Genomic DNA, 72,089 nt, shown 5'->3' with positions numbered 1-72,089 from the left:
CCTATGGACAGATACTCCAATCTCCGCTGTGGAGCTTTGCAGCTCCTTCAGAGTTATCTTTGGTCTCTTTGTTGCCTCTCTGATTAATGCCCTCCTTGCCTGGTCATTGAGTTTTGGTGGGCGGCCCTCTCTTGGCAGGTTTGTTGTGGTGCCATATTCTTTCCATTTTTTAATAATGGATTTAATGGTGCTCCGTGGGATGTTCAAAGTTTCTGATATTTTTTTATAACCCAACCCTGATCTGTATTTCTGCACAACTTTGTCCCTGACCTGTTTGGAGAGCTCCTTGGTCTTCATGGTGCCACTTGCTTGGTGGTGCCCCTTGCTAATGTGGTGTTGCAGTCTCTGGGGTCCTTTCAACAAGTGTATAAGTACTGAGATCATGTGACACTTAGATTGTACACAGGTGGATTTTATTTAACTAATTATGTGACTTCTGAAGGTAATTGGTTGCACCATATCTTATTTAGGGGCTTCATAGCAAAGGGGGTGAATACATATGCACGCACCACTTTTCCGTATTTTTTTTTTTCTGACCTTTTTGAAACAAGTAATTTTTCATTTCACTTCACCAATTTGGACTCTTTTGTATATGTCCATAACATGAAATCCAAATAAAAAATCTATTTAAATTAGAGGTTGTAATGCAGCAAAATAGGAAAAACGCCAAGGGGGATGAATACTTTTGCAAGCTACTGGGCGGCAGGTAGCCTAGTGGTTAGAGCGTAGGACTAGTAACTGAAAGGTTGCAAGATTGAATCCCCGAGCTGACGAGGTAAAAATATGTCGTTCTGCCCTTGAACAAGGCAGTTAAGCCACTGTTCCTAGGCTGTCACTGAAAATAGGAATTTGTTCTTAAACTAACTTGCCCAGTTAAATAAAGGTAAAATAAGATAATGCTTTAGGGAATAGTGAGCCATTTGCTATGTATATTTTCTCCTGTCACCAAAACATTACATATCCTTTTCTGTTCTTAATCTTTATCATAAATCTAAATTAATTAATATCCCTCCCCCACCACTAGGGCTCCTGTAAACACAAAATAATCCATATTTACTGGTATTTTTCTCTGCTGTTAATGGCCCGAGTCATGTTGTATGTATCTACTTTCAATCAGATTGAGCGTTAAAACTCGTTGGCAGACATCCTCTTAACAGATGTTTTGGCGGCGTTGGAGATTTAACAAAGTTATGAGCTGTCCAATTGGTGAACGGCTGCTCCTGTGTGTCACAAAGCACTCCCTACCGCGTTAGTTTAAAACTGTGATATATAAAGTGTAGGCTAATGCATGTTAGTTTGGATGGGGGGGATTTATAGCCTATCAGTCTAATCGAGGTGTTGACAATAGAACATTGTGCATTCAAGTGTTTGATCAACGCGGCTCTATGGAATTTGTCGGATTATAAGAGGCTACAGTAGGTAAACCGACTTTACGTTTTAATCCACCGTACTGCTGGGAAAAAAATCTAAATACGTTTCATCTTCATGTTCTGGTGCCGTTTGGGCATTTATTGATTGATTGGGAACTTATTGATTGGGAACTTACTTGTGGAGGAATGTAAATAGTTTTTCTGGGTGATTTGATATATTTGCTTTCTTTATTATTTGGTTAGGTCAGGGTGTGACAAGGGGTGGTTTGTTTAGTTTTTGTATTGTCTTGGGGTTTTTTGTCTTGTCTAGGGTTTTTTGTTATCTATGGGGATTTTCCATTGTCTAGGGGTTGTAGGTTTATGGTGGCCTGAGTGGGTTCCCAATCAGAGACAGCTGTTTATCGTTGTCTCTGATTGGGGAGCCTATTTAGGTTGCTATTTTCCATGTTGGTTTGGTGGGTAGTTGTCCATGTTTAGTTGCCCGTGAGCACTACGTTGATGTCACGTTTCGTTTGTTAGTTTGTTAAGTGTTCTTCGTGGAATTAAAAGATGTATTCCAATCACGCTGCACCTTGGTCCACTCCTTTAAACGGCCGTGACACACAGATATACAGTACAAGTCAAAAGTTTGGACACACCTACTCATTCAAGGATTTTTCTTTATATTTACGATTTTCTACATTGTATAATAACAGAGACAAACTATGAAATAACAGATATGGAATCATGTATTAGCCAAAAAAGTGTTAAACAAATCAAAATATATTTTATAGTTGAGATTCTTCAAAGTAGCCACCAATTGCCTTGATGACAGCATTGCACACTCTTGGCATTCGCTCAACCAGCTTCATGAGGTAGTCACCTGGAATGCATTTAAATTAACAGGTGTGCCTTGTTAAAAGTTAATTTGTGGAATTTCTTTCCTTCTTAATGCGTTTGAGCCAATCAGTTTTGTTGTGACAAGGTAGGGGTGGTATACAGAAGATAGCCCTATTTAGTAAAATATCAAGTCCACATTATGGCAAGAACAACTCAAATAAGCAAAGAGAAACGACAGTCCATCATTACTTTAAGACGTGAAGGTCAGCCAATGCGGAAAATTTCAAGAACTTTGAAAGTTTCTTCAAGTGCAGTCGCAAAAACCATCAAGCGCTATGATGAAACTGGCTCTCATGAGAACCGCCACAGGAAAGGAAGACCCACAGTTACCTCTGCTGCAGAGGATAAGTTCATTAGAGTTACCAGCCTCAGAAATTGCAGCCAAAATAAATTCTTCACAGAGTTCAAGTAACAGACACCTCTTAACATCAACTGTTCAGAGAAGCGTGAATCAGGGCTTCATGGTCGAATTGCTGCAAACTAACTGTATTTTAGTCAATGCCTCTCCGACATTGTTCGTCCTAATATTTATATATTTCTTAATTCCATTCTTTTACTTTTAGATGTGTGTGTATTTCTGTGTATTGTTAGATACTACTGCACTGTTGGAGCTAGGAACAAAAGCATTTAACATATGTTTTTTTTTCTATGTTTTGTTCTGCTGGTAGATTTCTATGTGTTGGGCCTAGTATGGTTCTCAATCAGAGGCAGGTGTCAGTCGTTGTCTCTGATTGGGAGCCATATTTAGGTAGCCTGTTTTTCATTGTGTTTTGTGGGTGATTATTTTCTGTTCTGTGTTTTGTTTCACCGTAGAGGAGAGTTCGTTTGTTGTTTTCTTGTTTTTGTTCAGTGTTCATTATTCGTATTAAATCAATATGGACACTTACCACGCTGCGCATTGGTCCTCCTCTTCTTCCAACCACGACAAGCGTTACAGCTAGGAACAAAAGCATTTAACATATGCTAAATATGTGTATGCAACAAATAAAACGTGATTTCATTTGATGTCCCTCACTGGGCTATGACTAACAATGATTCATTTAACACAACGTATTATCTTTGAAGTGAGAGCAGTCCAAGCAGACTTTAATAACAATTTAGCAACTGAAACTTATCAACAACAATTTATTCAAAATGTGTATATTTTTTTTTAAATGAACAATTACTCATTCATATGATGTTGGTAACCTAAAAATCATTATAGTAAAATGCAGGAGCAGGGACCATAGTAGGCAGTCATTTGTTTCCAAATTAGGAACGTGTGACTGCGCCAAAATAATTTGACATGAGAGAAAAAAATAAACCAACCATTTATTAGGCGTTAACAGAAGGGGAGTTTTTACCCTCCAAGCCCCTTCCACCTCCTAGGCCCGGATACAGCTCTTCACCCAGCTCCAGCACAGCCCCTATCCATCCACTAACCATCCCCTATCATCCTCTACCCACATCCCCTATCATCCTCTACCCACATCCCCTATCATCCTCTACCCACATCCCCTATCATCCTCAACCCACATCCCCTATCATCCTCTACCCACATCCCCTATCATCCTCTACCCACATCCCCTTACCCCATCTCCTATCCATCCCCTATCATCCTCTACCTACAGCCCCTATCAATCCACTAACCATCCCCTTACCCCATCCCCTATCCATCCCCTATCATCCCCTATCATCCTCTACCTACATCCCCTATCCATCCACTAACCACCCCCTTACCCCATCTCCTATCCATCCCCTATCATCCCCTATCATCCTCTACCTACATCCCCTATCCATCCACTAACCATCCCCTAACCCCATCCCCTATCCATCCCCTATCATCCTCTACCTACATCCCCTATCCATCCATTATCCATCTCCTAACCATCCCCTAACCCCATCCCCTATCCATCCCCTATCATCCTCTACCTACATCCCCTATCCATCCATTATCCATCTCCTAACCATCCCCTAACCCCATCTCCTATCCATCCCCTATCATCCTCTACCTACATCCCCTATCCATCCATTATCCATCCCCTAACCCCATCCCCTATCCATCCCCTATCATCCTCTACCTACATCCCCCTATCCCTCCACTAACCATCCCCTAACCCCATCCCCTATCCATCCCCTATAATCCTCTACCTACATCCCCTATCCATCCCCTATCATCCTCTACCTACATCCCCTATCCATCCATTATCCATCCACTAACCATCCCCTAACCCCATCCCCTATCCATCCCCTATCATCCTCTACCTACATCCCCTATCCATCCATTATCCATCCACTAACCATCCCCTAACCCCATCCCCTATCATCCTCTACCCACATCCCCTATCCATCCTCTGCTCCCATTCCTTACCCCCATCCACTATCCATCCCCTATCCGTCCTCTACCCCATCCCCTATCCATCCCCAATCCATCCCCTAACCGCATCCCATAACCATCCCCTAACCATCCGCTAACGCCATCCCCTAACGCCATCCCCTAACGCCATCCACTAACCCCATCCTCTAACCATCCCCTAGCCATCCACTAACCCCATCCACTAACCCCATCCCCTAACCCCATCCTCTAACCATCCCCTAGCCATCCCCTAACCCCATCCCCTAACCCCATCCTCTAACCATCCTCTAACCCCATCCACTAACCCCATCCCCTAACCCCATCCTCTAACCATCCCCTAGCCATCCCCTAACACCATCCCCTAACCCCATCCCCTAACCCCATCCTCTAACCATCCCCTAACACCATCCCCTAACCATCCCCTAACCCCATCCTCTAACCATTCCATATCATCCCCTAACCCAGTGCCCTATCCATCCCCTAACCATCCGCTAACACCATCCCCTAACCATTCCATATCATCCCCTAACCCAGTGCCCTATCCATCCCCTAACCATCCGCTAACACCATCCCCTAACCATCCCCTAACCCCATCCTCTAACCATTCCATATCATCCCCTAACCCAGTGCCCTATCCATCCCCTAACCATCCGCTAACACCACCCCCTAACCATTCCATATCATCCCCTAACCCAGTGCCCTATCCATCCCCTAACCATCCGCTAACGCCATCCACTAACCCCATCCTCTAACCATCCCCTAGCCATCCACTAACCCCATCCCCTAACACCATCCCCTAGCCATCCACTAACCCCATCCCCTAACACCATCCCCTAACCCCATCCCCTAACACCATCCCCTAGCCATCCACTAACCCCATCCCCTAACACCATCCCCTAACCCCATCCTCTAACCATTCCATATCATCCCCTAACCCAGTGCCCTATCCATCCCCTAACCATCCCCTAACCCCATCCCCTAACCCCATCCCCTAACACCATCACCTAGCCATCCACTAACCCCATCCCCTAACACCATCCCCTAACCCCATCCTCTAACCATTCCATATCATCCCCTAACCCAGTGCCCTATCCATCCTCTAACCATCCCCTATCCATCCCCTAACCATTCCCTTACCCCGTCCCCTATCCATCCCCTAACCATCCCCTAACCCAGTGCCCTATCCATCCCCTTACCCCGTCCCCTATCCATCCCCTAACCCAGTGCCCTATCCATCCCCGAACCCCATCCCCTAACTCCATCCCCTAACCCAATCCCACATCTTCATAGACTATGAATATAGAGCATGCTTAGAGGGATGGAGTCATTAGAATGCATGTGAAAGCAGGGACCTTGTCTCGTGGTGACATGTACACAGCTGTTAGCACAGTAGTCTCCCTAGGCAGACTTGTTGCCTCCCACAATGTATCAATGTCGGGTTTAAGAGGCTATTAAGAGAGTGGAACAGATAGATGTGGTAGACATAATGTAGAATCCTGGAATCTGGAATCTGTCACTGTTCAGAACCCCCTAACAAGACAGCGTGGAACTGGAACCCCCCCCCGGTAACGAGGGTCAAATGTAATACTGCTATCTGGGAATGTGTTAAATGGTCAAATATTTCAATTTCATTTATTGATATTTACCAATAATTCTTGAAGAATATCACTTATATATCATTTACAAATATATCATTAGCTTGGCATTACATTCACTTTAGCATAAGCCAAAATATATTATTTTATTAAATTTAGGAACACTGTGACATTAAAATAGCATTGCACTAAGGGATGTTTCCTAATCGGCTTGCATGCACATGATAAAATGGAGGATGTGTGTAGCCTATGGATGTTATATTGAGGCATGAAGCTAAAGCCTATGGTTGTTGTATTGAGGCATGTGGCCAAAGCCTACGGATGTTGTATTGAGGCATGTGGCCAAAGCCTATGGATGTTGTATTGAGGCATGTGGCCAAAGCCTACGGATGTTGTATTGAGGCATGTGGCCAAAGCCTACGGATGTTGTATTGAGGCATGTGGCCAAAGCCTACGGATGTTGTATAGAAGCATGTGGCCAAAGCCTACGGATGTTGTATTGAGGCATGTGGCCAAAGCCTACGGATGTTGTATTGAGGCATGTGGCCAAAGCCTACGGATGTTGTATTGAGGCATGTGGCCAAAGCCTACGGATGTTGTATTGCGGCATGTGGCCAAAGCCTATGGTTGTTGTATTGAGGCATGTGGCCAAAGCCTACGGATGTTGTATTGAGGCATGTGGCCAAAGCCTATGGATGTTGTATTGAGGCATGTGGCCAAAGCCTACGGATGTTGTATTGAGGCATGTGGCCAAAGCCTGAGCACCTCAGTATAATCACATTAGTCCGTCCGTAGCCTGATCAAAGCATGAGAAATCCTACTCAAATAGTCCTTGTAAGTAATGCATGATTCTGATTAACAAATGACATTAAGATTGGGGAATATAATATGCATCTTAGCTACTGTGCTTTAGCATATGGATAACCCATTCTCAGATAACCTTTATGTAATGTTATATGACTGATTTGTTACGTTCCCCAGCAAGAAAACCACAAATTGTCTCTCAAACAGAAAAGGGGAACTAACAAAGCGTCACTGACAATAACCAAAACGAAACATGTGGGGTTTTAGGAGGGGTTCTGAACGACACTCATCAGGGGTGTCCACCTGAAAGTTGGCTAGAAACGACAACTGAGACATAAAATGCACCCACCAGGAGCCCCACTACATTTACCCAAGAACAGGCAAACAAAATAAAAACTCACATCAAACTTAAAGACAGGAAGCAAACCAAACTTAAAGACAGGAAGCAAACCAAACTCAAAGACAGGAAGCAAACCAAACTCAAAGACAGGAAGCAAACCAAACTTAAAGACAGGAAGCAAACCAAACTCAAAGACAGGAAGCAAACCAAAATGGTGGAGCAAAAAAAGAAAACAGGGAAGATCAGACAACAACAAAACATTAACTAGGGAGAGCCAACTAAAGGTGTTAACTCTCTCTCAAGACAACTGGAGCACTGGGCCAGCACAGTTGAAACCCCTTCCCACTAACCCGATGACAAACCAGCACAGGTGTAACGCATACTGACTAACGAGGCGACGCCCTACGTGCTAACGAGCTGACGTGCTAAAAGTCCAACCTGACAACATAAATGGAACAACCAGAACCTGTAACACATTCAATGGGGCATCTGTAGGTTCTGCCTCTCCTAAAATCCAGACACATAATTCAACCCGTCCCGTAAATCATTGATGTCATGGATTTCTTGGACTATGTCAGCCATTGCTGGAATTCTTTTACAAATGGCTAAATATAAATATTCATATGAGGCCCATTAGGTGGAATTTGTGTACATTACCTTTTCTTTTGATGACTCAGTTTTCACTTCCTTTTTAGCATACTGTATACAACTCTATAGATGCTGTTCTCAAATGATGCTGTCTCTGAGGTGTTAAATACAGATAACACTGTGGTATGGTTTCATTTATCTACAATGTATTGAATACGGGGGCCTATTGAACAATACATTAAATATACATTACAAATATGTAAATACATTTCTGATTATTAACCTAATAGTATGCTATGGTACAGGTCCACTGCCTAATAATGTACAGTAGCATGCTTGGTGGGGTGATAGGTAGCCTAGTGGTTAGAGTGTTGGACTAGTAACCGAAAGGTTGCAAGATCGAATCCCCGAGCTGACAAGGTAAAAATCTGTCGTTCTGCCCCTGGTCAAGGCAGTTAACCCACTGTTCCTAGGCTGTCATTGAAAACAAGAATTTGTTCTTAACTGACTTGCCTAGTTAAATGAAAGGTAAAATAAAATTGACCCTGCTTGGTTGTGATGGGAGCAAAGGCCCATGCATTGAAATGCATGGCTGTGGTGTTCTGGTTATTCTATTTGTTTCCAGGGGGTTGGCCTGTCACCTGTCAGAGTCCCAGTATCATAAGTCACCTTCATCCCGCTGGGAGAGACCTGGTGTTACGTTATGTATCAGTACTTCCTTTCACTTATCCCCGTGAGCAAAAACACAGCAATAATAATGACATCCTGTTACTACAACATCTTGACGACGCCAACCCACAGGTTGTTACAGGAGTAAAGGCTGTGTCCGAGCTATTCTATTTGTTTCCAAGGGGTCGGCTTGTCACCTGTCTACTGGCAGTGTACTTGTCAGGACTTAACTTACAAACACTGAGCAAGGAACTGAGGAACACACAGGGTTTAAATACTAACAAGGGAATGACCTACAGGTGCAAACAATAATTAGAGCAAGAAAAACAAAATGTACAAAAAAGGTGCAAACATCTAGTGACCAAAACCCGAACAGTCTTGGCCAAAACCTGACAGTACTAGTATCAGATCACCTTTATCCATTGTGGTCCTCTGTAGCTCAGTTGGGAAAGCATGGCGTTTGCAACACCAAAATAGTTGGTTTGATTCCCGGGACCATCCACCCATACATGAAAAGGTATGGATGCATGACTGTAATTCGCGTCGGATAACAATTTCCTGATAAATGGCATATTTTGTTTTGTCACAACCTGGCTCTTAGATGGTGACAAGCAAGGGAGTCCACACGTCCGAGTAACACAAATATTTATTAAATATCTAACAAAGTATTAAAACTACAAAGGAAGACTAACCTGTGAAGTGTGCAAGTAGGTATGTGAGGGGAGTAATGGAGTTGCTTCCTTTCCTCTTGACCATAGCCACTGCCCTAGCCTGTCCACATTCATCATTTCAACAGTCCACATTCAAAGTTTCCAAATGGCCAAAACATTCAATGAGATCCAGAGATATGGTGCAACAAAAAGGTTCATTCTTCTTATATCTAACAAAAAAAAAATGATTCTCCAATCAACTTAAAGCATAGATTACTTGACGAGAAAAATACATAATATGACTTGCTTGTATATCTGTCTGGTCAAAAGACTATACTGCTCCCGCATCTAGCTAGGACTCCTCCCCCCGAAGGCCCAACTTCCTGCCTTTATCATAACACACTTACCACAGTACAATGAATGGGCAAGAGGGGGGGCCAAAATTAAGTTACACTAATAACATAGGAATATTTATATCAATCAGGTCAATATAAATCATAAAGGTACGTACCTAATATTTCATCATATACATTTACACAAACATACAGTATGGTCTGTCTTTTATTCAAATATGTCGAGAGAGAGAGAGAGAGAGAGAGAGAGAGAGAGAGAGAGAGAGAGAGAGAGAGAGAGAGAGAGAGAGAGAGAGAGAGAGAGAGAGAGAGAGAGAGAGAGAGAGAGAGAGAGAGAGAGAGAGAGAGAGAGAGAGAGAGAGAGAGAGAGAGAGAGAGAGAGAGAGAGAGAGAGAGAGAGAGAGAGAGAGAGAGAGAGAGAGAGAGAGAGAGAGAGAGAGAGAGAGAGAGAGAGAGAGAGAGAGAGAGAGAGAGAGAGAGAGAGAGAGAGAGAGAGAGAGAGAGAGAGAGAGAGAGAGAGAGAGAGAGATTATTTATGTTTATTTATTTTAACTTGTGTGCTTTAACCATTTGTACATTGTTACAACACTGTATATATATAATATGACATTTGTCATGTCTTTATTGTTTTGAAACTTCTGTATGTGTAATGTTTACTGTTAATTTTTATTGTTTATTTCACTTTTGTATATTATCTACCTCACTTGCTTTGGCAATGTTAACACATGTTTCCCATGCCAATAAAGCCCCTTGAATTGAATTGAATTGAGAGAGAGAGAGAGAGAGAGAGATGCCACAAACACAGAAAAGGAGGTGAGGGGGGCGTTATATTGTTATCATTATCCTCCTTCTGGAGAAAGCAGGAACTGAGTTCTGCTGCTGAGGAGAACTGTAGTGTTAAATTATACATCAGCAGTAGATAGCATCATTATCATCGGACATCTACTGCATTGTAGATAAGTCACCATAGAGCAGTAGATAACAGTCACCATAGAGCAGTAGATAACAGTCACCATAGAGCAGTAGATAACAGTCACCATAGAGCAGTAGATACCAGTCACCATAGAGCAGTAGATAACAGTCACCATAGAGCAGTAGATAACAGCCACCATAGAGCAGTAGATAACAGTCACCATAGAGCAGTAGATAACAGTCACCATAGAGCAGTAGATAACAGTCACCATAGAGCAGTAGATAAGTCACCATAGAGCAGTAGATAAGTCACCATAGAGCAGTAGATAAGTCACCATAGAGCAGTAGATAAGAGGTCCAGAGGTAGAGATTGTGTTGAATTGAAGACACGTGTAACCACGTTAATTCTTAGCCTTTTGTTGATAGTTCATTTACTCTGAGTAGTCTGTAATGTATCATGTATCTCATGTACACCGTAATTGTTTGTGTTCATTCTTTTGTGACTAGTACATTCTTATTAGTTGAATTGAGTAAATTAATTTCTTGTTTTACAGAGTAATTATTTTTATTGACTATACTCTTATACTTTAGTAAGTCTATAAGTAGTTGTTGTTTACACTATATGTTGTTGTTTACACTATGTGTTGTTGTTTACACTATATGTTGTTGTTTACAATATATGTTGTTGTTTACACTACGTGTTGTTGTTTACAATATATGTTGTTGTTTACACTATGTTGTCGTTTACACTATGTTGTTGTTTACACTATATGTTGTCGTTTACACTATATGTTGTTGTTTACACTACATGTTGTTGTTTACACTATATGTTGTTGTTTACACTATATGCTAGGACGCTGGGAGAGCCAGGATTTAGCTATTTGTATCTAGTCTGTTAACAATTGTATAATGGTGCAAGACAGACACGTGTCTGTTATAGTCATACTGAGAAGTGATGTGAGGCTCGTTACCTTGACTAGATTAGATCCAGAGACGTACAGGACCTGCTGCGTTGATTCACATTATATTGGAGTCAGATCGATACACGTGGTTGATTATTTCTATATTCAACATAATTTCTCCATAAAATGGTTGGATCATTTCCACACCGCTATAAATGGTGACTCCTTCCTCTGTTGACGATTTATTTACATCCTCTACAATATCTCATCTGATAATGCGAACTAAAGTAAACCTGTCTTCGAGTAGACACATTTCTTATCCATCTACCTTTTTTGGATTTCAAAAACAAAAAGCTTTGCTATAAGGGACTTAAAAAAAAGAAAAAAAGATGCCAACAAAAACGGAGTATCATTAATATGATTTAAATTGGCAGAGCTGAACCAAAGCAGCTGATAAAAAGACTAAGCTGCTTTCCAAATGGCACCCTATTCCATAATAAGGGCCCTGGTCAAAAATAGTGGACTAAATAATGAATAGGGTGCCATTTGGAACAGGATTGTGACCTGAAGCAGAGGATCCTTAGAAGATCTTTATCTCATCAACTCTAATGTGAACTTTTTAATTGGAATTGATTCCTCCGGTGATTCTATCAGGTCATAATATATGTGATTATGTGATGGATACTTTTGAGTAAAAAAAAAATAATTATCCGCCACTAATGGTAATAAAATTGAATTTGTAGCTGTTGATGTGAGGTTGAACAAATAATTGTATCAACGGGAATACTCAGTACTGTTTATAAGGTTGACAATCCGGAAGGTCAGTTTGATCCTTTGTAATGCCTTATTAAGCAGTTGGCACCAGATTTGTCAGAGTATGGATGGAGAGGTGGATGGGGAGAATGGGATTGACATGTATCAACAACAAAAAACCACTAGCACTCAGAAACTCCATACCCCAAGTTTAAGTCACTTTACACTGTGGTTTGTGTTGGACCACAAACCACAGTATTTCCCGAAAAGTCCCCATTGTGTCTTCAGAAAGGGTTCACATATTGTTGTGTTACAACCTACATTCTAAATGGATTAAATATATGTTGTTGTTTTTTGTCTCACCCATTTACACACAATACCTCATAATGACAAAGTGAAAACATGTTTTCAAAAATGTTTGCAAATTTATTGAAAAATGAAATACAGAAATATCTCATTTTACATTAGTATTCACACCCTGAGTCAATACATGATAGAAGTAGTGTCTGGGTGTATTGATACACCATCCAAAGTGTAATTGATGACTTCACCATGCTCAAATGGTTATTCAATGTCTGATATTCAAAAGTATATATTTTATAAAATTTATTTTTAAGCTTCCCTTCTTTACGAGGCATTTAAAAGCCTCCCAGGTCTTTGTGGTTGAATCTGTGTTTAAAATTCACTGCTTGACTGAGGGACCTTACAGATAATTGCATGTGAAGGAGTACATCTTAAACACCATTATTGGACACAGAGTGAGTCCACGCAACTTATTATGGGATTTGTTAAGTACATTTTTAACCCTGAACTTACTTAGTTAAATACTTATTGACTCAAGACATTTCACATTTTCATTTTGTATTAATTTGTTTTAAAAAAAATCCCAAAACATAATTACACTTTGATATTATAGGGTATTTTGTGTAGGCTAAATCGAAATGTAATCCATTTTAAATTCAGGCTGTAACACAACAAAAGGTGGAAAAAGTCAAAGGGTTTGAATACTTTCTGAAGGCACTGTACCTTGAGACTTGAAATAGGGCTCACTTCTCTCCAATCTTTGGATAACATGGTGTTGCTGAACGATACTGTTTCAACCTATTATTGGATTTCCACTCCAGTCTCAAACGCTTGCTGGGGACTTTCTGTGAGACGATTTCAGAGCTCAGCTGCCTGTAGGTCAATTAGGTTTTGGTGGGATTGATACAACAAATCAATTTAGCTGGGCACCATGATGGGTGATGGCAATGAAAGTGACGGATTATTTAGAGACACACACACACATACACACACACACACTGGTCTGCAATGACAGACACAGTTCACAACGGTTCCTGACTTTATTCTTAGATTTATGTTGACAATCTGCCAACATATTCTTCCCTAACATATTGAAGCATTCTACCCTCTCTGTAAAGCAGTGAATGGTTCTTGTCTGAATCTGACTTCCTTAATGTCAGATACGTAATCATTAATCGTCAATATACATTATCTCTCTATTGAGCTGACCATAGGGTACACTACAGTTAAATCACTTTGGTACAAAAAAAGCCTGATGGAAGAATTCAATCAAATCAGTCTGCAGAAGAATCAACGTACCTTGCACTTTTCCAGTGCATTATTCCTGTGCATTATTCCTGTTCATTATTTCAGTGCATTATTCCTGTTCATTATTCCTGTTCATTATTCCTGTTCATTATTCCAGTGCATTATTTCAGTTCATTATTCCTGTGCATTATTTCAGTTCATTATTCCTGTTCATTATTCCAGTGCATTATTCCTGTTCATTATTCCTGTGCATTATTCCTGTTCATTATTCCTGTTCATTATTCCTGTGCATTATTCCTGTGCATTATTCCTGTTCATTATTCCTGTGCATTATTCTTGTGCATTATTCCTGTTCATTATTCCTGTGCATTATTCCTGTGCATTATTCCTGTTCATTATTCCAGTGCATTATTCCTGTTCATTATTCGTGTTAAATACAGATCTGTGTTTTACTTTGTGTATTACTTTGACAGGCATCATATTCACCAGTAATTCAGAATAATTTTCAAGAAGAAAAAAAAAATCTAAATTTGGGTTGTTTTCCTGTTTTCTGTTGCTTAATTTACTGTTACTTGACTCAGTTGAATGCGTATTGGTAAATAAACAGCGAAGTATCAGCTTTGGAAACCGGAGGGGTTGACTCAAGTCAGTGGAATTGGTAAACAACTCCAGGGTTGAAATGATTCTGAAACCTGCCATGTGTATCATTTGAAATTAAAAGCAATTAATTTCTGTGTTTACTTTAGGGAGATTAATGTGTGCATGCAGAAACATAACCCGATGATTAATATCCTTAAGAGTCTATTGACGCACGCGTGTCAATCTAAGTAGCACTCACGTCGGTAGCCATGAAGTGCTTTGAAAGGCTGGTCATGGCTCATATCAACAGCATCCTCCCAGAAACCCTAGGCCCACTCCAATTCGCATACCGCCCCAACAGATCCACAGATGACGCAATCTCAATCGCACTCCACACTGCCCTTTCCCACCTGGACAAGAGAAACACCTACGTGAGAATGCTGTTCATTGACTACAGCTTAGCATTCAACACCGTAGTGTCCACAAAGCTCATCACTAAACACCTCCCTCTGCAACTTTGGTATCGGCTTGAGGGGGGATATACACGGCCGTGACTCTAACCGAAGAAAATTGTCTTGGGAGATAATACAGTCGGCATTTGATTGTGAGGTATTCTAGGTCGGGCGAACAAAAGGACTTGAGTTCCTGTATGTTATCACAGTTACACAATGAGTCGTTAATCATTAAACAAACACCCCAGTCCTTCTTCTTCTCTGAGAAATATTTATTCCTGTCTGCGCAATAAACTGAGAACCCAACTGGTTGGATCGACTCAGACAGTATATCCCGAGAGAGCCATGTTTCCGTGAAACAGAGTATGTTACAATCCCTGATGTCTCTCTGGACAGAAACCCTTGCCCTGAGCTCGTCAACTTTATTATCCAGAGACTGAACCTTAGCGAGTAATATACTCTGAAGCGGTGGGTGGTGGGTGCGCCTCCTGAGTTGGACTAGAAGTACCGAGTACTTCTCCTCCGCCGGTGTTGTTTTGGGTCAGCCTCTGGAATCAGTTCCATTGCCCTGTGGGGTGCGAACAAAGGGTACACCTCGGGAAAGTAGTATTCCTGGTCGTCATGCTGGTAGTGCTGGTGAGTTACCGCCACTCTGATATCCAATAGTTCTTCCCGGCTGTATGTAATAACACCCCCAAAAAATCTGGGCAAACAATGTAAGAAATAAGAGCTAGAAGCAGCCCTCTCTGTCGGCGCCATTTTTGTCTCGTAACTAACCATTTGTAACTGACCATACGTAATTAACCAGGCGTAACTAACCATACATACTGTAACTACTAGATATTGAATGATGCTGTACCTCTCTTGTACTTAGTGTAACAGTTTACCTTCTGTCCCTCTCCTCGCCCCTACCTGGGCTCGAACCAGGGACCCTCTGCACACATCGACGACAGCCACCCTCGAAGCATCGTTACCCATCGCTCCACAAAAGCCGCGGCCCTTGCAGAGCAAGGGGAACAACTACTTCAAGGTCTCAGAGCGAGTGACGTCACCAATTGAAAGGCTATTAGCGCGCACCACCGCTAACTAGCTAGCCATTTCACATCGGTTACATTCGCATGATATAACAATCATTTTCCGGGGAGCAGCAATATAAATGATGTTCGATTGAAAGAGGATCCTAATGGAAGATGTTAAAAACAGAAAGCAAATCAAACGAGTGATCATCTATAAACCGTTACTAGGTCCTCACAACATTAGAGATCTCGAAAGACAACACCAGAGCCAGATGAGGGACGGTTCAACACTCATCAGCTAATAATAACTAACATCTGATTAAACAAGGATCATTTCAAACCCACCATAGCAATGTTGACGCGATGCTTTTAAATACAATATTCATCCCGGGCCCACACACTTATAATTCTGAAATGTTAAAGCATACCTGTGAGGGGGGTCGCCCTGATAGTACCGTGACCAGTCTATGAGTTCAATATTGCAATGTGGGTTTGTTTGAAATGACTGTGTTGTAGACTGTTTCTATGTCTGACAGCATTAGGACTGTGCCCCATAATGCCCCACAAGTCTGTATTTTTTTGGGGGGGGGAGATAAACACATGACTCTGTCAGCTAGTCGGTTTAGTTGAATGTGTTGTCTATCTGGGAGGTTAAACTAGTCAATTAGTTCCCTTGTACCAGGCAACAACAAAATCACAACCTAGAATTATATGTCAATAAGTGTTCAATGTTCAATTATATATTGAAAAGTGAAGACTAAAGAGACTAAAAGACTAAAGTTACATACATGGGATGCTTTAGTGAATTTCAGAATGTCTGGAATAGAAAAGGCAGAAATAAAACAATTCAATAAGCATTCGCAGCCAGTCATCCAAAACATAGTCCAATGCACTCGTTAAATTCCTATAGAAGGTGGCAAAGGCTGAGGATGTGTGTTCAACAGGCAGACAAGTTTCAAACCATTTACATGCATTCAAATCATTTTTATGAAGCACACTTTCTGTATGTATGTTGGGACTGAGCTGCTTCAGGAGGACTTCCACTGAATCAGATGGCTAGCTAACAGGTAAATGATCACGGAAAAGGCAAGGTAGCATTTGAAGGACATGCTCTTTCCACTGTGAATACTGAGGAGACACTGTACATATGACATTTGAAATGTCTCTATTCCTTTTAAAAGTTTTGTGAGTGTAATGTTTACTGTGCATTTTTGGTAGATTATTTAAACTTTGGTTTATTATCTATTTCATTTGCTTTGACAATGTAAACATGTGTTTCCCATGCCAATGAAGGCCTTTGAATTGAATTTAGAGAGCGATAGTGACAGAGAGCAAGAGAAAGAGAGAGAGAGAAGTGGAACATACGCTCCACCTGCTGGTGTTAAATGGTACATCTGTAATTTACAGTATCTGTCAATATTGCTTTACATTTTCACCTTTATTTAATCAGGTAGGCCAGTTGAGAACAAGTTCTAATTTACATAATATACTGTTTACAGTATGAGAATCAAGGAAATCAACAATACATTTCATTAGTATTACTGCTTTTTTGTTTTGGGATCAATTCCTACAAGCAAATGAATATGAGTGGAAGTGAGGAATATAGATATTGAACGTGAATCGACACAAATATTCTAATTTTGCAAATCCAGCAGAGCCTTCATACCACCTGACTAGGCTCTGGAGAGAACCGCTTCTAGAGTTGTCCACAACCAGGTTTTCTATCAAACTGTGTTTTCTGTCAGTAATATTAATACCAACACTAAAAAGAAAACTATTGGATATATTATATATTATATTATTTGTTATATTAAATATAATTATATATTATTTCCCAAATGAAAAGTTGGGTTTACGGGAATGCAGTAGACTGTATCAACATGGCGTCATTTTCTGCAACCACACCACATTCAAACAAATACATTCTGCTGTGTGTGTGTGTGTGTGTGTGTGTGTGTGTGTGTGTGTGTGTGTGTGTGTGTGTGTGTGTGTGTGTGTGTGTGTGTGTGTGTGTGTGTGTGTGTGTGTGTGTGTGTGTGTGCGCATGCATATAAACATGCACATCAAATGTATGATGCCCTGCTTTGTGTTATTGTCACCACCATCAGTAGAATGTTGTGTTACTGTCACCCCAACCAGTAGAATGTTGTGTTACTGTCACCCCCACCAGTAGAATGTTGTGTTACTGTCACCCCAACCAGTAGAATGTTGTGTTACTGTCACCCCCACCAGTAGAATGTTGTGTTACTGTCACCCCAACCAGTAGAATGTTGTGTTACTGTCACCACCATCAGTAGAATGTTGTGTTACTGTCACCCCCACCAGTAGAATGTTGTGTTACTGTCACCCCCACCAGTAGAATGTTGTGTTACTGTCACCCCCACCAGTAGAATGTTGTGTTACTGTCACCCCCACCAGTAGAATGTTGTGTTACTGTCACCCCCACCAGTAGAATGTTGTGTTACTGTCACCCCCACCAGTAGAATGTTGTGTTACTGTCACCCCCACCAGTAGAATGTTGTGTTAGTGTCACGACCATCAGTAGAATGTTGTGTTACTGTCACCCCCACCAGTAGAATGTTGTGTTACTGTCACCCCCACCAGTAGAATGTTGTGTTACTGTCACCCCCACCAGTAGAATGTTGTGTTACTGTCACCCCCACCAGTAGAATGTTGTGTTACTGTCACCCCCACCAGTAGAATGTTGTGTTACTGTCACCCCCACCAGTAGAATGTTGTGTTAGTGTCACGACCATCAGTAGAATGTTGTGTTACTGTCACCCCCACCAGTAGAATGTTGTGTTAGTGTCACCCCCATCAGTAGAATGTTGTGTTACTGTCACCCCAACCAGTAGAATGTTGTGTTAGTGTCACCCCCATCAGTAGAATGTTGTGTTACTGTCACCCCCACCAGTAGAGAATCTATCAAGAGTTTTCCAGTAGTCTGTTTACTAAGAGGCTCCTCTCCTGACTCCAGCCCAGGGACCTGTGTTTAATGCACACACACAAACACACACACACACACACACAGGACCCAAAGACTCTACACTGTGTAGGGGTGGCTAAACGGTGGTGGGAATTGAAACATGGACACCAGCCAACTCCTGCTAGCAGTACTGGACAACATCAGCACTTTCTCCTTCCTCTCATCTCTTCAGCTTCGACAACCGTCCATTTCCTCATAACTTTCTTTGCCACTTTTTCCGTCTCATTTGAGATGTGTCTACTATCTAGTGTTGAGACTGTTAGTCTGCTCATCATCAGACCTGTACACACACACACACACACACACACACACACACACACACACACACACACACACACACACACACACACACACACACACACACAGTAAAGTAAAATGGCTGACTTGAGTCATTCCCTACAAGTGGTTGATATGCAAATCATCCCCATCAATTTCATCTTGGATAGAAAACTAGATTTTGTATTAGTATTTTTTATTGTTACCTTTATTTTGTCAGGGAGTCACACTGAGACAACGGTCTATTTTCCAGATCAGCCCTGAATTACAGAAATTACAGAAAATACACACATCAATATAAATACAAAACGCAAACAGAAAGAACAACATGGTCATAAAAAACAAACACATTCATCAGTAATAAGGTCCTCAATCAGCTGTCTGAATTACCCAAGAGGCACCAGAACATCACGCTCATCAGTAATACGGTCCTCAATCAGCTGTCTGAATTACCCAAGAGGCACCAGAACATCACATTCATCAGTAATAAGGTCCTCAATCAGCTGTCTGAATTACCCAAGAGGCACCAGAACATCACATTCATCAGTAATAAGGTCCTCAATCAGCTGTCTGAATTACCCAAGAGGCACCAGAACATCACATTCATCAGTAATAAGGTCCTCAATCAGCTGTCTGAATTACCCAAGAGGCACCAGAACATCACATTCATCAGTAATAAGGTCCTCAATCAGCTGTCTGAATTACCCAAGAGGTACCAGAACATCACATTCATCAGTAATAAGGTCCTCAATCAGCTGTCTGAATTACCCAAGAGGCACCAGAACATCACATTCATCAGTAATACGGTCCTCAATCAGCTGTCTGAATTACCCAAGAGGCACCAGAACATCACATTCATCAGTAATAAGGTCCTCAATCAGCTGTCTGAATTACCCAAGAGGCACCAGAACATCACATTAATCAGTAATAAGGTCCTCAATCAGCTGTCTGAATTACCCAAGAGGCACCAGAACATCACATTTAAGAACATTTTTGAAGATTGCTCCCCAAATAAAGTGCAAGAAAACTTAAAACTGATATACCTAACTGAGTAGAGACCATCCCTGAGACAATTATATTGGGGAGAAGATATATATATATATATATACACAAATGCTAAGAGATTCTCCAAGATATGGAGAAATAATAAATGATCATTGATGTATTTTAAAGTCATCAAAATGCATGTCGACCATTATAATTCAATATTAGCAGATGGTACAAGACAAACAGAAATCATTTATTTCTGCAGCTGATATCTGACTGAATGCTGTTTATGTTATTCGACAATACTAATCAGTGAGTCAGAGGAAGCTACTCTCAAGGTGTCATTCTGTCCTGGATATATATCATATTTAGTTGTATATATGGATATAGCCCCAGAAAATGTAGAATAGTTAACACTTATGAATATAACGTTTTGGATTTTCCTGAAAGGAGAAATTATTTCTTTGTTCATATTTTTCGTTCGCATTTGATATTTAAGCAATAAAGGCACAAGGGGGTGTGGTCAATATACCACAGCTGAGGACTGTTCTTAGGCACGACACAACGTGGAGTGACTGAATACAGCCTTTAGCCGTGGTATGCTGTCATTGTAAATAAGAATTTGTTCTTAACTAACTTGCCTAGTTAAACAATATATACACTGCTCAAAAAAATAAAGGGAACACTTAAACAACACAATGTAACTCCAAGTCAATCACACTTCTGTGAAATCAAACTGTCCACTTAGGAAACAACACTGATTGACAATAAATTTCACATGCTGTTGTGCAAATGGAATAGACAACAGGTGGAAATTATAGGCAATTAGCAAGACACCCCCAATAAAGGAGTGGTTCTGCAGGTGGTGACCACAGACCACTTCTCAGTTCCTATGCTTCCTGGCTGATGTTTTGGTCACTTTTGAATGCTGGCGGTGCTTTCACTCTAGTGGTAGCATGAGACGGAGTCTACAACCCACACAAGTGGCTCAGGTAGTTCAGCTCATCCAGGATGGCACATCAATGTGAGCTGTGGCAAGGTTTGCTGTGTCTGTCAGCGTAGTGTCCAGAGCATGGAGGCGCTACCAGGAGACAGGCCAGTACATCAGGAGACGTGGAGGAGGCCGTAGGAGGGCAACAACCCAGCAGCAGGACCGCTACCTCCGCCTTTGTGCAAGGAGGAGCAGGAGGTGCACTGCCAGAGCCCTGCAAAATGACCTCCAGCAGGCCACAAATGTGCATGTGTCTGCTCAAACGGTCAGAAACAGACTCCATGAGGGTGGTATGAGGGCCCGACGTCCACAGGTGGGGGTTGTGCTCACAGCCCAACACCGTACAGGACGTTTGGCATTTGCCAGAGAACACCAAGATTGGCAAATTCGCCACTGGCGCCCTGTGCTCTTCACAGATGAAAGCAGGTTCACACTGAGCACATGTGACAGACGTGACAGAGTCTGGAGACGCCGTGGAGAACGTTCTGCTGCCTGCAACATCCTCCAACATCCTCCAGCATGACCCCTTGTGAGACCATATGCTGGTGCGGTTGGCCCTGGGTTCCTCCTAATGCAAGACAATGGCTGGAGTTTGTCAGCAGTTCCTGCAAGAGGAAGGCATTGATGCTATGGACTGGCCCGCCCGTTCCCCAGACCTGAATCCAATTGAGCACATCTGGGACATCATGTCTCGCTCCATCCACCAACGCCACGTTGCAGCACAGACTGTCCAGGAGTTGGCGGATGCTTTAGTCCAGGTCTGGGAGGAGATCCCTCAGGAGACCATCTGCCACCTCATCAAGAGCATGCCCAGGCGTTGTAGGGAGGTCATACAGGCACGTGGAGGCAACACACACTACTGAGCCTCATTTTGACTTGTTTTAAGGACATTACATCAAAGTTGGATCAGCCTGTAGTGTGGTTTTCCACTTTAATTTTGAGTGTGACTCCAAATCCAGACCTCCATGGGTTGATAAATTTGATTTCCATTGATAATTTTTGTGTGATTTTGTTGTCAGCACATTCAACTATGTAAAGAAAAAAGAATTTAATAAGAATATTTCATTCATTCAGATCTAGGATGTGTTATTTTAGTGTTCCCTTTATTTTTTTGAGCAGTGTATATATACACACACACAGCGCTGTGAAAAAGTATTTGACCCCTTTCTGATTTTAATTTTTTTCTTCACATTCGTCACACCTAATTGTTTCAGATCAAACAAATTTAAATATTACACAAAGATAACCCAAGTAAACACAAAATCCAGTTAAGTGATGATTTTATTTATTAAGGGAAAAAAGCTATCCGAACCTTCATGGCCCTTTGTGAAAAAGTAATTGCCCCCCTAAACCTAATAACTGGTTGTGCCACTCAGCAGCAACAACTGCAATCAAGCGTTTGTGATAACTGGCAATGAGTCTTTCACATCGATCGCTGTGGAGGAATTTTGGTCCACTCTTCTTTTTATAATTGTTTTAATTCAGCCACATTGGAGGGTTTTCGAGCATGAACCGCCCTTTTAAGGTCACGCCACAGCATCTCAATCGGATTCAAGTCCGGACTTTGACTAGGCCACTCCAAAACCTTAATTTAGTTTGTTTAAGCCATTCAGAGGTGGACTTGCTGGTGTGTTTTGGATCATTGTCCTGCTGCAGAACCCAAGTGTGCTTCAGCTTGAGGTCACGAACTGACGGCCAGACATTATCCTTCAGGATTAGAGAGCAGAGAGAACAGAAATCATGGTTCCATCAATCACAGCAAGTCATCCAGGCCCTGAAGCAGCCCCAGACCATCACACTACCACCACCATGACTACCACCACCATCACTACCATCACTACCACCACCATCATCACTACCACCACTACCATCATCATCACTACCATCACTACCACCACCATCACTACCACCACCATCACTACCACCACCATATTGGACTGTTGGTACAATGTTCTTTTTCTGAAATGCTGTGTTACTTTTCTGCCAGATTTAACGGGACGCACACCTTCCAAAAAGTTCAACTTTTGCATCGTCAGTCCACAGAATATTTTCCCAAAAGTCTTAGGGATCATCAAGATGTTTTTTGCCAAAAGTGATCCGAGCATTTTTGTTCTTTTTGGTCAGCAGTGGTTTTCTCCTTGGAACTCTGCCATGGATGCCATTCTTGCCCAGTCTCTTTCTTATGGTTGAGTCATGAACACTGACCTTAACTGAGGTCAGTGAGGCCTGCAGTTCTTTTAGATGTTGTTGTGGGTTCTTTTGTGACCTCTTGCATGAGTCGTCGCTGCGCTCTTGGGGTAATTTTGGTTGGCCGGCCACTCCTGGGAAGGTTCACCACTGTTCCAAATGTTCTCCATTTGTGGATAATGTCTCTCACCGTGGTTCGCTGGAGTCCCAAAGCTTTAGAAATGGCTTTGTAACCCTTTCCAGACTGATAGATGTCAATTACTTTGTTTCTCATCTGTTCCCTGAATTTCTTTGGATCGCAGCATGATGTCTTGCTTTTTGAGATCTTTTGTCCTACTTCACTTTGTCAGACAGGTTCTATTTAAGTGATTTCTTGATTTAACAGGTCTGTCAGTAATCAGGCCTGGGTGTGGCTAGTGAAATTGAACTCAGTTTTCCATAAAATGTGATTAACCAGTAAATTCATGATTTAACAAGGGGGAGACAATTACTTTGTCACGTTGGGCCATGAAGGTTCGGATAGCTTTTTAACCTTAATAAATAAAAGTATCACTTAACTGCATTTTGTGTTTACTTGGGTTATCTTTGTGTAATATTAACATGTGTTTGATGATCTGAAACATTTAAGTGTGACAAATGTGCAAAAAAATAAGAAATCAAGAAAGGGGGCAAATACTTTTTCACAGCACTGTATATATATATATATACACACACACACACTACAAAACCAGAGGTGCCTTACTGCTATTATAAACTGGTTACCAATGTAATTAGAGCAGTAAAAATAAATGTTTTGTCATACCCGTGGTATACGGTCTGATATAGTCTGATATAACACGACCGTCAGCATTCATCGCTCGAACCACCCAGTTTATAATATCAAGTCCTGCCCTATGAGTTATTTTCAACATCCTGTGCTCACCGGGTGTGTAGTTTCTCACAGAGAGAATCAAATGCAAAGTTGCTCTGTAATCTACGAACTAACTTCATTGTATGTTAATGTTAATTCATGTAATTTTCATGTAAACATTAACAACGGAGTGACCTCACCTTTCATAAATCAACTCCTGTGCTGTTAAACCTTAAAATCCTCTGGTTCTTTAAAGCCTTAATTTATTTTGCTTAGATGCCTCTCCCCTGAAATACTGTAGTCTCTCTCTGTGTAATACTGTAGCCTCTCTGTGTAATACTGTAGTCTCTCTGTGTAATACTGTAGTCTATCTGTGTAATACTGTAGCCTCTCTCTCTGTGTAATACTGTAGTCTCTCTCTCTGTAATACTGTAGTCTCTCTCTGTGTGTAATACTGTAGTCTCTCTCTCTGTAATACTGTAGTCTCTCTCTGTGTAATACTGTAGTCTCTCTCTCTGTAATACTGTAGCCTCTCTCTGTGTAATACTGTAGTCTCTCTCTGTGTAATACTGTAGTCTATCTCTCTGTAATACTGTAGTCTCTCTCTCTGTAATACTGTAGCCTCTCTCTGTGTAATACTGTAGTCTCTCTCTGTGTAATACTGTAGTCTATCTCTCTGTAATACTGTAGTCTCTCTCTGTGTAATACTGTAGTCTATCTCTCTGTAATACTGTAGTCTCTCTCTGTGTAATACTGTAGTCTCTCTCTCTGTAATACTGTAGCCTCTCTCTCTGTAATACTGTAGTCTCTCTCTGTGTAATACTGTAGTCTCTCTCTCTGTAATACTGTAGTCTCTCTCTGTGTAATACTGTAGCCTCTCTCTCTGTGTAATACTGTAGTCTCTCTCCCTGTAATACTGTAGTCTCTCTCTGTGTAATACTGTAGTCTCTCTCTGTGTAATACTGTAGTCTCTCTCTCTGTAATACTGTAGTCTCTCTCTGTGTAATACTGTAGTCTATCTCTCTGTAATACTGTAGTCTCTCTCTGTGTAATACTGTAGTCTCTCTCTCTGTAATACTGTAGCCTCTCTCTGTAATACTGTAGATCCATTCAACCTTTCTTGTTTCACCTACTGGGGAAAAAAAAGGTAGAAAGAATTGCATGAAATATGACTTGGACTGCAACCTGCATTGCACCTATAGACCCTGGTCAAAAGTAGTGCACTACAAAGGGAAACATGGTGCGATTTGGGATCCGGCCTGGGTGATTCATTACTGTATGTGACAGCGTGAGGAGAGGAGGAGCCTGTCTGTGTCAGACACTGAATCCACAGGGAGAAAGGCTCGGCACATTTTAATGCTATCCAAGATGAACATTTATTATTGAACTAGGCGAGTCAGTTAAGAACTAATTCTTATTTACAATGACAGCCTACCGGGGAACAGTGGGTTAACTGTCTTGTTCAGGGGAACAGTGGGTTAACTGTCTTGTTCAGGGGAACAGTGGGTTAACTGTCTTGTTCAGGGGAACAGTGGGTTAACTGTCTTGTTCAGGGGAACAGTGGGTTAACTGTCTTGTTCAGGGGAACAGTGGGTTAACTGTCTTGTTCAGGGGAACAGTGGGTTAACTGTCTTGTTCAGGGGAACAGTGGGTTAACTGTCTTGTTCAGGGGAACAGTGGGTTAACTGTCTTGTTCAGGGGAACAGTGTGTTAACTGTCTTGTTCAGGGGAACAGTGGGTTAACTGTCTTGTTCAGGGGAACAGTGGGTTAACTGTCTTGTTCAGGGGAACAGTGGGTTAACTGTCTTGTTCAGGGGAACAGTGGGTTAACTGTCTTGTTCAGGGGAACAGTGTGTTAACTGTCTTGTTCAGGGGAACAGTGGGTTAACTGTCTTGTTCAGGGGAACAGTGGGTTAACTGTCTTGTTCAGGGGAACAGTGTGTTAACTGTCTTGTTCAGGGGAACAGTGGGTTAACTGTCTTGTTCAGGGGAACAGTGTGTTAACTGTCTTGTTCAGGGGAACAGTGGGTTAACTGTCTTGTTCAGGGGAACAGTGGGTTAACTGTCTTGTTCAGGGGAACAGTGGGTTAACTGTCTTGTTCAGGGGAACAGTGGGTTAACTGTCTTGTTCAGGGGAACAGTGTGTTAACTGTCTTGTTCAGGGGAACAGTGGGTTAACTGTCTTGTTCAGGGGAACAGTGGGTTAACTGTCTTGTTCAGGGGAACAGTGTGTTAACTGTCTTGTTCAGGGGAACAGTGGGTTAACTGTCTTGTTCAGGGGAACAGTGGGTTAACTGTCTTGTTCAGAAGCAGAACGACAGATTATTGTTTAATTTTTTTTAACCTTGTCAGCTTCGGGGATTTGATCCAGCAACCTTTCGGTTACTGGCACAACGCTCTAACCGCTAGTCTGCATGCAGTACATCAAGGCCATTCTAATAACTTATCAGGGGTGCTTCACAAATGGCACTCTATTTTCTATATAGTACATTACTTTTGATCAGAACCCTATGGGACCTTGGTAAAAAGGCATTATTTAGGGCAGTGGTTCTCAATCCTGGTCCTGGGAGTTGTTGATTTGAATCAGGTGTGTAGTGCTAGGGGCAAAAACTAAAATGTGCACCCCTTTTAGGTCCCCGGGACCAGGATTGAGAACCACTGGTATAGGGGAATAAGGGTGACATTTGGGAGAGATGTCTTTCCAGGTCTTGTCATCTGAATAAAGGATTGCAGTGCAGATTCATGACCCGGAATTGATCTGTCCATAAATAACTGCTCTCTCTCTCTCTCTCTTTTGGTGGAGGAGGAATAATGGTCTGGGGATGTTTTTCATGATTCAGTCTAGGCCCCTTTGTTCCAGTGAAGGGACATTTCTACAGCATACAATTACATTTTAGACAATTCTGTGCTTCCAACTTTGTGGCCCTTTCCTGTTTCAGCATGACAGCAAGGTCCATACAAAAATTGTTTGTCGAGATTGGTGTGGAAGAACTTGACTGGCCTGTGCAGAGTTCTGACCTCAACCCCATCAAACAACTTTGGGATAAATTGGAACGCCGACTGCGAGCCAGGCCTAATCGCCCAACACTAATACTCTTGTGGCTGAATGGGAGCAAGTCCCCGCAGCAATGTTCCAACACCTAGTGGAAAGCCTTCCCAGAAGAGGCTGTTATAGGCTGCAGAAGAGGCTGTTATAGCAGCAAAGGATGGACCAACTCCATATGAACGCCCATGATTTTGGAATGAGATGTTCAACGAGCAGGTGTCCACATATTTTTTGTAATGTAGCGTATCTTCGAATGGAATCTGTACATCCAGGACAGACAGACTGCAGAACACGGACCAACAATATTGTACGTCCAGGACAGACAGACTGCAGAACAGGGACCTCCAATATTGTACATCTAGGACAGACAGACTGCAGAACAGGGACCTCCAATATTGTACATCCAGGACAGACAGACAGAATGCAGAACAGGGACCTCCAATATTGTACATCCAGGAAAGACAGACTGCAGAACAGGGACCTCCAATATTGTACATCCAGGACGGACAGACTGCAGAACAGGGACCTCCAATATATCATAGATACTGCCAGTGAAACACCCTGGGAAGATAAAGGCCCTGGTTAAAAGAGGTGCACTGTATGGGGTGTCTTCAAGAGATTTCTACTTTCTCTAAAGGTCATCAGTTGAAAAACACAAAAACAGAGGGGAGGAGAGCGCTTTCTACTTGATATATTACCAGGAGTTGGGAGAGAGATTCGTACTGCAGTCTATTAGAGAGAAAAGTCAAGCCCTACATCAGTCTACGCTTGTGTCCCAAATGGCACACTAGTTCCCTACAAAGTGCACTACTTTTGGACCAGAACCCATAGGGAACCCATAAGGCTCTGGTCAAAAGTAGTGCACTATGTCGAGAATAGGTTGCCATTTCTGGTGTAATTCCCCTCTGAGTCAATCTCTCTCTCTCTTCGCCCTCTGGGGGGGGGGGGATTGGAGCAAAACAAGAGAATCTTTTGAACTTTGCTTTTTTTTGGAATTGACATTTATTTAATTAGTTCCGTAGGAGACCGACCTAACACTTTAACAGTTGGTTGCTTGCAGGATACAGGAATATAATAACAGAGCCTATGTGTTGAATGAATGACTTGCTATATGAGCATTTATGATCATCTTATAAAGCCACCAATATATAGCATAACAATTCCTTCACTTCCTTCTTCAGTACAACGTTGATGTAGATTATGTTTGCATTGAAGGGAAATTAGACATTCATAATTATTCATGAATAACTTACAATAAGAGAATTGTAGACAGAACCCCAGCCAGCATGCTATATCCTGGCCTCCAGAGTGGCGCAGCGGTCTAAGGGACTGCATCTCAGGGCTAGATGCGTCACTACAGACCCTGGTTAGATTCCTGGCTGTATCACAACCGGCTGTGATCGGGAGTCCCAGTGTCGTCCCGGTTAGGGTTCGGCCGGGGTTGGCCGTCATTGTAAATAAGAATAACTGACTTGCCTAGTTAAATAAAAAGGTAATTTTTATTAATTTTTTTAAATAGAAAAAAGAGAATTGGAGACTGCAAACCACCCGGAACCCCAGCCAGCATGCTATATCCACATCTCAGATAGTTAACAGTGGCTCCTCGGTCTCATTCAAGAAGCACTACTGTCCTCATCTGGCTGAAGGCCACCATGCATCTTGTATAATAAACAAAGTTACAATCATGAGTGGCAAAGGTGGCCGAGGTGTTTAAAAAAAACACACACACAAAAAAATAAAAACATATTAAAGTTTACAGTGTTTCACAAATAAATATACATACTTTTCATAAAACTTAAATATAACATCGTCAGGCAATTAATCAAATATACTTTGGGAGAGATAACAATGGTGATCTTCACACCATTGTAAAATGAACCTCCAGTCAATTCCTTGTTAAGTGAAGGACAGCAAGTTGATATCGTAGCAGCCATCAACCTGCCCAGAAACACAGAAGAAGGATGAAAATGAAATGAGTTGACCATAAACGAGCTGAAAACAAAATGGAATCGATACCAACTGACAAAGACTTGGGTCCAGGATACAACATTGTTAACCAATAAAAGTGTTGAAGCATACAGGCCCTTCTATACTTTCTAGATCTTTCTCTCCCACAACCTCAGGAAAAGTGATGTGCGTTTGACTCCATGTGTAAATAAACAATAGGAACACGTCTTACATCGAAGCGGCCTATGGAAGCAGTGGTCTGATTGGTCTGCATGACCTCTGTTAACGCCCACATCTGCTGAATACTGGAAGATACCGTCTGAGGATCTGGAAGACCCTAGAGACACAACAAAACAACAATATTGTAACGGATATTATTTTTTTTATTTTATGTCGCCATGTTGTATAAAGGGTTAGTGTTTTTCTAAAGGTAATTGACAGGGAAGATGACTATCTGTGTTAGTCTGAGGAACTGGAAGACCCCTAGAGACACAACATAATAAATACTGTGTTTCCATATTCTCTTTTATGATGTGTTTAATAAAAGCTCTTTGACCAGGAAGACACAACTTCTCCCAGAAGATGACAGTGTTTGTGTGTGTGGAGGATAATGGATAATAGGATCCCCTGCCTTACGGTCAGGATCTGGAATGAGGAAGTCATGAAGATCTTCCCAGTGAACTGAAAGATCCCATCGCCGTCACCATCTTCAAGAAAAGGGGACAAGTTGGACTGTGGCAACTACAGCGCGTTCCCCTTCTTGCCACCGCTGGATAAATACTTGCGAGAAACCTACTAAACAGACTCCTATCCCTCGCCAAAAACCAGTGGATTTCGACCCGGCAGAGGAACTTCAGACTTGATATTCTCAGCCCGTTGACTCCAAGAGAAGCTCCAGGAGCAGAGACTACGGCAATCACTAACTCAGAGGAGGCTGCTGCCTACACTGTGACGCAACTTATTTATTTCACCTTTATTTAACCAGGTGGGCCAGGTGAGAACAAGTTCTCATTTACAATTGTGACCTGGCCAAGATAAAGCAAAGCAGTGCTACAAAAACAACACAGAGTTACACATAAACAAACGTACAGTCAATAACACAATAGAAAAGTCTACATACAGTGTGTGCAAATGTAGTAAGATTAGGGAGGTAAGGAAATAAATAAGCCATAGTGGTGAAATAATTACAAATTAGCAATTAAACACTGGAGTGATAGATGTGCAGAAGATGAATGCACAAGTAGAGATACTGGGGTGCAAAGTAGCAAAGAAAAATAAATAACAAGATGGGGTTGAGGTAGTTGGGTGGGCAATTTACAGATGGGTTATGTACAGGTGCAATGAACGGTAAGTTGCTCTGACAGCTGGTGCTTAAAGTTAGTGAGGGAGATATGAGTCTCCGGCTTCAGTGATTTTTGCAATTCGCTCCAGTCATTGGCAGCAGAAAACTGGAAGGCGGCCAAAGGAGATGATGGCTTTGGGGGGTGACCAGTGAAATATACCTGCTGGAGCGCGTGCTACGGGTGGGTGCTGCTATGGAGACCAGTGAGCTGAGATAAGGCGGGGCTTTACCTAGCAAAGACTTATAGATGACCTGGAGGCAGTGGGTTTGGCGAGGAATATGAAGCGAGGGCCAGCCAACGAGAGCATACAGGTTGCAGTGGTGGGTAGTATATGGGGCTTTGGTGACAAAACGGATGGCACTGTGATAGACTACATCCAATTTGAGAAGTAGAGTGTTGGAGGCTATTTTGTAAATGACATCACCAAAAACTAGAAGCACATGCATTTTGCTACACTCGCATTAACATTTGTTAACCATGTGTATGTGACCAATAAAATTAGATTTGACATGGCATTCTTCCATCTGACCAAGGACTGTGACTCTGTTAACTGTGAAGCCATGTGGAGAATCCTCCTGATATGGCTGCCCTTACAAAATGTGTTAACATCCTCCGCTTCCTGCATGATGGTACGAAGGCTGTCATTCTCTCTGGTGGCGAAACCACAGAGCCAATCGAGATAAGGACCAGATTAAAGCAAGGCTGGATCACACTGCATCAACTCTCTTCACCATCTTCCTGGCTGGAAGGGTCCACCTGACAGAGAGTAGACTCCCCAGAGGCATACATACCACCTACAGGACCGACGGCAACATATTCAATATCAACCGTTTCAGAGCCAAGTCAAGAACCACAACCACTTCTGTTGTAGAATTTCAGCATGCAGATGATGCCCAGGTCAATGACTGCTCAGAAGCTGCCTTCCAGGCCTTCGTCAACATATTTCCGGAAGCATACAGCAGGGTGGATCTAACACGCACGTAAAACAAAGCACACCTGCCGACCCCTCACTAACAATGTAATGCTTGAAAATGCCCACTTTCCCATGCCTAGGTAGCCACCTCTCTAGCAATATCCTAAATGAAGATGAAATCCAACATCGGATTGCTCCAGCTAGTGCTGCCTTTGATAAACTCATTCCTACACTACGGTGCTGAAACGTGGAATGTATATCACAAACAAACCAAGCCCCTTTCACCAACAATGCCTCAGGAAGATACTGAACATCAGCTGGGAAGAGAGACAACCAAACATCCTTGTCCTGGAGACAACCAACTCCTCCAGGGTGGAAGCCACCATTATGAAACCTTTAGTCCAATTGGCAGGTCACCTCGTGAGGATGAGCAACGCGAGGCTACCTAAACAAGTCTCCTACTCCCGGCTCAGAGATGGAACCCGTGTCCCTGGAGGTCAGAAAAAGTGTTTCCGGGATAACCTCAAAGAACACCTGAAGAAAATGGAATCCTAACAAGAGGTAAACCAAATGTCCTTGACAACTCCTCACGGAGGACCAAAATCCTCACTGGAACACAACTTTTCCAGGCCGAACAAAAAAAACACTACTAGCTGGGAAAAGGGCAAAGGTCACGAACAACAACTCCCAGTGATAGGATGAACTATACGTGCCCCCACTGAGACAAGATCTGCAGGTCACAGATGGGCCTATTCAGCCATCTCCAGACCCACACCACAACCTGGACCTGTGATACCTGGAGGGAAATGATGCTGGATTACGAGGGATACCTAAGGGGGAAATGATACTGACTACGAGGGATACCTAAGGGGGAAATGATACTGACTACGAGGGATACCTAAGGGGGAAATGATACTGACTACGAGGGATACCTAAGGGGGAAATGATACTGGACTACGAGGGATACCTAAGGGGGAAATGATACTGACTACGAGGGATACCTAAGGGGGAAATGATACTGGACTACGAGGGATACCTAAGGGGGAAATGATACTGACTACGAGGGATACCTAAGGGGGAAATGATACTGACAGGGATACCTAAGGGGGAAATGATACTGACTACGAGGGATACCTAAGGGGGAAATGATACTGACTACGAGGGATACCTAAGGGGGAAATGATACTGACTACGAGGGATACCTAAGGGGGAAATGATACTGGACTACGAGGGATACCTAAGGGGGAAATGATACTGACTACGAGGGATACCTAAGGGGGAAATGATACTGACAGGGATACCTAAGGGGGAAATGATACTGACTACGAGGGATACCTAAGGGGGAAATGATACTGACTACGAGGGATACCTAAGGGGGAAATGATACTGACTACGAGGGATACCTAAGGGGGAAATGATACTGACTACGAGGGATACCTAAGGGGGAAATGATACTGACTACGAGGGATACCTAAGGGGGAAATGATAATGGACTACGAGGGATACCTAAGGGGGAAATGATACTGACTACGAGGGATACCTAAGGGGGAAATGATACTGACTACGAGGGATACCTAAGGGGGAAATGATACTGACAGGGATACCTAAGGGGGAAATGATACTGACTACGAGGGATACCTAAGGGGGAAATGATACTGGACTACGAGGGATACCTACGGGGGAAATGATACTGACTACGAGGGATACCTAAGGGGGAAATGATACTGACAGGGATACCTAAGGGGGAAATGATACTGACTACGAGGGATACCTAAGGGGGAAATGATACTGACTACGAGGGATACCTAAGGGGGAAATGATACTGACTACGAGGGATACCTAAGGGGGAAATGATACTGACTACGAGGGATACCTAAGGGGGAAATGATACTGACTACGAGGGATACCTAAGGGGGAAATGATAATGGACTACGAGGGATACCTAAGGGGGAAATGATACTGACTACGAGGGATACCTAAGGGGGAAATGATACTGACTACGAGGGATACCTAAGGGGGAAATGATACTGACTACGAGGGATACCTAAGGGGGAAATGATAATGGACTACGAGGGATACCTAAGGGGGAAATGATACTGACTACGAGGGATACCTAAGGGGGAAATGATACTGGACTACGAGAGATACCTAAGGGGGAAATGATACTGGACTACGAGGGATACCTAAGGGGGAAATGATACTGGACTATGAGAGATACCTAAGGGGTGTAGGAGTTAGAATACTGGAATACAGTCTATAAGGGCTGATAGTTCTATTGAAGAGAACCAACTGGTTGATAAGAGCCTTACCTGTAAATCACACAGTTGGTCCACCTGTGTGAGGTCTGACAACCAATCAGGAATGTCCCACTCTGAATCCTGGAAGAAGAGTGAATGAATGTACTTTAAAATTGTGGAAACATCTTCATTGGCAGTGTTTCTCAACTCCACTACTCAGTACACCCCCAACCTTAGCCAGTTATGCTGCAAGGCCTGCTGATCAGAGGCACAATGATTGAGGTTTCTTTCTATTTGATCATACAGTACAACCCTCTATACATTTTTAAGTGACTTACCTCATTTAAACAGGGGTGTATTTTGATGTCCTCCACGCTGAAATTCAACCAGGCTGATGACGGCTGTCGTAGGATCAGTCTCACTGAAGTCACATTGTCTGGTTCAATCAGCATCTAACAACCATAACACACATACTGAACCAATCAGGAAATATGGCTTCCACATCTAACACCCATACTGAACCAATCAGGAAATATGGCTTCCACATCTAACACCCATACTGAACCAATCAGGAAATATGGCTTCCACAAATTATGTAAATTAGCTTATTTGCTACTTGAAGTAAGCCAAACTATCATTTGGTTTACCTCCAAGATCAACTTACCAAAAACTAAGCAAACCTGAGCTGTGATGCTTTATTTTAAAAAGCAAGATACATTTACAGAATGTGAATGCATTGGCTTTGTGTTACTCACATCAAGGTTTCTCAAGAGTCCATATGAAATGGCTCAGGAGCATTTGGTGATGAATATTTCAGCCAGATGTACAGTACAAATAAAGCCATCATCAGAATATACCTCCTAATGTCTTGACCTGTTCTGCTATACTTCTTCACCCTCCCTCCTTCCATCTTATATGACCTTTACCACCTTTTATAATTAAACCACCCACCCCCCCCTCACCCTCTCTTTCTTTCCCCCTCAACCTCTCTCTCCCTCTCCCCCCTCGCTCCCTCCCCCCCCCCCCTCGCTCTACCCCCCCCCCTCTCTTCCTCCCCTCCCCCCTTCGCTCTCTCTCCCTCCCCCCCTCGCTCTCTCTCCCTCCCCCCATCTATCCCTCCCTCTCTCCCCCTCTCTCCCCCCTCTCTCCCCTAACCTGTTGTCGGTAGACAGAGCAGTAGTCTTGTGAACCCTCTTCAGTATGTGGGCTGGGCATCAGACAGTGGTTCCTCAGACATGTAGTCCATTTACCGGCCCCCTCCCCGTCTCTCCTCAGCAGACGCACAGACACGTATGCTGTGTAGTAGTTCTTAAAGGAGATCTCCTGGATCTAGGAGTGAATAAGACACAGATTATATGTACAGTACCAGAAAAAAAAGTTTGGACACACTTACCCATTCAAGGGTTGTTCTTATTTTTTTACATTGTAGAATAATATTGAAGACATCACAACTATGAAATAACACATATGGAATCAGCCACCTGTTGCCTTGATGACAGCTTTGCACACTCTTGGTATTCTCTCAACCAGCTTCACCTGGAATGCTTTTCCAACAGTCTTGAAGGAGTTCCCACATATGCTGAGCACTTGTTGGCTGCTTTTCCTTCACTCAGTGGTCCAACTTATCCCAAAACATCTCAATTGGGTTGAGGTCGGGTGATTTGTGGAGGCCAGGTCATCTGATGCAGCACTCCATCACTCTCCTTCTTGGTCAAACTGCCCTTACACAGCCTGGAGGTGTGTTGGGTCATTGTCCTGTTGAAAAACAAATGATAGTCCCACTAAGCGCAAACCAGATGGGATGGCGTATCGCTGCAGAATACTGTGGTAGCCATGCTGGTTAAATGTGCCTTGAATTTTAATTACATGTCAAATTTGGACTCATCAGACCAAAGAACAGATTTCCACCTGTCTAATGTCCATTGCTCGTGTTTCTTGGCCCAAGCAAGTCTAATCTTCTTATTGGTGTCCTTTAGTAGTGGTTTCTTTGCAGCAATTCAACCATGAAGGCCTGATTCACACAGTCTCCTCTGAACAGTTGATGTTGAGATGTGTTACCCGAACTCTGTGAAGCATTTATTTGGGGCTGGTAACTCTAATGAACTTATCCTCTGCAGCAGAGGTAACTCTGGGTCTTCCTTTCCTGTGGCGGTCCTCATGAGAGCCAGTTTCATCATAGCGCTTGATGGTTTTTGCGACTGCACTTGAAGAAACTTTCAAAGTTCTTGAAATTCTCCAGATTGACTGACCATCATGTATTAAAGTAATGATGGATTGTTGTTTCTCTTTGCGTATTTGGAGCTGTTCTTGCCATAATATGGACTTGGTATTTTACCAAATAGGAGTGGTATACAGAAGATAGCCCTATCTTGACAAAACACAACTGATTGGCTCAAACATATTAAGGAAATAAGTTCCACAAATGTACTTTTAACAAGGCACACCTGTTAATTGAAATGCATTCCAGGTGACTACCTCATAAATCTGGTTGAGAGAATGCTAAGAGTGTGCAAAGTTGTAATCAAGTCAAAGGGTGGCTACTTTGAAGAATCTCAAATATAAAATATATTTTGATTTGTTGAACACTTTTTTGGTTACTACATGATTCCATATGTGTTCTTTCATAGTTTTCATGTCATAGCTTTATTCTACAAAGTAGAAAATAGTAAAAATATGGAAAATGCATGGAATGAGTAGGTGTGTCCAAACTCTTGACTTGTACTGTATGTTACTGCATGTGGACAATGGTTGAGTTGCAATGATGTCTAGCTTGAAAGTTGTAGAAAAGCCCGGCCTCGAACGAAGTGACTCACTTTGAAAGAAAATAGCCTACCTCACATAGCCTACCTATCATTTGACCAAGTGTGTGGAGGAAAACACAGAGTATAAAAAAATAAGAAATAGTAAAATGACCGTCAGGTTTTATTGACTCACGTTGACAGTCTGTCCTATAGGAAGAGTAACGTCTATGACATAGACACCGGGACGAGATGAATCAGTCTCAGCATCTCCAATCTGCAAGGTGACAGTAGGCTTCACGGTACAGGGGACGGTGTTTAGGCTCATATTATTAGCTACTCCTGTTGAAAGATCAGGGATGTGATCAGTACAGGCAACAGAGTCTTTAATACTCCTGTTGAGAAAGGACTCAGCAGCAGAATCAAGCAACAATGCATACTGCAGGGACCTTAATCCAACACCTAGCAACCTCATCAAGAAGTTTGGATCTCTTGGTGTAACGGCTGAGGTGTTGGGTTGACAGTCACTGGACCTGGGTTCCCGGTCGAGGCTAGCCGCCCTGAATTCACTACAATATAAATCAGGGATGCGATGAGGAGGACAAGCTATAAAAACAGGGAAATCATGGGTGTATTCATTAGTCAAACACTGTAATAAAACCGGTCATCAAAAAGAAAGGAGGACCAAGGCACTCTTCATGTAATTAATTCAAATGCCTTTATTAGTATGGCATGTTCAATGTTCAATTGTGGTCCCGTGTGGCTCAGTTGGTAGAGCATGGCGCTTGCAACGCCAGGGTTGTGGGTTCATTCCCCACGGGGGGACCAGGATGAATATGTATGAACTTTCCAGTTTGTAAGTCGCTCTGGATAAGAGCGTCTGCTAAATGACTTAAATGTAAATAGAAAAAGCGTTTTTTTAAATCCGACGCGTTTCGGCTGCATGGCCTTCGTCAGGGAGTATAATACAATGTCCTCTTTTGAACAGCTTTTCCAATTAGCCCTAATTAGAAGAGGGAGTGGTTACAGAATTGATTGGACACACCTAGTAAGCAATACTATACACATTAAAAAGTGAAATACTGAAGCTATGTTGTCATAAAAATACAACTCCAAGCTAGAAGTATCAGGACATTTAGAAAGGTAGTTCTAACCTTAAATGTGACTGGGAGAAGTGTCTAGAATAACACAGCAATATATTCCATAGTACACTAGAACACAGCAAAACATGAACAACAACAGTCTAAACATAGCTGAGGGCAATTGAGCAAAATGTCCACTAGATGACAGCAAATGGACCCATCACAACCCTACAGGAAGGGTGAGAAATCCATATCTTCATTTAAACCAGGGTATTTAGTAGCCTGTAGTTTGTAAATAAAATAAAAAAACGTTCCCTTTGGTTTAATTGTTTAAGACGGTCCCTTTTTCTAATAGAGGCTAGAATATGATCAATACTCATAGCTTGTAGTGAGGCAGGGTTGCAGCACCTGATGGAGAAAGATACCAAACTTGACCTCAATTCTATCACCTTGTCTGACTATTGGAGGAAAGGCCTAATCCCCAGAGGACTCCGTATTATGAAGTGTCCAGCTAATGGAGCACAAGGTAAAACTGAATTTAGAGATAAATGGGAGGCTATTCTCAACAAGTGTTCTTTTGACCTAATGCTACTTCTAATAGAATAATCTAAAAAGGACAGACAAGTAGTCCAAACAGAAATTGAAGAAGTAAAACTGAAAATCACAGAACATAGTGACAATTCTAACAAAGCACAATGTGATGAGATCTTGGAAGAGAAAGTAGACACATTCACTCTGACATTGAAGCAAGACAAGCTAAGAAAATGTAGAAAAGATGAAGTAGACTATAGAGATGGCAAGGTCTTTGCCTGGAGAAAACCAACACACAAGAATTCAGAATCACATCCGCAGAGAAGGAAGCCTAGATCTGTTTCTTTCAACTTTACAAGCAGTGACGATGAGGATTACCCCAGACGCTCAGAGGCCAGCTCCTCCCAATATTTTTTAGATCAGGAAGAGGAGTCACGCAGGTTCCTCAACAAGAGAGGGAGAGGACGCGGAAGAGGCCAACACGGAGGGGGAGGAAGAAATCAAGACTATCCAACCACACGGAGCAGGACCAGAACAAGGCTGTTGTCACGTTCTGACCTTAGTTCCTTTGTTTTGTCTTTTGTTTTAGTATGGTCAGGGTGTGAGTTGGGTGGGTTGTCTATGTTAGTTTTTCGATGATTTTCTATTTCTGTGTTTGGCCTGATATGGTTCTTAATCAGAGGCAGCTGTCAATCGTTGTCCCTGATTGGGAACCATATTTAGGTAGCCTGTTTTGTGTTGGGTTTTGTGGGTGGTTGTTTTCAGTCTTTGTGTGTCTGCACCAGACAGAACTGTTTCGGTTGTTTCTTTGTTGTTTTGTTATTCAGTGTTCAGTTTTGATTATTATTAAATATCATGAACACTTACCACGCTGCACCTTGGTCCTCACCTTCTTCCACCGACGACAGCCGTTACAGCTGTGATCAACATTTTTGGAGAACCCCTTTCTGATGATTGCATAAGGGTCTTGTCTAAAGGACTGTCCTTTGCCCCCACATATTCAACTAATGAATTTAATACAAAGATTGACCTATTTCGTTTCTACAGGAATCTACATCTGAAGGCCTGGTACAAGCAAAACATCTCTCCAACTACAGACACCAGTGTCTCAGGTCAGGCAGTTTCTGTTCCCTCAAAAACACCTTTTAAGCCCAAGTCCCAGAATGCCACACTAAATACATTTGCCAAGAAAGTGAATTTTGATGTGGAGAATCTGTTTTAAGGGTAAAATTGACTCCAACCAAACACGACGTAATCTTTCTAAGACAGAGAGGGATGCAGTTGAATCATTGTCCAAAACTTAACGGATTGTGGTTAAAAAAGCAGACAAAGATTGCGCTACAGTAGTGTGGAGTAAAGACAAATATGTGACAGAAGCCTACCGTCAATTAGACAATGATGAATTCTACCAATCTCTTACCTTCAACCCCACAGAGGACCTTAAAACTGAATTGAAAGGGATCCTCACAGAAGCTAAGGAGAATGGCTACATTTCAGACACTGAGTTCAAATTTCTTTTCAATGGCAGTCTGCGTATTTGACCTTCTTCCAAAAGTCCACAAAAATCTTAAAAATCCCCCAGACAGACCAGTCATTAGTGGTAATGAAAGTCTGACAGAACCCATCTCTAAGTACATTGACTACTTTATTAAGCCTTTTCTGACGTCACTTCCAGCCTATCTTCAAGATGCCACAGATGTGTTGAACAAAATTAAGGAATTGAAGAATATAGGTACAGCTTCCCTTTTAGTCACCATGGATGTGGAGTCTCTATACACCACCATTGAACATGAACAAGGTTTGGCAGCGATGCACCATTTTTTGAGTACCCGGCCTGAAACTGAGATGCCTCCTACAGAATTCATTGTCTCACTGACTGAATGGACTCTGAATCATAACATCTTTATCTTTCAGGACCGTATTTTTAAACAGGTCAAAGGATGTGCCATGGGAGCTTGCTACATCCCTTCCTACGTTGGTTTGTACTTGGGAAAATGGGAAAATGACTTCATTTTGGATCCTTCTAATAAACATTTCTTTGACCGGAATATATGGTGGGGACGCTATATTGATGTTGGCCTGTTTTGGTCCGGCTCAGAAGATGAACTTATTTCCTTCCACCAATACCTTAACAGCATCAACCCTAACATCAAACTAACTATGGAGTACAGCAAGGATAACATTCATTTTTTTGGACCTCGACATCAGTAAAAATGACAAAGGTTGTTTGCACACATCAATCTTTAGGAAGCCTACAGATGGGAATACCATTCTGAGGGCAGACAGCTTTCACCCCAAAAGGCTAAAAGAGAATATTCAATATGGCCAATTCCAAAGAGTCCGCAGAATTTGCAATCAGGAAACAGACTACAGTGTCAAATCTGCTGAATTGGAGAATCGCTTCTTGAATCGGGGCTACAGCGTTCAGGTCCTGACAGATGCAGGTATAAGGGCTGGATTACTTGACAGAGAGAACTTGTTGCGAAGGGGAGTTCCTCGTGATGCATCAGAGAGTGTGTATTTTGTTACAAAATACAGCACTGAAGCAGAGAACATTAAAAGAATCATTAAAAATAATTGGGGAATCATCCAAAGTGATACGCTACTACGCCAAATCTTTCCTGAGCCACCAGTCATAAGCTTTAAGAGATGTCCTACCCTAAATTACAAATTAGTCCACAGTTATCTTCCGGGTGACTCTCAAAAAACTTGGCTTGACCACAAACCCAAGGGCTCTTTTAAATGTAACCATTGCAACCATTGCAGAAATATTGCACAGAAGAAGTATTTTGTTGACACAGCTTCCAAAATGGAGTATTACGTCAAGCATTTCATTAACTGCAAAACCACTCATGTCATCTATAGATTGGAATGTCCACTGTGGAAGGTGTCCTACATTGGACGGACAAAGAGACGCCTTCAGGACCGCTTAGCGGAACACAAGTACGCCATACGGGTAGGCAATGAACTACCCCATGGCAAGGCACTACAAGTCCCTACACCATGGCAACCCAGCCTCCCTACAAGCTATGGGTATTGATCATATTCCGGCCTCTATTAGAAAAGGGGACCATCTTAAACAGTTAAACCAAAGGGAAAGTTTTGGGATTTACAAACTACAGGCCACTAAATACCCTGGTTTAAAAGAAGATATGGATTTCTCACCCTTCCTGTAGGGTTGTGATGGGTCCATTTGCTGTCATCTAGTGGACATTTTGCTCAATTGCCCTCAGCTATGTTTAGACTGTTGTTGTTCATGTTTTGCTGTGTTCTAGTGTACTATGGAATATATTGCTGTGTTATTCTTGACACTTCTCCCAGTCATATTTAAGGTTAGAACTACCTTTCTAAATGTCCTGATACTTCTAGCTTGGAGTTGTATTTTTATGACAACATAGCTTCAGTATTTCACTTTTTAATGTGTATAGTATTGCTTACTAGGTGTGTCCAATCAATTTTGTAACCACTCCCTCTTCTAATTAGGGCTAATTGGAAAAGCTGTTCAAAAGATGACATTGTATTATTATTTCTTTGTACTCCCTGACAAAGGCCATGCAGCCGAAACACGTCGGATTTTTAAAAACGTTGTTTCTATTGAACATGCCATACTAATAAAGGCATTTTAATTAATTATATGAAGAGTGCCTTGGTCCTCCTTTCTTTTTGATGACCAATTCACCCCTTTTACCAAAGAGCACCTTCTGTCTACCAACATGTACTATTGTGTACCTTAGTAGCGCTTCCCTTCCTCCTCTTTCTACTGTAATAAAACCTTTTGCAACGAAAGTGAGAGTTTCTATTGGATACATTCAGGTACGTAGGTCCCTCCTAGTTTGGTTCCGTTTGGTTCCGAGTGAATACACCCCAGGATGTTGTGTTTGAGACAGGGGAGGTTAGCATTTTTGGGGGGTATGATATTTTTGTGTCTAACTTTCTCACTCATTATCATTCACAATGCTTTCAGGATTATCTGTAATCATGGTAGGTAGCATCCACATTAATGTAGAAGTTTTTATAAACATATTCTATTCTTATTTAGAATAACAGTGACTCCAAAATGATCCAATACATAATTTACTATTCATTACTATTGTGCACAAAATAATCTGAAACACAACCAAAACAAAACAGCAAATGCATCCAACAAGTTTGCTCCAGCTTGATGTAACCATTGCATGCTAGGAATATGGGACCAAATACTTTTCACTACTTCAATACACATAAGTGAATTTGTCCCAATACTTTTGGTCTTCTGAAACGGCCTTAAATGGGGGGGGGGGGACTATGTACAAAAAGTGTTGTAATTTCTAAAAAGTTCGCCCGACATGGATGAAAATACCCTCAAATGAAAGTTGACAGTCTGCACGTTAACCCCATAGTATCACTTCAAATCCAAAGTGCTGGACTACAGAACCAAAACAACATGTGTTATTGTCCCAATACTTTTAGGACTTACTGTATTACCACCTACGGCTGCAAATATTGAGGGGTCTTATTCTAATGCTTTCCCTATAAAAAATAAAAATCACCGATTTGGCAAATCATTGTACGCATGTTAGGCTACACATCATGAAATACATAGAAACAAATTACAGACAGTAGCCTACAAGTAGCAAAATAGAATTGAGTTGGTTGAACATGAAATGTAGGCTATTTAAATATGTTTGAAATAGGCCTATCGCCTAGGCTACCGCTTACTATTTAAATATGTTTGAAATAGGCCTATCGCCTAGGCTACCGCTTACTATTTTAATGCAGTCATCTCATTTGAAGCATATTTTTATACGTCTATTGTTTGTATCAATTGCAAAGATATTGGCAACTTTTTATTTTGTAGTCAACTTTGTTCTGAAGTTATTGGCGGTCACAGAGAGACGGATAAACCAAGTGATTTTATATTTAACGGAGATGTACTGTGGTTAAAAGCATCTAACGACGCAGTTAACTGTTCGGGGAAAGTGGTCTGAGGCAGACGTTAGATTACGACCGTTTTTCAAGTGCAACGTTAATAACGACGGGTTTGGGAAACAACTCTGAGATTTAACGATGCTCCTACGAAAGTTCTAAGGATGAACTCAGCCCAAAGAGGATTTTGGGAAACCAGATCTGTTTCTATTTGAATAAAATTGAATTCCAGATAAATCAGAACATATCACGTGATGATTGAGCAGGAGAATCGTGCTTACATCCGCTATGACAGGCTCATTGTCCACCCTCCCTCCCACAAGCCTTGAGGGGATGAGAGGGCATAGCCTATGGGGTCGTAGCTTCAACCCCGCAGCGCACACACACACACACACTTTCATTGTTTGTACTTTTCCATATTATGTCTATCTTTGATATACTACCCAGGAAAGGGTTAAATAATAATAATAATAAGTTTATAAAGCACTAATAACACATTCCTAATATTGAGATTTTAACCCGTCTCCTCCCCTTCACCTACACTGATTTAAGTGGATTTAACAAGTGACATCAATAAGGGATCACGGCTTTAACCTGGATTCACCTGGTCAGTCTGTCTCATGGAAAGAGCAGGTGTTCCTAAAGTTTTGTCCACTCTGTGTATGTAGCTTTAGAAATAGTCTTCATAAAATCTTTAACTTGCTAACATCAGATAATATATTAACCATTTCTGAGACTCACTTAGATCATTCATTAGATGATACAACAGTAGCAATACAAGGACATAACTTCTATAGAAGAGACAGAAATATGTATGGGGGAGGTGTTGCTGTATATATTCAGAGCCATATCTCTGTAATGCTTAGAGAAGCTCTTATGTCACGTGTTATTGAAGTGTTGTGGTTGTAGGTTCCTCATCTAAAGCCTATTATTTTGGGGGTGTTGCTATAGGCCACCAAGTGCTAACAGTCAGTATCTCAATAATGTGTGTGAAATGATTGATAGTGTATGTGATGTAAACAGAGAGGTCTAGTTTCTTGGGGACCTGAATATTGACTGGTTTTCATTAAGCTGTCCACTCAAGAGGACGCTTCTCACTGTAGCCAGTGTCTGTTATCTGGTTCAGGATATTAATCGACCTATCAGTGTGTTTACAAACACTACAGAACCAAGATCATCTACATGTATTGATAAAAAATGTACAGCTTTGTTCATAAGCTCTATCCGTACCCATTGGATGCAGTGATCACAATATAGTGACTATATCCAGAAAAGCCAAAGTTTCCGAAGCTGGCCCTGAAATAGTGTATAAGAGATCTGATATGACTCTTATGTGGATGATGTTAAAAATGATTGTTGGTCTGATGTGATCAATGAGGAGCATCCAGACGCTGCACATTATTTATTTATTGAATTGCTTCTTCCAATTATTGCTAAACATGCACCTGTTACGAAACTGACTGTTAGAACTGTAAAGGCTCAATGGATTGATGAGGAATTGAAAAACTGTATGGTTGAAAGAGATGGGCAAAAGGAAGTGGCTAATAAGTCTGGCTGCACATCTGACTGGTTGACTTACCGCAAATTGAGAAGTTATGTGACTAAACTCAACAAAAAGAAGAAGAAACTGTATTATGAAGCCAAGATCAATGATATAAAGAATGATGGAAGTACTTTAACTGAAATTATTGGGCAGAAAGACAAATTCAACTCCATCTTTCATCAAATCAGTTGGCTTATTCATCACAAAACCATTTGATGTTGGCAATTATTTTAAAGATTACTTCACTGGCAAAGTGGGCAAACGTAGGCAGGAAATGCCAACAACGAACATTAAGCCGTCGTATTCATGGATAGCAAAATAAGTAATGAAAGAAAAGCATTTTTTGTTTGAATTTTGTCAAGTTAGTGTGGGAGAGGTGGGAAAATGATTGTTATTGATCAATAAAGACAAACCTCCTGGCATTGACAACTTAGATGGAAAGCTACTGAGGATGGTAGCTGACTCTAAAGATATGACAGATAGGAGTGGCTATAATCTGAGCCTAGAGGAAAGCCTTTGTCCTCAGCCCTGGGGAGAAGCCAAAGTCATTCCACTACCAAAGAGTGGTAAAGCGGCCTTTACTGGTTCTAACAGCAGACCTATCAGCTTGCTGCCAGCTCTTAGGAAACTGTTGGGGAAAAATGGTGTTTGACCAAATACAATGCTATTTCTCTGTAAACAAATTAACAACAGACTTTCAGCATGCTTATAGAGAAGGGCACTCACAACTGCCATGGTCAAAACATAGAGATTCAATGGTTGTAAAGATGGGGAGAGGTCTGTCCGTGATAAAAAAATATGCTCTGGTTTTTTGACATCACACTCCTGCAGGTTCTAGTTTTATCTTATCTTGATTATTGTCCAGTCATATAGTTAAGTGCTGCAAAGAAGGACCTCGTGAAGCATTGTAATCAGAGGGCTAATATTAACACCGTGTATTCCAGTCTCTCTTGAGTTGAGTAAAGACTGACTGCATCCCTTCTTGTCTTTATAAGAAACAGTAATGTGCTAGAAATTCTTAATTGTTTGCATAGTCAACTCAAACACAGCACTGACACACATACTACCCCCCCCCCCCGACATGCCACCAGGGGTCTTTTCACAGTCCCCAGGACCAGAACAATATGTAGTTCATGTACATCATTGCATGGAACTCCCATCTCATATAGTCAAAGTGAACAGCAAACCTGGTTTCAAATATAAAATAACATATCATGTACAACGCCTCTCCCCCCCCCATGTGACCTGCTTGTTGTGTGTATGTACTGTCATGTACGTGTAACTTAATCTTCTAAATATATGTAAATTGTACAGTCTTAATGTATTTTATGTTGTGTCAGACCCTAGTAAGACTAGCTGTGCCATTGGCGTCGGCTAATGGGGATCCTAATCAAATCGAACACCATTTTTTCAAACATCACCAAACTCAACTGATATTTACATTTTGATGGCTTTATGAAAATCATACAACACTAACCTTGGTTTATGGCTGCAAAGCAAATATGATCAACTTCAGCACCCTGGACAGCGAACTAGCCCCGTCTGTGTGGCTGCAGCAAAGCTAGAAGACAATTTTATAACACTCAGATAGCAATGATCACTGAATTGAGCTCAATCAAATAAATAATTATTGGGTGGGACAGGTTGGGAGGAAAAGGGCGACTGTAAAGAAAGCTGACACGCCAGCTAACGTTTGCTACATACGCTAGCAAGCTAGCTAAAGTTAGCTACTCACAGCTGATTGTGGAGTTAGCGGTAGCTAGCTAAAGTTAGCTACTCACAGCTGATTGTGGAGTTAGCGGTAGCTAGCTAAAGTTAGCTACTCACAGCTGATTGTGGAGTTAGCGGTAGCTAGCTAAAGTTAGCTACTCACAGCTGATTGTGGAGTTAGCGGTAGCTAGCTAAAGTTAGCTACTCACAGCTGATTGTGGAGTTAGCGGTAGCTAGCTAAAGTTAGCTACTCACAGCTGATTGTGGAGTTAGCGGTAGCTAGCTAAAGTTAGCTACTCACAGCTGATTGTGGAGTTAGCGGTAGCTAGCTAAAGTTAGCTACTCACAGCTGATTGTGGAGTTAGCGGTAGCTAGCTAAAGTTAGCTACTCACAGCTGATTGTGGAGTTAGCGGTAGCTAGCTAAAGTTAGCTACTCACAGCTGATTGTGGAGTTAGCGGTAGCTAGCTAAAGTTAGCTACTCACAGCTGATTGTGGATTTAGCGGTAGCTAGCTAAAGTTAGCTACTCACAGCTGATTGTGGAGTTAGCGGTAGCTAGCTAAAGTTAGCTACTCACAGCTGATTGTGGAGTTAGCGGTAGCTAGCTAAAGTTAGCTACTCACAGCTGATTGTGGAGTTAGCGGTAGCTAGCTAAAGTTAGCTACTCACAGCTGATTGTGGAGTTAGCGGTAGCTAGCTAACCACCAAGCTAGCAACCAGTTGGACCGTTTTCCTTCCCCTCGGATGTCAATATAGAACAGCAAAGGTTGCTAGATGTCGATGTCCTAGCTTACTGTGTTGTGTGTGCACTGTTTTCCCTTCGGTTACAGACGGTGAAATGACTGTAAAAACAGTTCTAGACGTCGCCGTGGGACTAGCAGTGGGCATGCTGCCAATGAATTTGCCATTTCCTGAATGTGTAACTATGGCGACTCCAGATATTTAAAGGAACAGCGTCACAGCAAAAAAACGGAGATATGGGATGACGTCACCATAATTGGCTAAATCAATCGCAAAGTTGAGACTGCAAAATGTATCCATGACGTGCCAATGATATCTGATCAACCATGTTTTCAATACAAATACAGAGAAATGGCCCTGCAGAGCTCCATCTTGGGTTGGTAGTAACTAGACTAGATGATAGGTGTAACAGGTGTGAAACTGCAGCAATCAGCAGTGGGTTTTCATCTTCCCTAGCATTTATCCATAGCACTTGCTTAGAAATTAAAGCCAGTTTAGGGGCTGATTAGGCTATACTGTGAGTGAAGGAAATATGAAATTGATGTACTATGTATTTAGATGAGCACCCAGATACCACAGGTAGGGGGCAGCATTTCTCCATGGTTTGAATTCAGCTTGTTTAGATGTGGTTCTTCCCCTTTCTCTCTCTCTCTCTCTCTCTCTCTCTCTCTAACTCTCTCTATTTCATCCCCTCTCTCTCTGACGGTACACTATCATACATTCTGGTCATGCATGTCGTTTATTGTTCAGAGGGGAGCATTTCAAAAGCAGCTCTTTCTTTAATACCTTGGAACCTTGGAACCTTGACTACAGTAAAACAACAATACTTCCCAGATGGTGAAGGCTGAAGGATGTCTTCTGGGCCTAGCTACCCGTTTTATCTTAGAGCCACACATTTATGCCTCAGCAGCATGGACAGGACAACCTCTCCTCGTTCCCCTCTCTCTCTCTCTTCTCTCTCTACTCTCGGTCTCTCCTCTCCTCTTTCTCTCTGTCATCAAAGTAGGCAGCAGATCACAGTGTGTTTTACAACAGGCAGAACAAAGCCAAGCAGAGCAGGGGATGTATGATAGCAGAGCACCCCTAGTGAGAGAGAGAGAGAGAGAAAGAGAGAGGAAGGGAGGGAGAAAGAGAGAGGAAGGGAGAGAGGGAGAGAGAGACACTTCCCTGTGATGCTGAACACTTAGCCCTGCTAGGAACACCTGCTGAGAGGGACACCTCAGAGGAATGACCAAACTGTGTGTTTGTTTGTCAAATCAAATTGTATTTGTCACATGTTTGGTAAACAACAGGTGTTGACTAAGTAAATGCTTACTTACGGACCCTTCAACAATGTAGAGAGAAAGAACATAGAGAAATAATAGACAAGTAATAACACGTTAAAGTAAAGTAATCATAAATAGACAATGAGTAATGATAACTTGGCTATATATGAGAGGCACCAGTACAGTGTAATGATAACTTGGCTATATATGAGAGGCACCAGTACAGTGTAATGATAACTTGGCTATATATGAGAGGTACACTGCGTGTAATGTATATGTGTATATCGGAGGGGTTGGAATACAGAAGAAACATTTCCATCATATATGGAAGACTTAAGTATATTTTATTAAATAGGAAAAATAGGCAATTTAAATTTACAGTCTTCAAGAGATGTCTCGAAATTAGTTTGCTTCACTCTTCAAATATTGTAAAAAATCTTTGCCTTAATTGCAATCGACAATAGTTACTGCGGTTCAATAATCACTTCAACTACTGATATTGTAGCAAACCTCTCTATATGAGCCACGTTACAAGTCCTGCCACATGAGGATCTGGGGACCCATGCCAAATCTTTGCAGTCTCCTGAGGGGGGGAAGGTGTTATCGTGCCCTCTTCACAACTGTCTTGGTGTGCTTGAGCCATGATAGTTTGTTGGTGATGTGGACACCAAGAAACTTGAAACCATTGAAGCCATTGTGTTTACAGCAGGTGTATCATAAGGATATGGAAAACATTCCTAAAACAGGACAAGACATATTTTTGTTCTAGATATTGTGCACTTGTTACACACACACACACACATATACAGTTTAAGATGAGACACAGCCTATGAATAATAGATAGCTTTTTGTGTGGCAAAGAAAATTCAGCATATTTTATGTAGGTCATTTCAAAGTGTACTGAAGACTCATTTTGAGGTACCGTATAGCACAAACTGAGCCTCTCGTCATCTGTGTTAAGACAGCATCACTTTGAACGGAACAAGGAGATATACGGTTGATTTGGTTACGGTCAGGGCTAGGATCGAAATCAATCTTAATCCCGTCAACAACAACAACAAAAAACTATCATAGAGCAGCATTGATGAAAATTGGAATTGAAATGTGAATTTCACTTCCTGATTTGGCTGAATTATTCAAATGGACTCCCAACCCTGGTTACGGTGCACTGTGCATTATCTGTTTCCCTCTGCTCTCTCAAGATCGACCGTTATTACCTTCAGTTGACCTTTACCAGTGTGTCTTGTGTGAGAGAGATGCACTCTTCCTAAATCAAACCGATGTTAGACATGGCTGGAGAATTGCAATAACCCCCTGGCAAAGCCTGACGAATGCTGATGATGTTGGTTTACAGATGCTTGGAGATTACATAGAGACCAGGTTGGTGTTTGGAGATTACATAGAGACAAGGTCGGTGCTTGGAGATTACATAGAGACAAAGTTGGTGCTTGGAGATTACATAGAGACAAGGTTGGTGCTTGGAGATTACATAGAGACAAGATTGGTGCTTGGAGATTACATAGAGACAAAGTTGGTGCTTGGAGATTACATAGAGACAAGATTGGTGCTTGGAGATTACATAGAGACAAAGTTGGTGCTTGGAGATTACATAGAGACAGGATTGGTGCTTGGAGATTACATAGAGACAAAGTTGGTGCTTGGAGATTACATAGAGACAAGGTTGGTGCTTGGAGATTACATAGAGACAAGGTTGGTGCTTGGAGATTACATAGAGACAAAGTTGGTGCTTGGAGATTACATAGAGACAAAGTTGGTGCTTGGAGATTACATAGAGACAAAGTTGGTGCTTGGAGATTACATAGAGACAAGGTTGGTGCTTGGAGATTACATAGAGACAAGGTCGGTGCTTGGAGATTACATAGAGACAAAATTGGTGCTTGGAGATTACATAGAGACAAAGTTGGTGCTTGGAGATTACATAGAGACAAGGTTGGTGCTTGGAGATTACATAGAGACAAAGTTGGTGCTTGGAGATTACATAGAAACAAGGTTGGTGCTTGGAGATTACATAGAGACAAAGTTGGTGCTTGGAGATTACATAGAGACAAGGTTGGTGCTTGGAGATTACATAGAGACAAAGTTGGTGCTTGGAGATTACATAGAGACAAGGTTGGTGCTTGGAGATTACATAGAGACAAGGTTGATGCTTGGAGATTACATAGAAACAAGGTCGGTGCTTGGAGATTACATAGAGACAAGATTGATGCTTGGAGATTACATAGAGACAAGATTGGTGCTTATAGACTACTTGTAACAGTACAAATAAAGGCCAATATGTCTGGAGACTACAGCACAGATACAGCAGTCAGCAGACTGGTCTATCTTTAGATACAGGCAGACTGAGACCCTCACCAGCCCTCACACCAGATGTTCCACTGATACTTATTAAGGCTATGTGAACTGTTTATTTAATGCCTATAATCCCAGGTAAATCGGCCAAGATCATATTACACTGTAAGTAGTGATCGGAATTGAAAATTATTTGAATTTCCTTGTCACGCCCTGACCTTAGAGAGCCTTTTTATGTCTCTATTTGGTTTGGTCATGGTGTGATTTGGGGTGGGCATTGTATGTTTTTGTTTTCTATGATTTTGTATTTCTATGTTTTGGCCGGATATGGTTCTCAATCAGGGACAGCTGTCTATCGTTGTCTCTGATTGGGAACCATACTTAGGTAGCCCTTTTCCCTCCTTTCAGTGTGGGACGTTAACTTTGTTTGTGGCACATAGCCCTTAAGTTTCACGGTTGTTTTGTATTGTTTATTGTTTTTGTCGGCGTTATTTCTAAATAAAAGGAATATGTACGCTCACCACGCTGCGCTTTGGTCCTCTTCATTCGACCACCGTGACATTCCTGAAGGTATCAGATTTTCTTTCTTGTTTGATTATATTTTTAATCAGACACATTGCTGAATTTTGATGTTGTTGGATTACAGACCAAGGTGTTTGGAGACTCAAGCCCAGATTCATGCCAACTGACGATCTGAAAGACTGTTGGTATAACTCAGAGGGTCTTAATAACTCATCTGGTACGACTGCTGTTCCTCGGCTTCTCTGTCTCCTCTGTGTCTCCTCTCTGTCTCCTCTCTGTCTCCTCTCTGTCTCCTCTGTGTCTCCTCTCTGTCTCCTCTCTGTCTCCTCTCTGTCTCCTCTCTGTCTCCTCTCTGTCTCCTCTCTGTGTCTCCTCTCTGTCTCCTCTCTGTTCCTCGGCTACCGTAACTATGCTACTCCTTGTACAGCTAAGTCTACTGGCACTTTAATCATTATTTACCATTCATATAGTATAGTATGGTATAGACCACTATAGTACACTATATTATAGTACACTACAGTACAGTACAGTATAGTACAGTATGAGGTGCTGCTGCAGATGCATCACCTGCTCGCAGTTTAAAAACACAGTATAGTATTGTACGGTATAGTACAGTATAGTACAGTATAATATAGTACAGTACAGTGTAGTACAGTACAGTACAGTACTGTATAGTACAGCACAGTATAGCACAGTATAGTATAGTACACTATAGTATAGTACAGTATGGTACAGTATAGTCAAGTATAGTACAGTAGAGTATAGTATGGTATAGTATAGTACATCCAATGTCTCCTTAGAAGTGCTTGTTAACTAATGTGTTTGCGTAGTAGGCCCTCACTGCAGATGTTCCGCTGACACGTCTCCTGTCTTTAACCATTACTTTACCAGGTAAGTTGTCTAAGAACAAACTGCTATAAATGGTGATCACAATTCAAAATGATACGCCTATAGGATCAAACTTTTTATGAGGAATTATTCAGTTTAAAAACACTTGTTGTGTAGCAACTTAGCACACCTGGGATTCCCCGTGATTCCACACCTGAGATTCCACGCCTGACATTCCCCGTGATTCCCCATGATTCCCTGTGATTCCCCATGATTCCCTGGGATTCCCCATGATTCCACACCTGGGATTCCCCATGATTCCCCATGATTCCACACCTGGGATTCCCCGTGATTCCCCATGATTCCACACCTGGGATTCCCCATGATTCCCCATTATTCCACACCTGGGATTCCCCATGATTCCCCATGATTCCACACCTGAGATTCCACACTTGGGATTCCCCATGATTCCCCATGATTCCACACCTGAGATTCCACACCTGGGATTCCCCGTGATTCCCCATGATTCCACACCTGAGATGCCACACGTGGGATTCCCCATGATTCCCCATGATTCCACACCTGAGATTCCACACCTGGGATTCCCCATGATTCCCCGTGATTCCACACCTGGGATTCCCCGTGATTCCCCATGATTCCACACCTGGGATTCCCCGTGATTCCCCATGATTCCACACCTGGGATTCCCTGTGATTCCCCATTATTCCACACCTGGGATTCCCCATGATTCCCCATGATTCCACACCTGAGATTCCACACTTGGGATTCCCCATGATTCCACACCTGAGATTCCACACCTGGGATTCCCCGTGATTCCCCATGATTCCACACCTGAGATTCCACACCTGCGATTCCCCGTGATTCCCCATGATTCCACACCTGAGATTCCACACGTGGGATTCCCCATGATTCCCCATGATTCCACACCTGAGATTCCACACCTGCGATTCCCCGTGATTCCCCATGATTCCACACCTGAGATTCCACACGTGGGATTCCCCATGATTCCCCATGATTCCCCATCATTCCACACCTGCGATTCCCCATGATTCCCCATGATTCCACACCTGAGATTCCACACGTGGGATTCCCCATGATTCCCCATGATTCCACACCTGAGATTCCACACGTGGGATTCCCCATGATTCCCCATGATTCCACACCTGAGATTCCACACCTGCGATTCCCCGTGATTCCCCATGATTCCACACCTGAGATTCCACACGTGGGATTCCCCGTGATTCCCCATGATTCCACACCTGAGATTCCACACCTGCGATTCCCCGTGATTCCCCATGATTCCACACCTGAGATTCCACACGTGGGATTCCCCATGATTCCCCATGATTCCACACCTGAGATTCCACACCTGCGATTCCCCGTGATTCCCCATGATTCCACACCTGAGATTCCACACGTGGGATTCCCCATGATTCCCCATGATTCCCCATCATTCCACACCTGCGATTCCCCATGATTCCCCATGATTCCACACCTGAGATTCCACACGTGGGATTCCCCATGATTCCCCATGATTCCACACCTGAGATTCCACACGTGGGATTCCCCATGATTCCCCATGATTCCCCATGATTCCACACCTGAGATTTCACACCTGCGATTCCCCGTGATTCCCCATGATTCCACACCTGAGATTCCACACGTGGGATTCCCCATGATTCCCCATGATTCCCCATCATTCCACACCTGCAATTCCCCATGATTCCACACCTGAGATTCCACACGTGGGATTCCCCATGATTCCCCATGATTCCCCACCTGAGATTCCACACGTGGGATTCCCCATGATTCCCCATGATTCCCCATGATTCCACACCTGAGATTCCACACCTGCGATTCCCCGTGATTCCCCATGATTCCACACCTGAGATTCCACACGTGGGATTCCCCATGATTCCCCATGATTCCACACCTGAGATTCCACACGTGGGATTCCCCATGATTCCCCATGATTCCCCATGATTCCACACCTGAGATTCCACACCTGCGATTCCCCGTGATTCCCCATGATTCCACACCTGAGATTCCCCGTGATTCCATGATTCCCCATGATTCCACACCTGAGATTCCACACGTGGGATTCCCCATGATTCCCCATGATTCCACACCTGAGATTCCACACGTGGGATTCCACACGTGGGATTCCCCGTGATTCAGTTGAGGAAGTACTAAGATGATGAGGCACTGGCCTTTTGAGATATGCCTTGAGTTACTGATACATTCCCTTTTAACATGATAATTACAGTCATAATGACTGGTTTATTTCACCAATCTACACCATGCAGCTGCAGAGAAAAGAGAATCAGACGGAGAGGGAGGCAGAGAGAGAAAGAGAGACAGAGATTCCTTGTATATACTCTGTACTCCATCCCAGGCAGACATCAGCTGGTATGGTCTTTATATAACCATGATGCAGAAGAACAGCTGAGAACAGGATAAGGTGCTACTGCAGATGAATCACTTGCTCACACACACACACACACACACACACACACACGGACATTATCGTATGCTCAGATGATGTTCATACATTTCAATATCACACTTTTCTTTCTGGAAAACTGCAAAACATATTTATTATTAGTGATATGTTGGAATCTGAGGAAAAATGTTAAACTCGAGGAACAAGTCTGAACTTGATATACATTTGCATACATCAGCTGTTTTATCATTCATTATAGATTGGGTCAAAGAAGATAGAATGTCCTTAAAAGATTACCATCGTCCTCTTGTTTCTCTCTCTCTTTATAGCTTCATGCAATTCAGGAAGTAGTTCATTAAGGGACTCTGTATATAGCAGCAACTATTCAGGTCCACAGCAGGTATCCTATTCTAAGGAAAGGTATCCACAGGGGCTATTGTTAATGAATTATAACCATACTTTTATAGTCAATTTGGCCGGAAGGTGCTGTAAAATGTCCCTGATTACATTGCTAAAGTCAGCCATCTACCACAGATAAAAACGTGACAGCCTGAGAAGAGAATTACATCCCTGTAGACCACAATAACTCTACAGCTACATCTATTGGCTTTTCTTTAGGTTGGGCTACTCACAAGATAGGAACAATGTAGCCAAGAAAATCATTTGTTGTTCAAAGCTTGAGGAGAACAGGGAGTTCAATTAGAAAGTCAGTTGTTAATTTTAAAGCTGGGTAATGAACATCTCTGCTTTGGGGTCTCCTCTGTCTCCTCTCTGTCTCCTCTGTGTCTCCTCTCTGTCTCCTCTGTGTCTCCTCTCTGTCTCCTCTCTGTCTCCTCTCTGTCTCCTCTGTGTCTCCTCTCTGTCTCCTCTCTGTCTCCTCTGTGTCTCCTCTGTGTCTCCTCTGTGTCTCCTCTGTGTCTCCTCTCTGTCTCCTCTGTGTCTCCTCTGTGTCTCCTCTCTGTCTCCTCTCTGTCTCCTCTGTGTCTCCTCTGTGTCTCCTCTGTGTCTCCTCTGTCTCCTCTCTGTCTCCTCTGTGTCTCCTCTCTGTCTCCTCTCTGTCTCCCCTCTGTCTCCCCTCTGTCTCCTCTCTGTCTCCTCTCTGTCTCCTCTCTGTCTCCCCTCTGTCTCCTCTCTGTCTCCTCTCTGTCTCCTCTCTGTCTCCTCTCTGTCTCCTCTCTGTCTCCTCTGTGTCTCCTCTGTGTCTCCTCTCTGTCTCCTCCCTGTCTCCTCCCTGTCTCCTCTCTGTCTCCTCTCTGTCTCCTCTCTGTCTCCTCTGTGTCTCCTCTGTGTCTCCTCTGTGTCTCCTCTCTGTCTCCTCTGTGTCTCCTCTGTGTCTCCTCTGTGTCTCCTCTGTGTCTCCTCTGTGTCTCCTCTCTGTCTCCTCTCTGTCTCCTCTCTGTCTCCTCTGTGTCTCCTCTGTGTCTCCTCTCTGTCTCCTCTCTGTCTCCTCTCTGTCTCCTCTGTGTCTCCTCTCTGTCTCCTCTGTGTCTCCTCACTGTCTCCTCTCTGTCTCCTCTCTGTCTCCTCTGTGTCTCCTCTGTGTCTCCTCTGTGTCTCCTCTCTGTCTCCTCTCTGTCTCCTCTCTGTCTCCTCTGTGTCTCCTCTCTGTCTCCTCTCTGTCTCCTCTCTGTCTCCTCTGTGTCTCCTCTCTGTCTCCTCTGTGTCTCCTCTCTGCCTCCTCTCTGTCTCCTCTCTGTCTCCTCTGTGTCTCCTCTGTGTCTCCTCTGTGTCTCCTCTGTGTCTCCTCTCTGTCTCCTCTCTGTCTCCTCTCTGTCTCCTCAAATAAAATAAAATACATTTGTATTTGTCACATACACATGATTAGCAGTTAATGCGAGTGTAGCGAAACGCTTGTGCTTCTAGTTCCGACCATGCAGTAATATCTAACAAGTAAACAATTTCACAACAACTACCTTATACACACAAGTGTAAAGGAATAAATAAGAATATGTACATAAAAATATATGGATGAGTGATGGCCGAACGGCAAAGGCAAGATGCAGTAGATGGCATAGAGTACAGTATATACATATGAGATGAGTAATGTAGGGTATGAAACATTATATAAAGTGGCATTGTTTAAAGTGGCTAGTGATACATTTATTACATCCAATTTTTTATTATTAAAGTGGCTAGAGATGAGTCAGTATGTTGGCAGCAGCCACTCAATGTTAGTGACGGCTGTTTAACAGTCTGATGGCCTTGAGATAGAAGCTGTTTTTCAGTCCCAGCTTTGATAAACCTGTACTGACCTCGCCTTCTGGATGATAGCGGGGTGAACAGGCAGTGGCTCGGGTGGTTGTTGTCCTTGATGATCTTTTTGGCCTTTCTGTGACATCAGGTGGTGTAGGTGTCCTGGAGGGCAGGTAGTTTGCCCCCGGTTGATGCGTTGTGCAGACCTCACTACCCTCTGTAGAGCCTTACGGTTGTGGGCGGAGCAGTTGCCGTACCAGGCAGTGATACAGCCAACAGGATGCTCTCGATTGTGCATCTGTAAAGGTTTGTGAGTGTTTTTGGTGACAAGCCACATTTCTTCAGCCTCCTGAGGTTGAAGAGGCACTGCTGCGCCTTCTTCACCAATCTGTCTGTGTGGGTGGACCATTTCAGTTTGTCCGTGATGTGTACGCCGAGGAACTTAAAACGTTCTACCCTCTCCACTACTGTCCCGTTGATGTGGATAGGGGGCTGCTCCTTGAAGTCCACAATCATCTCCTTAGTTTTTTTGACATTGAGTGTGATGTTATGTTCCTGACACCACACTCCGAGGGCCCTCACCTCCTCCCTGTAGGCCGTCTCGTTGTTGTTGGTAATCAAGCCTACCACTGTGTCATCTGCAAACTTGATGATTGAGTTGGAGGCATGCAATCCCACGCAGTCATGGGTGAACAGGGAGTACAGGAGAGGGCTGAGAATGCACCCTTGTGGGGCCCCAGTGTTGAGGATCAGCGGGGTGGAGATGTTGTTTCCTACCCTCACCACCTGGGTGCGGCCCGTCAGGAAGTCCAGAACCCAGTTGCACAGGGCGGGGTCGAGACCCAGTGTCTCAAGCTGAATTACAAGTTTGGAAGGTACTATGGTGTTAAATGTTGAGCTGTAGTCGATGAACAGCATTCTTACATAGGTATTCCTCTTGTCCAGATGGGTTAGTATTAGGACAGTGTGCAGTGTGATTGCGATTGCGTCGACTATGGACCTAGTGGGGTGGTAAGAAAATTGGAGTGGGTCTAGGGTGTCAGGTAGGGTGGAATTGATATGGTCCTTGACTAGTCTCTCAAAGCGCTTCATGATGACAGAAGTGAGTGCTACGGGGCGATAATCATTTAGCTCAGTTACTTTAGCTTTCTTGGGATCAGGAACAATGGTGGTCCTCTTGAAGCATGTGGGAACAGCAGACTGGGAAAAGGATTGATTGAATATTTCTGTAAACACACCAGCCAGCTGGTCTGCGCATGCTCTGAGGACGCGGATAGGGATGCCATCTGGGCCGGCAGCCTTGCGAAGGTTAACACATTTAAATGTTTTACTCACATTGGCTGCAGTGAAGGAGAGCCCACAGGTTTTGGTAGCGGGCCATGTCGGTGGCATTGTATTGTCCTGAAAGCGAGCAAAGAAGATGTTTAGTTTGTCTGGGATCAAGACATTCTGGTCCGCGACGGGGCTGGTTTTCTTTTTGTAGTCCGTGATTGACTGTAGACCCTGCCACATACCTCTCGTGTCCGAGCCGTTCAATTGCGACTCTACTTTGTCTCTATACTGACACTTAGCTTCTTTGATTGTCTTGCGGAGGGAATAGTAACACTGTTTTTATTTGGTCATGTTTCCGGTCACCTTGCCCTGATTAAAAGCAGTAGTTTGCGCTTTGAGTTTTGCGCTAATGCGCGGTTTCTGGTTGGGGAAGGTTTTAATAGTCGCTGCGGTTACACCATCACCGATGCACTTGCTAATAAACTCGCTCACCGAATCAGCGTATTCATCAATGTTATTATCCGACGCTTTGCGGAACATATCCCAGTCCACGTGATTGAAGCAATCTTGAAGCGTGGAATCCGATTGGTCGGACCAGCGTTGAACAGACATGAGCACGGGCGTTTCCTGTTTTAGTTTCTGTCTATAGGCTGGGAGCAACAAAATGGAGTCGTGGTCAGATTTTCCGAAAGGAGGGCTGGGGAGGGCTTTGTTTGCGTCGTGGAAGTTAGAATAACAATGATCCAGGGTTTTGCCAGCCCGGGTTGCGCATTCGATATGCTGATAAAATTTAGGGAGCCTTGTTTTCAGATTAGCCTTGTTAAAATCCCCAGCTACAAAAAATGCAGCCTCAAGATATGTGGTTTCCAGTTTACATAGAGTCCAATGAAGTTCTTTCAGGGCCGTCAATGTGTCTGCTTGGGGGGGATATACACGACTGTGATTATAATCCTCTATGTCTCTTCTCTGACTCCTCTGTCTCGTCCATGTCTCCTGTCTCCTGTCAGTCTCGTCTCTGTCTCCTCTCTGACTCGTCTTTGTCTCCTCTGTCTCCTTTCTGTCTCCAGTATATAGGGAATAGGGTGCCACGTGGGATGAAGACTTCCAGAATATTAATCACAGCCTCGTCTACATTTGAAATAATTTGTGGAATTTCTAAAATCTTGTTATGTTCCTCGGCCCATCTTGCCAGTGCTGAGACTATCGTTCCTGTTCTTGTTATTAAAATAATCTGAAACATTTATAGATTTTACAAGAAAATATCTCACTCTCTGAAAAAAATATGTTTTTTATAGTTAGGCTTGATCACATTCTGTGTAATATTGATTTTCACTGTACCTAATTGAAGTCATATGTTGCCTGTGATAGCACTCCAATGCATCTCAGGTAAAGTAGATGCGAACCGGTCTTAAAACTTTTACTTGGTACTCATCCCGGATCCGGGAGCACCCCCCACAGTAAAAAAGCTGACTAGCATAGCCTAGCATAGCGTCACAAGTAAATACTAGCATCTAAATATCATTAAATCACAAGTCCAAGACACCAGATGAAAGATACAGATCTTGTGAATCCAGCCATCATTTCTGATTTTTAAAATGTTTTACAGGGAAGACACAATATGTAAATCTATTAGCTAACCACGATAGCAAAAGACACAACTTTTTTTTCTCCACCATTTTTTTCCTGCATGGGCAGCTATCACAATTTCGACTAAATAAAGATATATATAGCCACTAACCAAGAAACAACTTCATAAGATGACAGTCTGATAACATATTTATGGTATAGCATATGTTTTTTTAGAAAAATGTGCATATTTCAGGTATAAATCACAGTTCTACATTGCAGCTGCAATCTGAAATAGCGTTGGAAGCAGCCGGAATAATTACAGAGACCGACGTCAATTACCAAAATACTCATCCTAAAACATTTCTGAAAAATACACAGCATACAGCAAATGAAAGACCAACATCTTGTGAATCCAGCCATCATTTCTGATTTTTAAAATGTTTTACAGGGAAGACACAATATGTAAATCTATTAGCTAACCACGTTAGCAAAAGACACCACTTTCTTTACTCCACCAGTTTTTTACTCCATCAGTAGCTATCACTAATTCGACTAAATAAAGATATATATAGCCACTAACCAAGAAACAACTTCATAAGATGACAGTCTGATAACATATTTATGGTATAGCATATGTTTTTTTTGAAAAATGTGCATTTTTCAGGTATAAATCATAGTTTACCATTGCAGCCACTATCACAAAACTCACCAAAGCGACTAGAATAACTACAGAGAGCAACGTGTATTACCTAATTAATCATCATAAAACATTTCTTAAAAGTACACAGCGTACAGCAATTGAAATACACAGATCTTGTGAATCCAGACAATATTTCAGATTTTCTAAGTGTTTTACAGCGAAAACACAATATATCGTTATATTAGCATACCACATGAGCTAACATCACCCCAGCATTGATTCAAGGCAAAAAGCGCGATAACGTTATCACCACCAAAATATATTAATTTTTTCACTAACCTTCTCAGAATTCTTCAGATGACAGTCCTGTAACATCATATTACACAATGCATATAGAGTTTGTTCGAAAATGTGCATATTTAGCGGCACAAATCGTACTTATACAATGAAAATAGTGTCCAACTACTCAAGCAATCGGGCCGGCGCCATCTTGGAAAGACTCCTATTTTTATATAAAACTATTCATAAACTTGACTAAAAAAATACAGGTTGAACAGCAATTGAAAGACAAATTAGTTCTTAATGCAATCGCTGAATTACATTTTTAAAATTAACTTTACTGTGCAATACAGCGTGCGCTGAAGCAAGGCTACACTGAAATTAATGGCAGCTTATGCATTTAAAAATTTTCAACAGAACAACGATTTATCAGCATAAATAGTTCTTACTTTTAGATGAACTCGCATCAGAATCTTGGGAAAGGTGTCTTTTGTCCAGAACCATCGTCTTTTGGTCGAAAGATGTACTCTTGTCCTGTCGAAATCGCTGCTAACGTTCGGCATGTACCGGAAAGGTGTCCAAATCTTGAGAGCGCGTCACAAAGGAATGCCAGAAAATCGCAATAAACTGATATAAATTGCTATAAGTCGGTTTAAATTAACTATCTTATGATGTCTTTAACAACTATAACGAATAAAAACATGACCGGAGATATAGAACTGGCTAAACCAAAGCTTGGAAGGAGGCCAGTCCGACGTCCATCCTGCGTCAGGCGCACGGTCGAAAAGAAAGGTACTTCCGCCCCAAGGTCTTATATAAGGTCCCAGATTGCGCAATCGACTCCATTCAAATTGTCACCACTTACTGACATCTAGAGGAAGGCGTATGCAGTGTTTGTAGCCCCACAGCGTACACAGGGACTTATAAACTGACCTGGGAACAGGGAGTGAGATTTCTGAAATCTCACTCCCTGGCAGGAAGTGGGCTGCAGAAGGAGTTCTGTTTCACTCAGAGACATAATTCAAACGGTTTTAGAAACTAGAGAGTGTTTTCTATCCAATAGTAATAATAATATGCATATTGTACGAGCAAGAATTGAGTACGAGGCAGTTTAATTTGGAAACGTCAAGAAAAAAATAGTGCTAACAGCTCCCCCTATTGACAAAAGGTTATAACAAATTGGCCGTGCACTTATCAAATCAAATCAAACTTTATTTGTCACAGACCGTGAAATGCTTACTTTCAAGCCCTTAACCAACAGTTCAATAGACAAAAATAAAGTAATAATTAAAAGTAACACAATAAACATAACAATAACGAGGCTATATACAGAGGACACCGGTTCCCGAGTCAGTGTGCTGGGGTACAGGCTAGTTGAGGTAATCTGTACATGTAGGTGGGGGTGAAGTGACTATGCATAGATAGTAAGATAATAAACAGCGAGTAGCAGCAGTGCCCTGGTAAAAAAAATTAAGTGCTTAATATTGTGACATTTGTGGCTTTTCAGAAACAGCCATCGACTTGCAACTTTTCACATGTCAAACAAGTGGAGTCAGAGCGGGAGGAGAAGGATGGTTAACATGCACATTTGATTGATTGATTTTATTTGGTAATTAAAAAATATACAGTAGCAGTGTAAAGTTTGGACAGACCTACTCATTTCATTTTTGGGGGGGTTTTGCACTATTTTCTACATTGTAGAATAATAGTGAAGACATTACAACATTGAAATAACACAGGTGTTATCATGTAGGAAGCAAAAAATTGTTAAACAAATCAAAATATATATTTTTCCTAATGTTAGTGCCTGACCTCAATAATGCTCTTGTGGCTGAATGGAACCACGTCCCCGCAGCAATGTTCCAACATCTAGTGGAAAGCCTTCATAGGAGAGTGGAGGCAGTTATAGCAGCAATGTTCCAACATCTAGTGGAAAGCCTTCATAGGAGAGTGGAGGCTGTTATAGCAGCAATGTTCCAACATCTAGTGGAAAGCCTTCATAGAAGAGTGGAGGCTGTTATAGCAGCAATGTTCCAACATCTAGTGGAAAGCCTTCATAGAAGAGTGGAGGCAGTTATAGCAGCAATGTTCCAACATCTAGTGGAAAGCCTTCATAGAAGAGTGGAGGCAGTTATAGCAGCAATGTTCCAACATCTAGTGGAAAGCCTTCATAGAAGAGTGGAGGCAGTTATAGCAGCAATGTTCCAACATCTAGTGGAAAGCCTTCATAGAAGAGTGGAGGCAGTTATAGCAGCAATGTTCCAACATCTAGTGGAACGCCTTCATAGGAGAGTGGAGGCAGTTATAGCAGCAATGTTCCAACATCTAGTGGAAAGCCTTCATAGAAGAGTGGAGGCTGTTATAGCAGCAATGTTCCAACATCTAGTGGAAAGCCTTCATAGAAGAGTGGAGGCAGTTATAGCAGCAATGTTCCAACATCTAGTGGAAAGCCTTCATAGAAGAGTGGAGGCTGTTATAGCAGCAATGTTCCAACATCTAGTGGAAAGCCTTCATAGAAGAGTGGAGGCAGTTATAGCAGCAATGTTCCAACATCTAGTGGAAAGCCTTCCCAGAAGAGTGGAGGCTGTTATAGCAGCAATGTTCCAACATCTAGTGGAAAGCCTTCATAGAAGAGTGGAGGCAGTTATAGCAGCAATGTTCCAACATCTAGTGGAAAGCCTTCATAGAAGAGTGGAGGCTGTTATAGCAGCAATGTTCCAACATCTAGTGGAAAGCCTTCATAGAAGAGTGGAGGCTGTTATAGCAGCAATGTTCCAACATCTAGTGGAAAGCCTTCATAGAAGAGTGGAGGCTGTTATAGCAGCAATGTTCCAACATCTAGTGGAAAGCCTTCATAGAAGAGTGGAGGCAGTTATAGCAGCAATGTTCCAACATCTAGTGGAAAGCCTTCATAGAAGAGTGGAGGCAGTTATAGCAGCAATGTTCCAACATCTAGTGGAAAGCCTTCCCAGAAGAGTGGAGACTGTTATAACAGCAATGTTCCAACATCTAGTGGAAAGCCTTCATAGAAGAGTGGAGGCTGTTACAGCAGCAATGTTCCAACATCTAGTGGAAAGCCTTCATAGAAGAGTGGAGGCTGTTACAGCAGCTATGTTCCAACATCTAGCGGAAAGCCTTCCCAGAAGAGTGGAGGCTGTTATAACAGCAATGTTCCAACATCTAGTGGAAAGCCTTCATAGAAGAGTGGAGGCTGTTGTAGCAGCAATGTTCCAACATCTAGTGGAAAGCCTTCATAGAAGAGTGGAGGCTGTTATAGCAGCAATGTTCCAACATCTAGTGGAAAGCCTTCCCAGAAGAGTGGAGGCTGTTATAGCAGCAATGTTCCAACATCTAGTGGAAAGTCTTCCCAGAAGAGTGGAGGCTGTTATAGCAGCAATGTTCCAACATCTAGTGGAAAGCCTTCCCAGAAGAGTGGAGGCTGTTATAGCAGCAAAGGGGGGACAAACTTCATATTAATGACCATGATTTTGGAATGAGATGTTCGATGCGCAGGTGTCTACATACTGTTGGTCATGTATTGTATTTCCATTGAGCTCCCTCAAAGTGCATGGTGCATTTACTTTCTGTGGAGGTAAATAATATGTGTGTCAATCTAAATTGATGTCCCTGTATTAACTACCAGTGGTGGAAAAAGTACCCAAATATCATACTTGAGTAAAAGTAAATATACTGTACCTAAATAGAAAATTACTCAAGTAAAAGTGAAAGTCACCCAGTAAAATACTAAAGTAAAAGTCTAAAAGTATTTGGTTTAAAATATACTTAAGTATCAAAAGTTAAGTGTCAAAATTAAAATGAAGATGATAAATTATTTCAAATTCCAGATTTACTACCGATAGCCAGGGGCATATTTTTTTTTTTTACGGCTAGCCAGGGGCACACTCCAACACAACAATTACAAAAAAATGATTTATGTTTAGTGAGTACACCAGACCAGAGGCATTAAGGATTACCAGGGATGTTCTCATGATAAATCTCACATCATTGATTGCCTCCCCTCTATCGGTCACTTCCTCAATTTAATTTTCCCGTGTCTGCATTGATGTTGTTTTGTTTCTCTTGTCCAGACGCTGTTCATGTTTAGTTTCTTGTCTATTTATTGTTAAGTCCTCACCCTGTACTTGCTTCCCGTCTCCCAGCGTCTGTAGTTAGGGAAACGTTACAGAATGCAGACACCACAATTGGAAGCATCAGGGAGTTTTGTTTTGTTTTTTGTTGGTGACGTTGGGTCCGGGAGCCGCTGCAAAAGCAACCGGTATGCCTCAGCTGGCTCGAGAGGCTAACAAGCCTCGGGTGGCTCTGCAGGCTCCCACACCATACCTCAGCCGGCTCGTCAGGCTCCCGCGCCTCAGCCTGCTGGTCAACCTTCCACGCCTCAGCCGGCTCGTCTGGCTCCCGCGCCTCGGCCGGCTCTATTGACTCCTGCGCCTCAGCCTTAAGTAGTCCTTTAAAGTATTTTTATTTAAGTACTGTACACCACAGTTAACTACTCAGTCTCCTCATCACAACAGACTCTCTATCCAGCTCTACTATACATCACTACTCAGTCTCCTCATCACAACAGACTCTCTATCCAGCCCTACTGTACATCCCTGCTGAGTCTCCTCATCACAACAGACTCTCTATCCAGCCCTACTGTACATCACTACTGAGTCTCCTCATCACAACAGACTCTCTATCCAGCCCTACTGTACATCACTGCCGAGTCTCCTCATCACAACAGACTCTCTATCCAGCCCTACTGTACATCCCTGCTGAGTCTCCTCATCACAACGTCCTCTCTATCCTGCTCTACTGTACATCACTACTGAGTCTCCTCATCACAACAGACTCTCTATCCAGCCCTACTGTACATCACTACTGAGTCTCCTCATCACAACAGACTCTCTATCCAGCTCTACTGTACATCACTGCTGAGTCTCCTCATCACAACAGACTCTCTATCCAGCCCTACTGTACGTCACTACTGAGTCTCCTCATCTCAACAGACTCTCTATCCAGCCCTACTGTACATCACTACTGAGTCTCCTATTCACAACAGACTCTCTATCCAGCCCTACTGTACATCCCTCCTGAGTCTCCTCATCACAACAGACTCTCTATCCAGCCCTACTGTACATCCCTGCTGAGTCTCCTCATCACAACGTCCTCTCTATCCAGCCCTACTGTACATCACTACTGAGTCTCCTCATCACAACAGACTCTCTATCCAGGTCTACTGTACATCACTGCTGAGTCTCCTCATCACAACAGACTCTCTATCCAGGTCTTCTGTACATCACTGCTGAGTCTCCTCATCACAACAGACTCTCTATCCAGCCTTATCCAGTCCCCAAGGAGAGGCTTGAGAACCCTCGGTACAGGCTATTAAACAACATGCTAACTCAAAATCAGTCAGGAGGAACAAGCCAGCCAGGTAGCTGTTGACTTTAGCACTGTCACAAACATAGACTATCATCTTTTTTAACAATAGCCTTGTTGAAATCAAAACGTCTCCACGTGCAAATTCGTTGTCTTGCAATTACACAGGCTGTCAGTTACCCAATTTATTGGTGGACTCAACATCTCTGCACATTACCGGCAGTGAGTTAGAGCAACACAACGTAATAGGTGTAATTAAAAGAATATTGATCAAGGAAACGAGAAATGCTGTGCAGAGCAGAACTCTCGGCTGAGCGACAGTGGAGCCAACTTAGAGATGGAGATAAAAACAAATAGTATCCACTCTGTGATTCAGCCAACTGATGTGTACTTGTAACGGCAGATTTCCTCCTCTTCGTCTGAAGAGGAGGTGTAGCATGGATCGGACCAAAGCGCAGCAGCGTGGTTAGTGTTTAGCATGTTTTAATAATGACAAAAACGTGAACACTACAAACTACAAAACAATAAATGTGAAGAAAAAAAACGAAACAGTCCTATCGGGTGCATAGACACAAAGACAGAAGACAACCACCCACAAAACCCCAACACAAAACAGGCTACCTAAATATGGTTCCCAATCAGAGACAATGACTAACACCTGCCTCTGATTGAGAACCATATCAGGCCAAACATAGAAACAGGAAAACTAGACACACAACATAGAATGCCCACTCAGCTCACGTCCTGACCAACACTAAAACAAAGAAAACACAAAAGAACTATGGTCAGAACGTGACAGTACTCCGCTCTTCACTATAGTCCAACTCCACTCCACTCACATGCTCTGGTGTCCATTTGCCTAAATAAAAAATAAAAATATATAGCATTCATTGCTATGCTGTTTGCTATGATGAAATTGTTCTGATTGAGAGAGGTGCACAGAGAGGCGCATTATCATCATTTCCTAGAAAATATTCCACTGCTTTTAATGCTGCGATTTACTCCTACAGTAAGTGAAAGGGGGATTATTAGCTGAAGGACATCAACAATCTGAGGGGGTCAATACAATGTATCGACATTCGCTGTTATCGTATGGTATCAATATTTCATTGCATGACCATTCCATTTCCTCATATGACCATTCCATTTGAGCTTATGACCATTCCATTTGAGCTTATGACCATTTCATTTGATCTTATGACCATTTCATTTGAGCTTATGACCATTTCATTTGAGCTTATGACCATTCCATTTGAGCTTATGACCATTCCATTTGATCTTATGACCATTCCATTTGATCTTATGACCATTCCATTTGAGCTTATGACCATTTCATTTGATCTTATGACCATTCCATTTGATCTTATGACCATTTCATTTGATCTTATGACCATTCCATTTGAGCTTATGACCATTCCATTTGAGCTTATGACCATTTCATTTGATCTTATGACCATTCCATTTGATCTTATGACCATTCCATTTGATCTTATGACCATTCCATTTGATCTTATGACCATTCCATTTGAGCTTATGACCATTCCATTTGATATTTTGACCATTCAATTTGAGCTTATGACCATTCCATTTGAGCTTATGACCATTCCATTTGAACTTATGACCATTCCATTTGAGCTTATGACCATTCCATTTGAGCTTATGACCATTCCATTTGAGCTTATGACCATTCCATTTGAGCTTATGACCATTCCATTTGAGCTTATGACCATTCCATTTGATCTTATGACCATTCCATTTGATCTTATGACCATTCCATTTGATCTTATGACCATTCCATTTGATCTTATGACCATTCCATTTGAGCTTATGACCATTCCATTTGAGCTTATGACCATTCCATTTGAGCTTATGACCATTCCATTTGAGCTTATGACCATTCCATTTGAGCTTATGACCATTCCATTTGATCTTATGACCATTCCATTTGATCTTATGACCATTCCATTTCATATTTTGACCATTCCATTTGAGCTTATGAACATTCCATATGATTGCATAACCATTCCTTTTTATGATACGACCATGACTAGAGGCCTGCTCATAGTGGGTTGTAGTGCTGAGGAAAGGGCAGGGGACAGTACAATAAGGACAGAACAGAACCCAACAGGCAGGTCAGCTGTAGGAGAGGAATGACTTGCTGTACTCTACCTTCCCTGTTCCCTGGAGCGCACACACACACACACACACACACACACACACACACACACACACACACACACACACACACACACACACACACACACACACACACACACACACACACACACACACAGCCACACAGCCACCAAGGGCTGCTCTAATTAGCCACAAACAGCCCTCACTCTAACAAACTGTCCTGCTTGTTAAAGGACAATTCCACCTAAAAATATATTTTGGTATAGTTTTACAGCCGGTATGATGCAAAGGGAGCACCATATGATGATAAATGTGTCCTACTGGATGTATTTCTATATCATTATAACTAAGAGGTACCACTTTATATTAAAATGTGATATGTACATACCTATTATGCTACTATATAGCTACATGGTGTTAATGCCACTCAAGGGTTAGGGTTAGTGGGACTGACTAATCCTAAAGCTTTTGAGATATTTCGGTATTCAAACTTTTGGAAAAAAAACTTTTTGTGAGTTTAACACATATTCCCTGTTTCCTGGATATACGTATATTAAGCTTTGTCCTAGACTAAGCATTGTCAATTAAAACATCTTAATTAAACAGGGTTTTTAGGCTAGGACTAGCATTAATCTGTGTCCGGGACATCAGAACATAATGGATATGTGAGGGGAAACGTATACCACTTTTTTTAAAGGAAATATTAGCTTTTGTCTGAAGCCGAATAAGAAGGGAAATTCATACAAAAAAACATAAGTCCAAGACTTTTTAGTCCAGGAATGGGCTTAGTCTGTATCCGGGGAAAACTTCCTCATAATGTTTAAATCAGCAGAATGGGGTGATGTCTTACAAGAAAAAACATGTTTTCATTCCAAGTACATTAATGTGGTAACCCTACCCTACAGTATTAGGGTACGTAGCAACGATAAATTAAATAACAATGGTAAATATTATAATGCCGGTAAATGTAATAACTTTTTTTCTTTTGAATGACTTTTAGATTTTTATGTAATAAACTCGGGAAATGTAATAAAATGTTGAGCGGTTTACATAATTTTTCTTCCCTCTAAGTGTAACAATTTATTCCATTAATAAGAGTCTATTGACGCACCCGTGCTTCAATCTAAGTAATGTAATAAAATAATCTGTACATTTAAATTAGAGGTCGTTTTTTTTGCATGGGCTGCGTCTCAATCCACTGCATGTCGGAAGGTGGCCAAGCTACAGCGATGTTTGTCTGACTATGAGACATCGCGAAAAATCAGACCTTCTCTCGAAAACGTCTGTAGCTATGCGGGCGGCAGGTAGCCTAGTGGTTAGAGCGTTGGACTAGTAACCGAAAACCGTTGCAAGATCGAATCCCCGAGCTGACAAGGTAAAAATCTGTCGTTCTGCCCCTGAACAAGGCAGTTAACCCACTGTTCCTAGACCGTCATTGAAAATAAGAATTGGTTCTTAACTGACTTGCCTAGTTTAAATAAAGGTAAAACAAACAAAAAAAAAAGTATGATGAATTACAGGTGCGCAGTTAGTAAACCGGCAACGTCGAACGCTGGAGGGGATGAGCGGGAGTAGACGTAACAATGGGCTGCTACAGGATCGTCACCATAAATGCATTCAATCTATTTAGTCATGCAATTCCTACATTTTTATTTATTTAACCTTTATTTAACTAGGCAAGTCAGTTAAGAACAAATTCTTATTTGCGACGACGGCCTACCAGGGAACAGCGGGTTAACTGCCTTGTTCAGGGGCAGATCGACAGATTTTTACCTTGTTAGCTCGAGATTTAATCTAGCAACCTTTAGGACCTCTATACCAGGTGGTGTCAGAGGAAGGCCCCAAATTTTTTTCAAGCACTTCAGCCACCCAAGTCATAAACTGTTCTCTCTGCCACCGCACGGCAAGCGGTATCGGTGCGCCAAGACTGGGACAAAAAGGCTCCTAAACAGCTTCTACCGGGAAGAGCAGCTGCTGTTTTGGCAGCAGCTAATGGGATCCTTAATAAATACAAGTACAAATACCCCCAAGCCATAACGCTGAACAATTGTTTTTATTTTACCAGGTAAGTTGACTGAGAACACATTCTCAGCAACAACAACCTGGGGAACAGTTGCAGTGGGGGGGGGGGGGGGGTGAATGAACCTTTTGGAAGTTGGGGATGATTAGGTGACCGTGATGGTATGGTTGGGAATTTAGACAGGACACTGTGGTTAACACCCCTACTCTTACGACAAGTGCCATGGGATCTTCAGTGATCACACAGAGTCAGGACAGCCATTTAACGTCCCATCCGAAAGAAAGCACCTTACACAGGGCAATGTCCCCAATCACTGCCCACCACTTCCAGCAGCAACAATCTATTTCTGATATCTCTATACAAAAAACTGTCCGACAGCTAGATCCAGGATTCTTACAGGAAGTAACTACGATTCTTATATGATATAACCAGGGGCGCAACTTTCATTGGGGACGGGGGGAACATTCTGAAATTGCATTTTTGTCCCACCCCAGTTTGATTATTGGAATGTTATACACAATGAGGCAACGGTGTGCTTTACGACCATGCCGTGTTTATCCGACAGAAAGAATACAAATTTTTTATTATGTCCCCCTCACTTCTAAAACCGAATTTGTGCCCCCTGGATTTAACGACAACTTACAATGCCATAAATACAAGGACAGAAAAGTAATGTTTTATATAACATGATTTTGGACAAGTACGTCAAGACACCAACCACGAGAAAGGGTTAGACTCGTGAAGTTGATTGCTATGACATGACAAAGTTTGGCAGATTATTATCAATGATTTGTCAACAGCTGTAACAAGTTGTCCAGTGTAGGAAATCCTCACTGGTATGCTAGTATATAGGAAGTTAATGATTACAAGAATACCCATTACATGATTCAGCCACCATGTTATGAATAGCAGTACTCAGTGATGTGTTGGATTTACCCCAAACATAATGCTTTCTATTCAGGACAAAAAATAACATTTATTAGATTTTTATTTTTTCAGCTTTACTTTAGTGCAAACAGGATGCATGTTATGGCATATGTTTTATTCAGTACTGGCTTCCTTCTTTTCACTCTGTCATTTAGGTTAGTATTGTGGAGTAACTACAATGTTGTTGATCCATCCCCAGTTTTTTTCTTATCACCGCCATTAAACTCTGTAACTGTTAAAAAGTCACCATTTGGCTTCATGGTGAAATCCCTGAGGGGTCTCCTTCCTCTCCAGCCAATGAGAGAGAAAGGACGACTGTATTTCTCTAGTGATTGGGTGTATTGATACACCATCCAAAGTGTAATTAATAACTTCACCATGCTCAAAGGGATATTCAATGTCTCATATACAGTGGGGAGAACAAGTATTTGATACACTGCCGATTTTGCAGGTTTTCCTACTTACAAAGCATGTAGAGGTCTGTAATTTTTATCATAGGTACACTTCAACTGTGAGAGACGGAATTTAAAACAAAAATCCAGAAAATCACATTGTATGATTTTTAAGTAATTAATTCGCATTTTATTGCATGACATAAGTATTTGATCACCTACCAACCAGTAAGAATTCCGGCTCTCACAGACCTGTTAGTTTTTCTTTAAGAAGCCCTCCTGTTCTCCACTCATTACCTGTATTAACTGCACCTGTTTGAACTCGTTACCTGTATAAAAGACACCTGTCCACCCACTCAATCAAACAGACTCCAACCTCTCCACAATGGCCAAGACCAGAGAGCTGTGTAAGGACATCAGGGATAAAATTGTAGACCTGCACAAGGCTGGGATGGGCTACAGGACAATAGGTAAGCAGCTTGGTGAGAAGGCAACAACTGTTGGCGCAATTATTAGAAAATGGAAGAAGTTCAAGATGACGGTCAATCACCCTCGGTCTGGGGCTCCATGCAAGATCTCACCTCGTGGGGCATCAATGATCATGAGGAAGGTGAGGGATCAGCCCAGAACTACACGGCAGGACCTGGTTAATGACCTGAAGAGAGCTGGGACCACAGTCTCAAAGAAAACCATTAGTAACACACTACGCCGTCATGGATTAAAATCCTGCAGCGCACGCAAGGTCCCCCTGCTCAAGCCAGCGCATGTCCAGGCCCGTCTGAAGTTTGCCAATGACCATCTGGATGATCCAGAGGAGGAATTGGAGAAGGTCATGTGGTCTGATGAGACAAAAATAGAGCTTTTTGGTCTAAACTCCACTCGCCGTGTTTGGAGGAAGAAGAAGGATTAGTACAACCCCAAGAACACCATCCTAACCGTGAAGCTTGGAGGTGGAAACATCATTCTTTGGGGATGCTTTTCTGCAAAGGGGACAGGATGACTGCACCGTATTGAGGGGAGGATGGATGGGGCCATGCATTGCGAGATCTTGGCCAACAACCTCCTTCCCTCAGTAAGAGCATTGAAGATAGGTCGTGGCTGGGTCTTCCAGCATGACAACGACCCGAAA

At 42.3% G+C, this 72,089-nt stretch overlaps 1 protein-coding gene across 3 annotated transcripts; it reads right to left on the bottom strand.

Annotated features, from left to right (window-relative positions):
* Nucleotides 1–28,054: 28,054 nt before the first annotated feature.
* On the bottom strand, nucleotides 28,055–46,941 carry nicn1 (nicolin 1). Of its 3 annotated transcripts, none has more exons than XM_071336847.1 (8): nucleotides 46,690–46,941; nucleotides 45,788–45,871; nucleotides 36,446–36,591; nucleotides 34,667–34,840; nucleotides 33,850–33,963; nucleotides 33,584–33,652; nucleotides 29,251–29,355; nucleotides 28,055–29,009 (listed from the first exon to the last, which is right to left on the bottom strand). In XM_071336847.1, exons 3-8 carry the CDS (start codon nucleotides 36,575–36,577, stop codon nucleotides 28,968–28,970), a joined length of 636 nt encoding a protein of 211 aa, XP_071192948.1. In that variant the 5' UTR covers nucleotides 36,578–36,591; nucleotides 45,788–45,871; nucleotides 46,690–46,941; the 3' UTR covers nucleotides 28,055–28,967. The 3 variants fall into 3 exon arrangements, with proteins under 3 accessions (XP_071192948.1, XP_071192949.1, XP_071192950.1); XM_071336848.1 differs by having other exon boundaries at nucleotides 46,815–46,937; XM_071336849.1 differs by lacking the exon at nucleotides 46,690–46,941 and adding an exon at nucleotides 46,046–46,077.
* Nucleotides 46,942–72,089: the final 25,148 nt, after the last annotated feature.

This window comes from Salvelinus alpinus, chromosome 12 (assembly GCF_045679555.1).
Source record: "Salvelinus alpinus chromosome 12, SLU_Salpinus.1, whole genome shotgun sequence".
Lineage (NCBI taxonomy): Eukaryota > Metazoa > Chordata > Actinopteri > Salmoniformes > Salmonidae > Salvelinus > Salvelinus alpinus.
This window is presented reverse-complemented; position numbering and strand designations above follow the sequence as displayed.

Bases quoted from the DNA above. Each gene is read 5' to 3' on its own strand.
- nicn1 (XM_071336847.1), bottom strand. From the start codon at position 36,577: ATGAGCCTAAACACCGTCCCCTGTACCGTGAAGCCTACTGTCACCTTG. The intron at 34,841-36,445 runs GTGAGTCAATAA...ATTCACTCCTAG, and splicing joins CTATAGGACAGACTGTCAAC to ATCCAGGAGATCTCCTTTAA. The intron at 29,010-29,250 runs GTAAGACGTGTT...GTTTCTGGGCAG, and splicing joins CTTCCATAGGCCGCTTCGAT to GTTGATGGCTGCTACGATAT.